Genomic DNA, 72,089 nt, shown 5'->3' with positions numbered 1-72,089 from the left:
AGCCCAGCAACTGCCCCCACTGCAGAACGCAGAATGTGCAGAGTGCCTACTTTGTTTTGGGTAATAGTTCTTAAACATTTCTATCTATCCAATGGAAGTGTTTAGAACAATCGTTATTTTGCTTTCTTCCACCCAATAGTGACTTATTTACATTCTTTCACTTTCTCTGTTCTGAACTTTGCAAGGAAAAATTAAAAAGACAGTTTCAAACCATCACAAGGAGTTTAGCAAAATTTTCCACTTTTAGGACTCCAGAGAAATTTCGGAAACTAAATGTCTTCAAGTGTATTTTCATTAAATATTTGGTTACTGGATTTTTTTTTTGTTGTAGTTTTATCTGGCTCTGTCAAGCATTCTCTGCAGTGAGCACAGCACAGAACTGGCATAGATGCTTAGCCCCTTCTTATGAGGCTGTCTCCACTGAACCTGTGATATTCCTTTTGTGATTGTGCTGTTTCCACAGTTACACATCCACACATATACTGTGGGGAATAGAAGTCTTGAATGCTTGAATCTAGGAACAATACATATCTAATAATACATTTTAAATTATTCCAGGATATTAGAATTTGAAAAGTGGAAATTATTATAAATTGAATTTAAATTATTATAGCAAAATATTCTTTTTGCAATTGTTTCAAAATGTTTAGAGACTCCACTGAGTTCTCATCCTCATTTAATATCCTCTTTTAGATGCAAAACTCATTAAATCCTTTTTTTTTTTTTCTTTTTCAGCAGTGTGGGGAAAAGAAGTCTTCAGTATTTGTGACAAGTAGAAGTTCACTGACAATAAATGTGGACTCATGAGGCTGTTTTAATTATAATGTGTGGTGTACTCTGTTAATTAGCAAAGCCACTTGTCTGGCAAAACTCAAGTTTTCAGCACAGTTTTAGGTTGTTAGTCAGATATCTTCCCCAGAAAAAAGATGAGAATGTTAACTTTGACATGGAATGAATGGTGGCCTGTTTCAAGGTCCCCTGCATATCCCAAATGCAGGATTATGAGGTCATACACATCTTAAGCACATTAATTGCAGTTGTATGACAAAGTTGCTTTTGCTTAAGCCTAGTGGCATGGGGTTTATATGATGTGGGATAAGCTTTTTTTTTTTTTTTACTCTTTAGAATTATCTGTCATCTATCGGAGGATTAATTGATATTCAAAAGCAATCTCGAAATACAGATTGCAGCTTTCAGTTGATCTGAATACATAAATGAGAAACATAAGACAGTGGGGAAAAAAAGTCATAAAGGTGAGAATGTGTGGTGGAAACTGAAGTGAAGCTGCAAGGTAGGTTTTAGCACAGGGAAATAAAATAACAAGGAAACAAAGGTAACATTTTGAGTAACCTTAAAACAGCAGTTTGGACCACCTTGGACAGGAAGGACTTTACTGAGACCTTTAAAGAGAAGTAAAATGACACATTTTGATGGAATATGAAGGCAATCAAGAGTTGGTCAAGTGGAACAGGAAATGGGTTAGGGTAGCAAAATATACAAAGGACTCTGAAGAGTGCCAGTGATGCATATGGAAAATGGGAGTCTGTAACACAAACCACCTCAACATGCAGCTATGGAGTGAGCTTGAACTAAGAGATTCTACCCAGATGTCCTGAATAGTTTGGTTTTTTGTTTGTTTGTTTGTTTTTTTTTTCCAAAAGGACTAAGCTGACCTAAGCAAAACAAAACTTCCACAAGCAAAATGAAAAATCTTTCATTTCTGGAATTGGGGATGACTGAAAGAGGTGTTACATAAAATAGTTTTAGAAATTTTTTGAGGATAAATAGGTCTCTGGTGTTTGTGGGAGTGCTTTGTGCATTCAGCTGTTTTGAGGCTGATCAATGACTAACAGAAAAGTGGAGGTGGGATGCTGTGCCCAGGGTTTTCAGTGATAGCACAGCAAAGGAAAGTGGAACAAAACAAGAACAAATCTTACCTTTGGGGGTTTTGATGGGAGGAAAAAAACTAAAGAATTTCTTCAGCCTAAGTAGTGTGATTTCTGCAGTATTTGTTTACCCCTCTCTTCCACAGACTAAATTCCTTAGGGTCAAGGGATTTTTTTCTCATACTTAGGTCACTGTTAATAACAACTTCAGAGAGCAGAAGAGCATAGACTACAATATTAAAAGCCCTAAAATCATGCTATGGGGAAAGCTCTTGCAGCCAAGTGCAATTTTCATGTCTTCCTCTTCACACCTTTCAATTTTAACTGTGTTTTATTGTTTTCATTTGAATTACTTGCCTGTATTTCCCATGTAATGGAGGGATGGGAAGTTTGTTATCTCAGTTTTCACTTAAGCTCAACAAGTACAGAATTTAATTTAAAGAATTCTTTGTGCTGCACATGTTAAAATAGTTTCAAATAATTTCCCTTTATTATTCACATTTATATATTAATATTTTCCTCCTCTTCAGTTGTGTGTATGTCCACTTCCAGGGTGAAGACTTTTTCCCTTTTTTAGTATTATTCACCTAGAGCTGTGTTTTATCTTTCTAACTTTAGAATTAACCATGTTCTTAATTTTTTACTGACCATATTAAAAGAGAGTTTTCAGCTTTCAGATTCAGTGGTAATATGTCAAAATTTGGGTATTGGAATAATGATTTCACAACAAGTGGTTATTAATTTTGTCATGAAAATATTGCAGGAAAATGCAACATAAATAATTTTTTAGAAATGCAGAATATATTTGAGAGAAAACTAAAGGTTCAACCTACCTGTCTACAAATGTTAATAAAATTGCTAATCTGCTGCTTGCTCAGAAAACAAAAATCATTGCAGTGATGATGAAAATGACTGATTGCAGTCATTTTCATCCTCACAATTTTCAGTGACAGGACAAAAAAAATTACAGAGAAGCAAAGCCTACAACAACCCAAATTTGGTTTAGTACATATAATTAAACACTCAATTGTTGAGTACAGTCAATTAAACATTATGGTATGAGGCTCATCTAATTTCCTTGTTCCAACACACAGACACCCACCATGGAAGTTAATGTTTTTTTTTATTTTACAGAGCTATTCCAGCTAAGGAATGTTTTAATCAAAGCTTGCAGTGGCTAGTCCCTTGCTAGTCTCAGGGGGATTACAAAATATCTGAGGGCTGGGTGTCAAGAGGGGAGGGGACAGGCTCTGCTCAGTTGCAGCCTGTGACAGGACAAGGGATAATGGATATAAACTACAGCACAGGAGGTTCCACCTCAACATGAGGAACCTCTTCACTGAGGGTCACAGAGCACTGGAACAGGCTCCCCAGGGAGGCTGTGGTGTCTCCTTCTCTGGAGACTTTCAAGACCCATCTGGATGCGTTCCTGTGAGACCTGCAATAGATTCTATGGTCCTGCTCTGGCAAGGGGGTTAGACTTCATATCCTGAGGTCCCTTCCAACCCCTAACATCCTGTGATCTTGGTGCATGTAGAAGGTGTGTTTGGTTAAACACATCTATGCACTGATTATAGTCAACTCAACCCATAAACAGAGACTGCTTAAGCTGTGTTATTTTATCATAGCTTGAACAATCTTAAATTAATGTCATCATTACTTTTCTTGCCTTTGTGCAGTCTGCAGAATGAAATTCCAACCTCAGGATTTGGCAAAATCATGCAGATTATTGACCTTTGGAGAATTAAGGAGTGAGCACAGGTAAGACAAAGCTTGAAATATATGGCAGCTTCTTGTCTCACTACAGAGAAGTGTAGTTTTGTTCTCACTGAGCTGGACTTTTTTGTCTATGGGTTTCTCTCTCTCTTTGACCTGTATCTTGATTTCTGCACAACCTGACAGCATGGAAGGCCAGAAGCCATCAATCTGTTCCTGGGTTTGGGTGCTCAACCCAAACTTGATCCATGATAGACACCAGTTGCTACAGGAGGAAAATAATTCTTAAAAATAAATTTAAAAAAGAGGCTCCTCTAGCAGATGGCTCTGATGCTTCACAAGCTCTTCCTATTCTCTCCTCTGTCCTTCTGGGGAAGAGGAGTGTGCAAGCAGCTATGGGTGTGATTGACTGCTGGCTGGGTCAACCCACGACAATGTCACTTCACCTATTTTTTTTTTTTTTTTAATACTGTCAGGATTTGTTGCTGGACTCTAGAACAGGTAACTCAAGCAGAGATTTACATGAAAAAGAAGTTAGTATGTAAATGTCGACAAAAAATGCTAAGACAAGCAAAGGAATTGTAAATGTATGACTTCAGATTTCTTGTTAAGTAACCAGATGAGAAAGCAACAACTGCTAGCCACAGCAGGGGCAGGTTCTAATGGGATTAGTTTTTAAGAAATGGGTTCTTAAATTACTTAGAGCTAGTTACCATCACAGATCATACCACCCCCTTTTCAATAAAGATAGGTTTCTTTGACTTTGCCTTCTCTAATTTAATGAGTAGTATCCTGTATGCTTGCTTGCTTTCTGTAATGAAAAGAATAAAATATTTTGTCCTGCAAAACATGACATACTTCATACCTGATGCCTGAGGATAGGATATATACCAGATGCAGTGTGTTCTTTGGGGTTTTTTGGGGATTTTTTTTAATTTTTTTTTTTTTTAGGCAGCAACCTCAAGGTGTTCCCTCAGATACAGACTTTTTTCTGCCTTTGGTCTTTGGAGCTGCTCTGGGACTTGCACTCAGGTCTGTAGGACAAAAGGGATATTGAAAATTGGATATTCTGTGGGCTGATGCATGGGGGGAAGTGTCAGAACTACCTTCAGTCCTTCCTTTTACCACTGTACTCTTCAGTTAGAGGAACTGAGTGTTAACTGAGTGCTTACCAGAAATGCAAAGAGAACTTTGCAAAACAAAATATTTATCATGGGTGGCTGCCATATGACACCACGCAGTTTCTGCTAACAGAGATAGCTATGAAGAAAACGAATGTATGCTGATTAATTTTTCATTTTTTTTAACACTGCTCTCCCAACATCAGTTTTGGCACCCCAAGCAAGTAATAACAGCCGTTAGCCTGCCTGGGAGCACATTTGGCATTGACAGGACTGCTGGATGCCAAAGCAGAGAGCATGTTTTGTCCCCTGTGATATTTGGGGTTTGCTCTTTGCCAGACGCTAAAAGGGAAAATGTTTAAAACGTTGAATGATTTTTGGATCGAAGACAACATGATATTTCTTTCTTCTAGAATTTATAAGCAAAATAGTTCAAAACCAAACCCACCTTAGTGTTGCCTTACATAGATAAAGCAGATGGAAGAGGCTGCATGAACATTTTATTTATGCATTTTGGAAGGCATTGAAATGCATTGCTCTATACTGACCTTCTAACAAGAGTGTTTCACTACCGTAATACCTCTGCTAATTTCTTCTTTTTGATAGTGCAATTCTATCCTCGTGAAAAACAAGCTGTATTTATGAAATCCAGCAAACAAAATGCAAGTGTTCTGCAACTAAGCTCCACACTTGCATTGATTTTCATGACCTGACGAGACACTGAGATTAAAATTACAGTATTTTTGTATATAATTTGGAGAAAAGTCTGATTTGCTCTTGCAAAATTCTCTGTTATTCCATCACCCAGGAAATGATTTGATGTCAGTACAAGAACAAGATAGTCTCTCTAAATCTCAGTTAAAGCTGATTGACTTAAACAAATGCAATGTATTTTTATTATCTTATTTCTTAATCAAATATTTGCCCTTATTACTGCTGTGTAATAATGGATGTGCAGTTTCCAGTAAAAGTATTTCATGCAGTTCATGTCATGTGCTTAGGCATTTTTGTATTTGGGAGAGGTTTTCTTTCTTTTTTTTTTTTCTTTTTTAGATCATTCTGAGTAGTAGCTCCATAAACTCTTGCCATTACAGACACAAACACAACAATTAAAGCCTTCCCCTGAGAACACTGGAGGGCTGGAGATCAAGTCTTTTTTCTTAGTTTGTCTGTTTGTTACCAAGCAGCATTATGCAGGTCATGTAGTACTGAAAGAAAAATCAGTTTTAGATGGAAATACTACAGAAGCAGCCATGTGGCCATAAGATAACCACCTGTTTTGAAAGTCAACCAGAAAGTAGGTTATGAGGAAGTGGAAAGATTAATATTGTGCCAGCCTTCAAAAAGGGCAAGGTGGAGGCTGTAAAATCTAGTCAGCCTCACCTCTTCCTCTGGGACCGTTTTTGAGCAACTCTGCCTGGAAGTCATTTCCTGGCATATGCTGGCCAAGCAGATGACCAGGAGCAGCCAGTGGTGCGTTACTGTGGCAGCTGGACAAACTGCTTCCCTTCTGTGAGGATGAGAGTGGTTCTGTGAACAAGTGGAGAATCAGTCAACTTTGTTCACCTTGGCTTTGTCCACGCTTTCAATACCACCTGGCACAGCATCCTTACAGACAGATAAGAGGGAGTGGGCTTGGAAAACATTAAAATGAGAGTGGTTAAGCACTGGAACATCTTGTCCAAAGATCCTGTGACTTCTCCATCCTTGCAAATAATCAAAAGTTGACTGGACAAAGCCCTGAGCAATCTTATCAATAAAGTTTGTTCTGCAAGTTAGGCTGGGGAGGTGGGAGTGGGCTGGACACCAGAAGTGCCTTCTAACCTAAATTATTCTGTGATTCTAAGCTCAAGTTAAGCAGAGGGGATCTTTGTTCTTTCCCAAGAAAGTAATAAATTTAGTCACTGATAAGGTCAATAAAAGCAATAAATGCCTGCTCAGAACAGTTGAAAATGGATTAAACACTGCCTTCAGCTAACCCAGGATTAGAGTGACCACAATCCAACTACTCATTGCCACTCATTGTCCAGTGACACATTTTGGCAGGGGTGATTTATTAGAGAAATGTGATTAACTGCAGGGCTCAAACTTGTTCTGTTGAGTGATACTTTCCTGAACATCTGTATCATCCCTTCAGGCAGGCCCTACTGGCAATCCTTGTATTACACTTGCAATTGGCCTGTCACAGAGTTGAAGGAGTTTGTGCATCTCTCATATTTTTAAAAGCATGATGCAGCACTATTGTTCTGTGCTATATTATAATTTATGGCTACCATACAGACCAGTAAAGTTCAAGCTCTTTGTCAGAAATGCAATGGGAAACAGATTAGCAAGAAAAATTTAATTAAGTGGCTTTAGATTTTCCTACTTTTCAAGAGTATTCAGCTCAGTTGTGATACTAGTTCAATATTCTGATCCATTATTGTTTTCTTTCCACAGATATGCTAAAAAATATCCATTTAACTGCCACGACATCCTCTGTGGGATGATGGAAATACTGTGAATATTTAGGACCTCATCAGAGCTGGGAGAAGCAAAAACCAGGACACCTGAGCTGAGTTGTATCTTGTAGCAGAAATGTCATGGTCAGTATAAAGGGGAAAATTTGATCTAGGTGGGGACTGCTCCTGCTCCTTTGGATCACTTTATAGGACTGACATCTACTTTTAACATGACCATTAGCAAAGCACAGGATCACTTTACTCAGAAGCTGTGATTTTTTTTCAGAATTATCCATAAAAATCTTTGGTCTTAGTAAGTTATATTAACGAGGACTATAAAAATAACGTTTCTTTAATATCCAGATAAACTTCTCTTGGTATCAATTTCTTTTTCTGAAGTCTAATATGAAATGGAAGTGGGTATGGGTCCTGCCCTTCTCATGCAGGGATCCTGCTATCATTCCATTGCACAAGTTTGACTTTCACCTGTGTCAGAAACGCCGAAATCCCTTCAGTCTTTGAATTAAACACAACATAACTTTCTGAGAAAAGAAAGGAAATTGGAGTATTGACATTTTAAATACTAAACCCAGAAGACTTTGCCGGACTGACAGGATCAATAATATTCCCTGTTGCATGCAAAACATCTAACTCCAGAAATAACTTGGAGTAGCAATGACTAACACACACAACCTTAACCCAGTCTGCATTTCCCATTATGTTCTACTTCAGAATCCTGTCTGCAATTACTTATCTTCTACTGTCATCTAGTGTCCAAAAGCCACCCTGCAAGTGGTGCTGGTGATTACACAGAAGAATTAAATACTATTTTTCTCCCCAACTTAATTTAAAAAAAAAAAAAAAAAAACTTTTAATCAGAAAATAATTCCTTAAGTTTGGGTATTGAAGATCTTATTCTAGTTATATAGTTACTCAGCCTTGAAAAAGTGCAGCTAACTGTGTGTGGCCAGCAAGGAAATATGAAATGGAGAGGAAATACAGAGGTTTAAAAATCAGTACCATTACAGAAGATGATGGAAGGAACAGGGGCTGCAGGTTCCAGTTGTGTCAGGGCTTTAAGGGAATTGTGGGCTTGAAGAAAGCACAGTCAAAGTATCTCTACAACTGAACAGAAGACATAAGTTAATATATCTAGTGAAGAAGAATAGAATGGCTTGGGTTGGAAGGGATCTCCAAAGGTCTAGTCCAGCCCCACCGCAGTGAGCAAGGGCATCCCCCACTAGATCAGGTTGTTCAGACCCTTGTTGAGCCTGACCTTGAATAGCTCCAAGGATGGGGCCTCAGCTTCCTCCCTGGGCAACTTATTCCTGTGTTCCAGCACCCTCATGGTGCAGAATTTGTTTCTAACATCCAATCTAAATCACCTCTTCTCTAATTTCATATCATTGCCACTCATCCCATCACTGCAGGCCTTTGTAAACAGTCCCTCTGCAGCCTTATTGTAGGCCCCCTTCAAGTACTGGAAGGCTGCTATTAGGTCTCCCCAAAGCCTTCCCTTCTCCAGAAAAATATTAGGAATATTGTTTAAAAAACCCCAACCAAATAAAACCAAGTAAAACTCTGAACTGCTGAAAGAAAAACATGTATTAAACATATTCCATGCTTTCCCATGAATTGTCCCTGTTTCCTACATGAAGTAAAAAGAAAGCAACATGAGAGTCATGCTCTCTAGGGCAATGTAAGGCATTGCAGTGAGCACAGTTTCAGCTTGCATAGCAAAGAAGAGAGGAGCCATACTCATAGCTGTTATCTTTAAGCCTTACTTTTCTTAAACATCCCTGTTTGTAATTTTGATTTAGTAATATTGCACTGATAATATCTGATCTCCTTTTCAAGGAAATATTTGCCAGTTTTCCATGTGAAAGATCACATGAAACAACTGCAAGTTGTTTCTACTTGCAGGTGCTTGCCACAGCCACATGATCAAACTTGATTTTCGTTTCACAACATTCAAATACTGCGCAAGGTGTTCTGAGAAAAATGGGAACTCTGCTCACATACCAAAAGGGGAAATAGGATTAAAATCAAACATCAATAACCTGAGATGATGTTAATATATTCTGCCCTGCTGAAATTAGCCTCAAGGAACTATGTCACCAGACTCTTCAAAAGACAAACTTAATGCAGGGCATTAATATTTGTTCTTGAATGTAAGTTTGCTGCCAAATGTACATTATCTGTTTACTTTGTAAAGTATTCCAAGGGTAAAAGGCAGTGTAGTGCAGCTAAATGACCCAGAATGACCTATGAGAAATTTATTAATGTAGAACATATTAACAAAAGGGTGATTTTAAAAATAATATGTAATAAAATTCTCTTTGTGGGGGGGGGAAAGGCAAATACCAAAAGCCAATGCTGTTTACACAGCTGAATAGGTAATGCAACTATAGAAACACCCTTAATTCCACTCTCTTATCACCTATGAAAGATATGAAGGCTTTAAAAGAAACTCGTAATCTTTACAAACCAAGCTCATGCCACTTCTAGACTTTCCTAAAAAAATATATTATTAAAAAAATCTTTTCACACTTTCTTTCTTGTGGAAGAGTGAAACCATACATCAAGAGTTGATGTGGATCCCAGATTTACTTTGTACCATGCACGATTAGAGAAGGAAAAGAAGTAATTCCTATTATCAAACTCTTCAGAGCTCCAACAGTTGCTGTCAGGTTAAAAATGCAAAGACTAGCATTGACCTCTAGTGTTTTAGTGTAAGTAATGCAATAGGGTGTTGCTGGAATAAACCACAGCACCCCTGGAACAGCCAGCTGTTTCTAGAATGTGTTTTCAGCTATGTGGTGTAACACAGAAGAAGGTCTTTGAAAGAAGAAAAAATGTCTATTAATTAAAGCTAACAGCAGCAGAAATACTCTGCTATTTTCCTAAAAGCTGCTGGAATGCTGCTTGGATTGATAGTATTCTGACAACATAGGGAGCAACTTGCATCATTCTTTGAACCTGGTTCAAGACCAAGGGTTATGCATCAGATGAGGTGTCACACTGTCTGGCTCATATGCCCAGCACTGTTAGGACAGAAGGAGCAGGACAAAGTGAATTAAATCCCAACCAGAGTAGCAAGTGAGAGGCCACTGTTTCATGCTATTGCTGGATACACACCATTTGGACCATTCATGGAGAAAGGACAGAGCAGCATTGCTTTCTAAGATGTTCTTCATGCAAGGATAAGGCTCTTGCTGTCCCCTACATAAGCAAATGTCCTTGGTGCATATTGGCTTCATCAGCCACTGGATGCAAACATATGGTTTAAAAAAGGCAGTGCTAGAACCTAAATCAATTGTCCTTTTAGGCTTGAGAGGAAGCACAATACTTCTCTTTGGTAGCACTGCAGAATTGGCCTAAATCTTACAGCTCAGACCCTGCTTTTAGAATCCTTGTACGATTGCTTAAGAAATAGAATCGATTTATTTCTACTAAATACAAGGAAAAAAGTGTAGACCTTCAGTGAAGCATAAAAATTTGTCTTTAGGGCCAAACTGCCACAGCAGGATGGTTAAAAACATCATATGAACTCAGTTGTGAAATCCTTGTGTGGCCTACCCGAGGGCTGAGGGGTACTTCACAAATCTAACCAAACTGAAATCATAAAATGATCTTCCTAGACTTTTCCAGGCTTGCTCTGGTCACCAAGCACTGAAGAGAATAATGTTTCTGTGCTAATTCCACTTTTGGATCTGGCTTTCTCTCACTTGCTCCTTGCTTTTTGGTCTGCTTAGTATTTCTATCTTTTTTTTTTTGTTCTGTCCTAACAACAACATTAAATACACTACTCAGCTATTCCTTACAGCTGTAAGAGTTTTCTGTACTACTTAGCATTTTGCTTTGCTTTAAATACCTCCATTTTATTGCTACTTTCTCTACCAATGTGTTTGGTTTTTGCAGAGTACACCTGTGCAATACTCTAGCTGATCTTTAGCTGCAATTTGAGATTATTTTGATAGCAGGTTTTCAGAAAGGTAATCCTGCAACAAGAGAGAAAGTCATAAAATTTCTTGTCAAAGGTTTGACTCTGCTAGACTGAAATTGGTCACAGCACTGCTGGTGCCATAGTTGCAGCAGCACAGAGCTCAGGCTGGGTGAGCTGACTGTGAATTTCCTCTTTGATGGTTTTGCAGCTTTGGCTGAACCATATGTTTCAGCTCTGCTGTCATCAGTAAAAGAGGCTGTTGCATAAAGCAAGTTCCACTCTGCTTCTATGATCTGCAATCCCATACAGAGCATTAGCACTGTGTGGATTCTAAGATCAGCTGTCTGCAGACATCAAAAAACACCTGATTCATGCTAGAGTATGCCTCTCAAAAATATTAAACAGCACAACAATCTTAGGGGTGTCTGGAATACAAAAACTTGTTGAGACAGTAGACTGGAGCCTTTCTGATTTAAAGATAACTACAGGAGATGCTTGGATATCTGCACAGCTCTGGAGAGCATAATGCAAACACAGGTTATAGCAGGCTCAGCTTTTATGAAGCATTTGGGTCAGACTAGGGGTTTCTCTTCTCCTGACTCCTAAGCAAACTCCAAAGTTGAGTCAGTGATTAGAGAAACATAAAATGAAATTATTTATGACACTTTCTTCAGGCCTATCTTTCAAAAATACACTTGAAAATAAGCAGTAAATAAACAATTCCTCCTGCAGATAAATCTATATTAACTAATTCTTCAATTAGTGACTATTCAATGCCTAAAAATACTTTTTGTCTCAAATTCAGAACAGGGATATTTTGTTCAGATTATATGTAAATGCAGCAATTCCTTTTGCCTAATTTTCCAGAGGTAAAGGTAATGAGCAAAAATTATCTGAAAAAACCCAAAATTAAAATGTGGCTGAAAACTGAGTATCCTCTCAAAGGGTTTCTTAAGTAGGCAGAAAGCCCTGACTCTGCTGTCCAGAGAGAGCTACTGCTAAGAGCCTATCCAGATTCACCAGTTATGTAAAAGACATCGTTTGAAATTAAACAGTAGCAGCAACACAAAACTAATCAGTATGATGTAACACACCAGAGAAAAGGAGAAATGGATAGGAGCAATGTGAACTGAAAACTATGAAACATCAAACACTGAAAAGCTGAAGAACACAGACAGTCAAGGCAGGGGTCAGTTGCTCTTTTGTTCCTGAAGCTCTAGAACTCAGCATGAAGCCTAGAGCAAGGTGCTGAAAACATTAATGACATGAAAATTTTCTGCTGCTAATTAAGAAAGTTGCTAGAAACAGAGTTCAAGGAAATCCAAGTAACTTGGGGTTGTATATTGGGGTCCACTAAAATTAATATTAATAAACAATGTGAAAATCAGGGAAACTCCAGAATCCTGGCAAAGTACTAATGTTAGGGCAATGTTCAAAAAAGTTAAATAGATAAAATTGCTAAATCTATAGTTTGATGTGATGCCTGCATCGTATTTTTTCTTTATTATGCCAACAGTTCAACTCAGTTAAGACAGCTAAAAGGATTAAGAACACAGCTAATGTTGCTCCAAAATGCTCTGTGAAAATGGATCCAGACCAGGAAATTCACTAGGGACTGTATTTCAGGAAACAATGTACATAAGGCAGTAGTATGCTGAGGTAATTTTTTTCACTGCTATATCAGGAGTACTGCAAAACTTTATGCACAAATCTGATTTTGTATACATAGTGTTAAAAATAAGGAAAATTAAACCACCAAAGCAGTTGTCAAGGAGAGAATCCTCTTCTCAGTTTGGGTGGGGAGGATGACACATCATAGTTTTGACATATTTTTCTTTCTTTCCTGTGCTCAAATAATTATGCAGGTATTGATCTCTATTACTTCCAACTTGCTTATTTCAGTAGGAGAGAGTAATTTCTAATTAGTAGAGATTTTTATGGGTTAGCTTTCACTTTGATGCACTTCATATACTGAAGTATAAATGTACTAAATGGAATAGTTTGAGAAATGCATTTCAGAAAGACCTTAATTTAAGAGCTTTGGATATTCTTAACTTCAAAGTAGCCTGCCAGAATCTCCATCTCTCTAAAAACTTCCCTGTCTACACTGACTTGAACAATCTATACATCCTTTTAAAATGCACAGGGAACAGAAATGGTGTAATCAAAGCAGCAGTCAGCTGAGTTGCTGTAAGGGAAAGCTCAAGTGCAGAGCAAATTCCAAAGCTGCAAAGTCCTGAAAGAGGATTCTACCAGCACCCACGCCTGATCTCATCAATGAATATAAAAAAGCTTCTAAGAATGAGTAATGAATGCAAGCGCACTCAGTATAGTCAGAATGCTTCTTATTTTTTCCTTTTGGAAAATGATGTTAAACCATGTTTAAATTAGTCTACTCCTACAGTATCTTTTAAAATAATGTAACTGGATACTTAGGAACCTTTGATAGGTCTAGTCTCCTCTGGAGCTGCAAAGAATCATCATTTCAGTTTATTTAGTTCATTATTTCAGTTTCTTCTGTTAATTGAGATCAATGACTAATTCTCTGAATTGAGACTCTGGGAGCTCTGGTTTTGTTTCTGCTCCATTCAGGAATAAAAATGAAACAAAAAGGGCTGACTGCTGTAATTACTAAAACAAAGGAGAAAAAGTTAATTCTATATGTTATTGGATGATATTTCCATTTAACAATTCATCTTCATGTAAGCATGAAGTGGTTTTTATGTAGTTGGTTTAAGGCTCTTACTTAAATAATTTAAATACTCTAGTAAAATACATTAAGAATTTCTACCTCTTGAATTTCTACTGTGTGTTGATGGAAAGCTTGCAGAGGAGAAGGGAATTTATATGTTTATTTAAAAAGGCAATTAGTCCTTATTAACTAAATGTAAACCAAAACAAAATCTAAATTAACTGCTTAGATGAAATATAATCATACTTCCCCAGCCTTTAAAAAAGGACACTGTACAGTAAAATCTAACTATAGGAGGGGACATAGTCTAGAAGCATCTGAGCCTGCCTTACTGCAGTGCCTGGTGAGGTCCATTTCCAGGCTGATTGCTGGTTTGTGGCCTAGGGTTTCAGCTGTAGCCCCCCAGAATCCCTGTTCCTGGAACAAGGCTGCCATTTTTATCTGCCTAGCCCTAGTGTTCCAGGGGTTGCAGTGAGAGGCAAAGTTCACTACTGCTTGGGCTAAGGGAGGAGCTGAAGCCTCCTGGGTGTACCTGTACCCTTTGGTTACTAAATTCTGTCTTTATGGTTGCCTAAGCAGAAGACTGATGGAAATGATGAAAGGCTCAGAGCATGTTACCTGTGAACAGAAAGACCATTAGATATTTAGAATGTTGCTGTGCAAACGAGGATAGTATATTCTGTGCCATAACCTGAAGAAAAATAAATCAGGTTTCTAGCAATTCAGGCCAAATCAATTCCTGGTACAACTTTTTCACCAAAATATCTGCTTGTATAATTAATTTTATTAGCAGGAATTAGACTTAACATTTAAAACTATGACTATGTGTGAACATGACTAAAGTGCTTTAATCTAAGAAACCAAAGTGGCTACACAGTGAAAAATGGGATCTTTCTTCTCAGTACCATTAAATATTCAGTAATGCCAATACAGCAATATCTTTCTATCAATGCAGTATTACTTTTGTTCCATGTAGTCTTTAGTGCATTTACTTGGATTTGCTGCATTCAGAGAGGTTGCTGCCCAGGAAGGTTGTGGATGCTCCCTCCCTGGAGATGCTGAAAGCCAGGTTGGATGAGGTCTTGAGCAATCAAGTCTAGTGGAAAAGCATCCCTGCTCATGGCAGAGAGGTTGGAGTAGATGATCTCTAAGGTCCCTTCTAACCTAAGCCATCCTGTGATTCTATCATTCAGTTTCGTGTGTGTTTTGTGGAAATGTCTTGGTGTGAAGGTCCAGTTGCTACATTATACAAATGAAGTCTCATAACAAAATGCACAGCAGTGGATTTTCATAGAATTATTCACGTTGCCTGTCTCCCTTAAGAGCTGCTTTCTGCCCTTAACCACTTCTGAGGGTTTGTCCATTCAGACTATTTTATCTGAGGTTTAAATGTTCTTTGCATATTTCTGCCAAGGACCAAGAACTGATCTCATGACCTAGATGTTAAATCAAAGCTAGCTATCACCTTCCTGCAAGCAGCTCTGGCAATAAACAAGAAAAATCACTTATGAATTCAAACCCTGGGTAGTCAGAATTACTGAAACATTGGGAAGCCACATGATGTTAAAATCACTGGTTAGGAATGATCCATAAAGGGGTCAGAGGGAGTGGTGTGCTTTCGAAAATGGCATCAGCTGCTCCTGAGTCACTGACTGTTCAAACACAAATTACTGGGAGTTGTGGACCAGTCAGTGCTCTGGGAAAGAAGCAAGAAATGACAGTACTTGTGGTTTGCTATGGATTGCCAGGCTACATTAAAGGATACTACTCTGCCCTAGTGAGGCCACATCTGGAGTACTGGGTCCAGTTCTGGGTACTCCAGCTCAGGACAAACAGGGAATTACTGAAAGTCCAGTGGAGGCTACAAAAATGCTGAGGAGACTGGCACAAGTCTCTGATGGGGAGAGGCTGGGAGACCTGGGGCTGTTCAACCTGGCAAAGAGCAGACAAAGAGGAAATCTTCTCAATGCTGGTCAACAGCTGAAGGGTAAGGGTCAAGAGGATGGGGTCAGACATTTTTCAGTGGTGCCCAGTGATAGGACAAGAAGCAATTAGAACACAGGAGGTTACATCTGAACATAAGGAAAAACTTCTTTACTGTGAGGGTGTCAAAGTATTGGAGCAGGCTGCCCTGAGAGGTTGTGGAGTAGTCTTCTCTGGAGGCTTTCAGAACCTGCCTGGATGTTGGCAGTCCTGAGCAACGTGCTCTGGGTGACCCTGCTTTAGCAAATGGGGTTGGACTAGATGATCTCCAGAGGTCTCTCCAAACCCCCACCATTCTGTGAAGTTCTTGACGTGTCTCTCCTTAACATGAAGGAAGTTGTGTTGTTGGAGACTGGTATCTATTTCTTATACTCCAGTTCCAGTAATACACTTCATGCTTTAAAAAATTACGTATTTAAGTGATTGTTCAGTTGTAGGAAAACTTAAATTGAACATGAATACTTGTTCAAGATTACTTTCCAAGATGCCACAAAGCCTCAATTGAGAAGGGAGGAACTTGGATTTACAACATCATTCTGTCTTAGAAGGGAAGTGAATGCAGCTGTTTCTAGTACTAAAAAGTAAAAAAAAAAAAAAAAAATGGAAATAAAGAAAAAAATTGAAGGGATGTTGGTTGAGATAGCAACTGTAAGGGAAACAGAAGTACACAGGGAGAATTTATAGCAACCATTGCTAAAGAAAATAGGAAGATGTGGTTTTTCAAGTACATTTAGAACTAAAATACTGGCAGCATTGGTTCATTACTGGTGTGGCAGATTACAATTGTACAGGAAGATTGAAATTCTACTTCTCTGTTTGATACTGAAATAGCTTTTCTGACTTGTTATCAGTCTAAGAGGGGTGCTTAATGTATTAAGAGTATTGCAGATGAACTATGGGAACAAATTCTTAAGTGCAGAACTCAGAGGCTTAAGTATATTTGGTGCCACTGAGAAAACTAACAGGTGTTAAAAGAACCACATGTGAAGAAACATCTCCAGAGAGAAACGGATAAACATCTGACAGTGAAGGTGCCCAGCTGAGGTAACAGTATGATGCTAATAAATCACTGTGATCCTTGAAAGTTTATGTTCACACTTGATGATTTATCTAAAACACATTGTAAATCAAATAGGAGTTTTCAGTCTTGCACCATTTGTTTATGGAAGAAAGTGGAATAGTCAGAGTAACTCCCATCTCCAAATTTTCTTTCCTAATTGAACAGTCTGAGTAATTTGTTTTGTTTTCTCTAAATCATCTATCAAAAAAATGTGTTCTTCTCTTTTGGAAATCCACAACCCCCACAGTTTGCAGTAGCTAATTACCCATGCTTCCAATTCTTTGCCATGTGTAACTTTTGCAGTTGGAATTTGTAATTATAACTCACATGTGACTGAAGTGGGTTTTTTGTCACCTCACCTCACTCTGGTTTTGTGGGACTGTGCCCCTATTCCATGATAGTGCCCCAGCCTTGGCTCCCAGCTTACCTTCCCATGCAGAGCAGCCTGATTTTTGCTGCATAAATGTACAATGTAAAAAAGCGACACAATCTTTGGCATACCAAATTTAGCACCCAAAATTAAGAACCTGCAGTAGAAAACTCTTTCAACAAAACTCCTTCTTGTCTATTTTACAGAATGAGAAGAAAATATAGAGATGAATCCCAAACAGTGTGTTGAAAGAGTACATTTGGTACCACACTTTGAAAATGTGAAGAATTAGGAGCAACCCTGATTTAATCCTTTCTTTTCATATATCCTGGAGCAAAATAATCTTCACAAAACACTCTCTTTTTCTGATAGAAGTGCTGGATATAATGTTAATTTTTTGGCTTTGTTCAGACAGGCTCATGAAAAAACCCTGCAATTAGTCGCTTGGCATTAAGTAGCTGTGGATTAGAGAGGAAGCAACATAATGAGATGTTATAAGAACAAGCCAGATGAACCTGCTCTGCTAGAAACACTTTGCTCCCTCTTCAATTCCTGCCCCCGTGTTGCCTGAGCTGCTTCTCAAATCAACAGTTGTCCCACATGTGCTGCAAAAAACTGAACAGTGCTCGAGTGCCTGGAGCCTCATTTTATGCAACTGCTGAGAGCTTGAGTGGCAGGGCTGCTTTGCCAGAAAACTACAAACCCTGTCAGTGCTGCAGCTTCAGTGTTTTAAGAGTTGCTGCTGCTTCTCTTGCTCATCTCTCAGCTCCTCAAACTGTTGTAAGAGGTCACTCTCAGTAGTGTCTTCTCAAGACAAGTTTAATGAGGCTACCAGGAGCTTCAGGCTTACTAAACCTCAAAGTTGGTTTTGACCTCTGGCTTATCTCCCTCTTTATAGCATATATAGCACTTGCTTTGTGAATTTCTCACTTTACGTCTTTCCCTTCATGCTAAAGAGTAGTCCTTCAACAAGTTCAAAGTATTTATGAAGGAAAAGGCTATTTTGGGTGATGCAAAAAGCAGAAGTTGACATTTGTAGAACAAAAAAAAAACAATTAACTTTGACATAATTAGTATTATATTACCCAAATCGGCCTTGAATTGCTTTATTAGAAACTTGTATTACATTTCCCACTTCTGATCATGCTAGTACTAATGTTATCTCAGCTCCATTCACTGCTGCAGTCAGATGCACATCTAAGATGCCTTTCAGAATGTGGGTAATTAGGACACATCTCCCAACAAGCTGCAGAATTGAGGAGTGCTTATTTATCAGGTGCCACAAGGTGGCAATTTGGGGCAGTGAAGCCGTGTCTATTTTCAAAAGCCCGTGGCAGTGATGTCTTCCAAGAACAAATACTTGCCTGGAAAGGCTGTGACCATTCCACATTGTTTTTAACGTGATAGTCAGGTGGTAAATTCTTTGAGGTTGCAGAAGTAGCTATTAAGAAAACCTGGCACATCAGATTTACAATCTGATAAACTAGAAGTAAAAAATAAACTTAGGTGAAGGGTTGTGCAGATGAGTGGAGCTTTAAACAGGCCAGAAACTTCAGGTGAGAACAAAATACTTTATATAATGAGCATAGGTATCTTACTGAACGCCTCTGTCCTGAAGGATGAAAATTAGATGCTTGTGCTCTTGTCTGGCATTTCTCTTCTGATGTGCTTGTTTCATACTCTGGCTGCATCAATGTGCTTTCAATTTCTTGCATACCATGACCTGCTGCCTATGGTGTATGTTATGGAAGAAGAAGAGGTCACAGGGAGCTAGTAGAGAAAGTGTAACCCTGTTGTACACAATGCTCCAAGGATCCTTGATGGAGGATGCCTGGAACTTCCACCTGCAGCTCCAACTGAAAAGTTACTTCCTCACTCTCCAGTCTGCTTATCTCTATGTCGCTACATCCTCACCTCAAATAAAAGCTCAGTGGGCTGAGCCTCTGAAGAAGCCTATAATAAAAGAAACAGAGTGACACACCTAAGTTGTGGGCTTTTTTCCCTTCTTCTTTTTTTCCCTTCGAGACAGAAACGTGAAGCCAGTTCTACCTTACAGCTTCTAGCCTGCTTTGGGCTAAAAGCTCTGAGAGCCCCTCCAGGGCCCTCCTTCCCTCTTCCAGGGGGAACAGCCTGGCGTGGGCGGTGAATACACCGTGAGCTGCGCTCTCCAGCCCGGGGAGGGTTGCGTGTAACGTCTGTAAAGGGCGGAGGAGGGTGACTGCTGCCCGCCTCGGCACCCACGCTGCGGTACAGCCTCGGCGGCCTGCGGCCCCGAGCAAGGCCACCCCTTAGGGGTTTGTAACAGACTGTAGGTCACGACCACCCTGGCCTGCGCTTCAACAGTCCCCGGGGTCTCCCGGGGTGATCGCCAGGGCGCGACTTCCGCCTCCCCCGGGCCCGCACACAGCTTCCGCCGCCCGGTTCCTCCTCCGGGCCGCCCTCTCCCGGCATGCCCTGACGCCGGAAGCGGGTGACGACAATAACAAACAGCGGCGGCTGCGCCAGGACTCCCCGTCCCGGCGCTGCCTAGCCCGCCTCGCCGGCCCCGCACCGCCTTCCCCCGCCGCCCGCCCGCCGCCTCTCCCCGCCCGGTCGTTGTGACCGCTGAGGCGGGTGCGCGCCCTCGCCAAGCCACCGGGCCCGGCTGCGCGGACGAGAGGAGCGGGGAAGTGGACGCGCCGCCGCCGCCGCGGGACCCTCAGGTGAGTGTCACCGGGTGAGATGAGGGCTCCTACTGCCGTCCCGCTCCTCCTCTCGGAGTCTCCCAGCCAGAGGGAGGGTGGGGACGGCGCGTACCAGGAGGGCGGCCTTGGCGAGAGGCGGTGGTGCCGGCTCTGGACGCACGGCTGCACCCGTGGGGCGGGCGACAAAGAGCTGAGAGACGACGGGTAGGGGGGAGAGTGTCGGGGAGGGCCGGGATCCCGCTGCTGGCTCGGGTCCCGGGATGTCGGGGTGACCCTGTGGAGCCTTGGGGGTGAGAGTCAGAAGCTGCCAGCTGGCAGCGGAGGGCGGTGGTGGCGAGGCAGCGCCAGGCAGCCCGGGGTGCTCCCTGCCCGGCGCTCCGGTGCCAGGACGAAGGATTCGCGGTGAAGTTACTCCAAGGAATGACTCAGCCTGGCTGCGCCTCCGTAGTTGCCGGCGGCAGCGGTCGGACGAGCGCCGTGCTGAAGCGTTGTGTTTACAAACCTTGTTCTGCCTTTCCCTTGGCTGTTTACTTGTTTCTGCTCCCAAGGAAGCGTATGTCGTGTGCTGAGCATTCCCGGCGGTTTCTCGTTGTTGCTCTCTGATAGACTTCCTGGCTGTGTTGTTGATCCCTGCTGGTGTTTCTTTCTCAGTGCCCCTCAGAGCCTTGGGTAACAGGGACCTAGAGGTGGAAATGCTGATGTCAACGCTGCGAAAATTAAATGAAAGCATCTTTGTAACACTCATGCTTCTTCCTTAACTTCATTTAGAGATGAAAAAAAGTAGAAATCGTGTCTGTACTTGAGATACTTGGAGCCAAAAATGTTTGTTTAATCTAATTGCAGCCATGGATTGGTTTTCTTACTGTGTCATTTGTGTTTTGTTTTGGGTTTTTTTTTTTTTGTTTGAAGTAATTAAGGGGTATGTTCTGGCCTTGAGCCATTCCCTCTGGTTTGTATTTGAAGCTTTCATCTTGATTTCTTTGTGGGAGAGAATGAGGACATTTAGGTTTTGGGGTTTTTTTTCTTGCCACCACTCACATGGGTGTGTGTTAGAAGTAGCTCACACTGTTGGCTTTGTGGAAGGACTTCTGAAGGTCTTTGGTTGACTGCCTGGTGAAAGATACCTTGAAGGTACTGGAGAAGTAGGGTGGAAAAATATGCTTCTTACAGTTGAAGTTCATACAGCTGAACAGCATTGTGAGGAATACTAGACACTATAAATCATAACAATACAGAATATGTGTGCTATTATGGTGTACTTACATTGTGAACTTTAAGGATGTTTGATCTCTAGTATCTTGGGAAGCTTTTAGAAGATGAAGCAAATGAAGAAAGGGCTTTACTGTTAACCTAGTGCTCTAACATAAACTTAAGTGCCAAGAAGAAAATATTAACAAGAAAGAAATTAGATGTTTAAACATCATTAAGTTTAGAGTAAATCAAAGTGTGCAGAGTATATATTTGTATTTATTTTAAATGCTGTCTGGAACTCAAAATGGTTTTATGGTGTTGGGAATAGAAAAGAAAACAGCTTAGTGAAGAAAGTGAGGTAAGGAACTTCAGCTGTGCCAGTTATGGAGCTGGAAAAACAAACAAGATCTTCTGGGATAATGAATTAGTGCAAGATAGATCTAATTGCACTTTGGAAGTATGTTATTGTTGTGCATTTTGTACAAGTAGCTATATGTCTTGTGGATTTAAAACCACCTCAAACCTATCTCAGGCCACATTGCTTTAATGTGGCCTTATGCTCAGTGCTGATTTGGGTTAGTAGCCTCTGAGTTGATATTTGAGGGGCTGGTGCTCTCCCCATGTCATGTTACCATATTTATAATTAGAAGTGTGTGCTGCAGTGTATGCACTCCACTGGGAGTGGAGTAGAGGACAAGGGTTATTTTGAGGTCTTATGTGGCATCCGTTTAAAACATTGTTGATCCCTGCATGTTGTCTGAACATGTCTAACATAGTCTTGAGGTGAAATTTCTAAACTACTAGTACATTTCTTAAAATTTCAGTTCTTCAGGTGAAATGTGGGGTGAGTGTGTATGGGGGGATAGGAGTAGCACATGTGGATTTGTTCCTCTTGATAAGAGAGTGGCAGTTGCAGTAAGATTGTTTGAAAGAATTTCTGTACGGTTGTTTTATCCTGTAGGGTAGGTTGTTATCAGCATGCTCTGAAGTTTTATTTGGCTTTAAGCTAGCTGTTAGTTTCTGTGAAAGACTGGCTCAGAGTGTCTTGAGGGTCTGGAGACTTTCACTAGTTGGGTTTGCATCTTACGGTAAAGTGAAGCAAGTCAAAGTGAAAAGCTATAGCATGAATACCTGGCTGTCACACCAACTACCTCAGTCATTTGGACGGTGTCCATGCAGTCATATGTCTTCATCAGCATCTGCATATTGCTCAAGAAAGTGCTTCTGGTTTTGATCCACAGTTTCTGGCAATTATATAAGGAGTTTCTGAAGAGGATTTAAAAAAAAAAAAAAAGGAAAATTTTAATATTCTGCTGCTTTGAAGGACCTTACTGCTAGTTAACATTCTGATGCAAAGTTGATAATCAAGTGTTTGCTACTCAATAGTACTGATTACAAGATGCCAACTTACATAATAATACTGTATTATGCTGTAGGACCAATAGTGCACTGATCCCAAGCGGTATCACTAACATATAAATTACTAATCTAATTGCTAGAATTACAAAATGTCTAGTTTGTAGCTGATCTGTCAGAGTAATGATTTCAGCATACAAATCGAAAGATCGTTAGATGAATTCCATGCTGTAAAAGCCTACAGCATGATTAATGGTAATAAATTGCTAAGAGTGACTTTTGTGAGCTAATTAGCATTCTGTGGTTGTTGTGAAAGTCACTTGTCTATTTATGAGTTAATTCATTTTGCAGATCCTCTTAATTTAGTTTTGAATTCAGTTGAAAGAGAAGTTGGAAGACATTGTCATGTATCAGCTCTTTATATCACTGTTTGTAGGCAGGGTTGGAGGTGCAGATACTTTGGTGATATGTTTCCTAATAGGATTTGAGCATAATGAAATTGTTAATTGTACACAAATAATATAGAAATCTCAGCTGTTGGCTTTCGTGGATGGAAATATCCAAACAGATTTATGGATACAGAGATTCATATGGGACTGGGTATTGTTGGCCTATCAGGGGAACCACCTAGGATGCCAGAGCTGTTATTGCTTGTCTCTTGTGCATCTCCGGGTGTGCATGTACTCTTTGTGGCTCAGGTTGGCAGTCTGTAGTTCCAGTAGAGTTTTGAGCTCAACCAACCAACTCAAGCAGCAGCATCCAAAATGTTGATGGTTTCTTATGGGAACAGACTTGGCAGCAGGGTCTGCTGTCTGTCACATGTGAAAAGATTGCAATATTCTGCATATCAATTCATAAGAAGAATAATGTGCAATTATTTGAGAGCAGCTTTGCTTAAGACATGATCTGATGGTTCTCTAACCTCAGAATGTGCTGTTATTTTGTTGTTAGGAAATAGTTCATTTTTTCTTACTTCCTAAGAAATATTTTTGTATCAGCATTTTTGGTTTTCCAGGAAAGTAGGAAAGTTGTGATGGTGGTGAAATACTGTTCAGTATTTCAATTGCCTGTTCTTTTTATTTGGATAGATTAGTCAAACTGGTGTCTCTGTGGCAGAAACACAACACATCAATGTTCATTATTATTCTTGAAGATGTGCTTTAAAGTCCAGTATATTGTTTTCAGTTTGAGCAGATTGAAAACAATGTGTATTTTAGAGGTAGAGAGCTGTATTGAAGAACTAATTAAATGGAAAGTTTAATTTCTATCAGGGACTCAAAAATCAGACCACTCTCAGAAAAGCTAAAATATAAATTCTTTTAAGAGTGGCACTTTGCTGAGATCTGGTTTCTGAACATTGGAGATAGCTGCTTCTAAACTCCTTGATTTTATTTTTGTTTACTGTTCAGGTTCTTTTTTTGTAACTGACTTATTTTCCACTTTTTTGTATGATTGAACACGCTTATGGTACAGTCTGTAAAATACGCTTGTTTGTGAATTGTTTATATTGTAGATATGGCTGCAGCAATTCTTGCTCTGTATTACTTGAACAGTGATGTTTTCCTGATACTACAGGAACTCTAAATGTCAGTGGTTTATTTCAATTGTATTTTGGGTTTGTTGATGCCAAGTAACTCTGCTGGTATGTTACAAGCGTGGATATTTGACCCTTATATAGTGTAGTTGTGCCTGAGCTAAACAGTTTGTTCTGACAAAATGGTGCTTTTATTTATACAGTTTTCCTTCCATCCTCCAGAGTGTGTATTTTTATTAAAATCAGATGAAGTAGAGATTCTTACATAAGAATATATTGTGTAACTGGACTAGCAGCTCTCTTCTAATACATTATGCTTATGCTACATTGCAAATACGCTGCTAGAGAATTCCAGATGACTTGGGTAGTGTTATTGAAAATATCCTTATTACAAATACCTGTGTCGTCTACTGATTGGAAGAGACAATTCAAACCCAATGAATGATTCCTAAACAAAAAGTGAAAATGTGACTCAAAAGTCTCAGTTCTGTCTGAGTGAAAGGAGGGGGTGTAATGTGTAAACTTTCCTTTCCTTACATTGTGTGAAAGACTCAGAGATCAAATACTTATACGTTTCAAACAGCACATCCACGTAAAAGAGGAAAAAAAAACCCTTGTAGCGTTGACTGTGTACCTGGAGAGGGGAGGGCAGGAGAAGGGGCCTCATACATAGTCTGGATTTTGAGTTATTCTGTCCTCAATTGCATCCAGACTGCCCAGTTTTGTGTTATCTTAGTGTGCTCTTTAAGAGGATTCTGTCTTTTTAATTTTTTTTTTAATAAGCTACTATTTAGAAAAAAATATCTATTAATAAGTGATGATGGTATGGGCTCTTAAGAATGTGAATGAAGCCTTCTGGAAATTCTCACTTGTCTTCTTGGATGATGGTGCCGATGTTCGATACCTTCTGTATTTATCAGCCTCTGCAACCTTAGTTGCACTGTAACAGTTTGTGAACCTGTATAGTGAACTGAATCATGGATCTAATTTGAGCTAGCAGTAACCTAGGGACCTACACTTTTTCTAATATGGCAAAGTAATTCAGTTTACTCTATAGAAGTTTAGAAATGCATCACTGAAACATGGTGCAGGGAAAGGAGCAGAAGACCAGCTGGCTTAAGGAAAGGAATCTATAAGTCTGGTGCTCTTACTATAATCAGTGCTTATATGGTTATGGTCTTGGTTGAGTGAGAGAGTGTTAGTGCAAGAGCATTGGTGCTTATTTGTCTAAGTTTGATGTAAGAAATAGAGGCATTTTTGTTGGCTCTTTCATGCAGAATTGTGTGTAAACACTGTAAGATTTCACCTGGTGATTATTTTTAAAGAGTACACCTATACAGGGAGAACCTTCCCACCAGCATGGAGTCAGTCAGTAACTTGAATAAAACCATCTGAAGCTCCACCTATCAAACAGTACCATTCTTTGCAAAGTGAATATCAATCTCTGTAATTGGCAAAATTATACATTAAAAAACCCCCAAAACAAAAAACACCCAACTGAGAAAACCTTCAGTTACAACTTTGACAAAGACCAGACACAGACAGTTGTGGAAAGCCTGTTTCCATCAATGAAATGCAACTGCTGTGGGCAGTTTTCTGGCAATATCAGAAACCCTTGATTTGTTTTCTGACTTGTACTTGTGAACTTGTGAACTGTGGCACTCAGGGTTCACTTTGTTATGTGAGAGATGGAGGGGGGGATGTTGAAAAACAGGTTACGTGTGTGGGTTTTTTCTGCTGCTGGAGGAGAAAAACTTTTTTCCTGATCCATTATATGGATTGTGTTTTGGCAGCTCCTCAAATAAGTGAAAACAGCAGTGTAAAGAGTTGCCAACCTTCAGATCTGAAGCTTTATAATTATGTACATATGGAATCGTGACACAATGCCTAATGTGCTTGTTGCCTCACAAACATGTTTGAAATGATTGCTTTCCCAGAATTCATTGGATAAATTTTGCCTGAACTTGTAAGAAGCTGCATTGTTTTGTGCCACACCAATTTCAACTCTGTTCTTCAGTGCACGATGTTTTCCTACCTGACCAGATGCAGTTGCTTTTGATCTCCTGTTGTTCCACCACTGGTACTATTGAGGACTTGAGAGTGTTTTGCTGCAATTGCTTTGCTGAATGAGGAGTTCCCATGTAACTCAGAGCTGTAGGAGCGACTCTGAGTATGGTGGTCATATGTGAATCTTAATTTATCTTGAAGTGGTAAAAAAGGCCTTTTATGTTATGAATTACTGTATGTTGAATTACTGACTCATGACATTTCACTGAATTGTGAAGCAGGGGCTTAGGCATGTTTCCTAATTCTGCTCTGCAGAATTGCAGCTTGGTTCTTGTGTCGAGTGGAAAAGACTTGCTTTGCTGACCAGCAGCTGAGTTGGAGAGCTGTTAACAACACAGAGACTGTTGGAGATGCTGTAATTAAGTAACCGCCTCTGTGCCTGATGCACATCTCAACATGGTATAAATAGAGCTCCAGATGGCACCTTACAGATGTCAGGGACTACAGCTTTTCTTTAAGACTACAGTGTGGCTTGAGCATGAGCTTTATAGGCTTTGATATGAGGTGGTAAAGGGAGATAGATGTTACTCCAGGTGGAGATCCTATCTCAGTGGTTCACTGTGGTCTTCTGGTTACATTGAATTTGGAGGAGTGAAGGATGAAATTATTCTTAGCAGTTGGGTCAGGAGAAGCCCTGCTATTACTTCATCACATAAGCTTAGGATTTTTTTTCCCAAGTTTTACTTTATAAGCTTTTATGTGCCTTTTAAAGCATGTTTCCTTTCAGACACTTGGGTTATGCATTAGATATGGTATGGTGAGGGTATGCGCTTGCATTGTGTTTTAGAAACTAAGTAATTTTTGTTGCTAAAAGCATTAGTGCCCTTCTAATGAGGTCATTCTGCTTGTTCTGGTGATGGTAGCAGCCTTTGGCAAAATTAACATATTTTTGGTTAGATGCATTGGTTGAAGTATTAAAGAGAACTCCTTGAAGTCTGCTTTTAGAGGTGCCTTACAACTAACATGAAGGAAGGTGTTTTGTTTTTTGTTTGTTTTGTTTTGTTTTTCAACTTGAGACTCCAGTGTTTTTTTCACCCTTTGATACTAGGATTTATGTGCTAAAAATGTTTTGCTTTTGAGGTGAGGCTTGCAGGTCGAAGAAGAGAGCATTTTTTGAGAAGTGCACCTAAAAACAAACAAACAAAAACCAAAAAAAAAAAAACCCAACACCACAAAGGAAGTAGAGATACAAGACAAGTTTGTAGAAGAAAGTAAAATGAATTGGAAGGAGCATTCTGCACTAGTCTTATACTTTTGTCTGTTCTAGAGATGCCTAAGTTGTAGTGAAACAGGAAATCCATCTCTAAAAGGAGAGGAGAGAAAGGTGAAATCACAGGAATTTGCTGTGTGGAAATGAAGTGCAGTTTAGTAAGATGTTAATGTACCACAAAGCTGACTCTCCATCTCCAGAGGTAATAAAGGTCTGTTCTTCTTCAGGGAAGGTGTTCTCCAGAGAAGAAATTCAGTGAATGAGGAATTGCACCCGAGTCTTTTAAGCATGTGACGGACTTGTCAGTCTTTCCCTCAGATGAATTGCCCTTCTGACAGGCAGGAGTCCTGCAATGATGCGCTGTGAGATGCCTGACCCTTGTAATCAGGGGGTACATTTATGACTCTCATTGGAGGCGCAGTTACCTGCAGAGTAGCCTCAGCTGATCTGGAGTAAGAGAAGAGAAACTTCCTTTTTAGCAGCATACAGATGATGTTCGTACAGAGCTATGTGAATGTGTAATTATCAGTGTGGAATGCTTGCAGGCTTCTGAGTGAACAGTGAGAGTCTTGCTTTGCTTAGGTAGTTAGACTAGTTGAGTCTGTCTGCTTTCAGAGGCAAGCCCCTTCCAGCCTGGAGACAGCACAGTGCAAGGAGAGTTAGAGCTTCTATGACCTGGGAGATGAAGCATTGATAAGTGTGACACTTAACTGCACAGATGTGAAGTAGTAATTCCCCAGGGACAAAAAGTGAAGTACCTTCTAGTGTTGATGTGGTAGAAGATGGAATTTTAAACCACTTTTAAAATTTAAATTCCAGGAGGTTAAAAGCAAAATGTATTAATGTATTAATATCTGTTTGTAATTCAGTTTATAAAGGAGGCATGGGAAATGATATGTCAGAAACATGTGCATGAACTTAAATCTTGGGATATCATAGAAGAAACTTAGTGATTTTAAAGTAAAGTTGATAATGCCCCTTTGAAGTCAGACAGCATAAATGTTGGTTTCTGTCTTTGTTCTGCCCTGAATGCCATATTTCAGTGTTTTGAATTTGTGAAGTTGGAAAGAACTGTACCATGAAATAATGGGACAGTCAGAATTGAATAATGGAGCAGGGATTCTGCAGCTAATGGCAGAAATGGGTGGTTAATGTAGCCGTAGGATCATTTCTGGAGTGCTGTGAAACCCGTGATGCCTGTTCTGTAATTACAAAAACGAAAGCTCTGTAAACAGACATTCTTTGCCTTTTACAGATGTAACAATGAGTGTGTTCTGAACTAAATAAGATGCATTCCAAAACTTCTAAACAACATGCAGTGAAAGTACTGATCAAAAGGGACCTCGAAAGTACTCAGTTGTTGAAGATTTATGTTGGACATTAAAAGTTTGCAGTACTTTCATGAAGTGAAGCAGGTGAAGTAATTGCATTGCAATGTAAACACAAGGTAGAGCAGTGAAATACTAGAACCAGCACAATGTATTCATGGCTGGTTTGGGTGTTTTGTTAGCTGATGGAACAAAATACACATCTGAATTAATTCTGAAAGTTTTTTCTACTTTGTGCTATTCTTCACCATCACCTTTCTTAATGTTCTTGTCTACTGTTTCTGTCTGCTCTGGCAGCTGCTACAGAAATTTCCTTTTCAAATTTTCAGCTATTTTTTTTTAATGGTATTAACCATTAAATCCCCATAGTGTTAACTCACAGCTGTTGACCATACAAGCTTCCATCCCTGAATTTGAAGATTCAAGTTTATGTGATGGCAGGGATCTAATGCTGCAGGTCACACAGTTCAAACAAAAAATCTGGGTGGATTAAGTAATTTTTCTTGGAGTTTGATTACAAAGTTAGCAGTGCTGTCTTCATTAGTTACCAGATTTTGTAATTGTTCAACCTTTATTAAAATGAATTATGCCAATACTAAAAGGCTTGAAACTTAAGCCTATGTAGCAGTGTAATGCTAAAACAGCCTGACATTTTGGTAATGGCCAGTTGAGGTCGTGCAAACAGACAAAGGAAAAATGTGTTTATGGATATGATCATGTTCTACTGCAGCTTGGAAGTGCCTGACTTTCACCCTAAGCTTATGTTAAGAACTTGTGTTACGGCTGACATAATATTCTTGAATATTGGGAACATACTTAAAGGTTAATTTGTGATATGTAGCTGACATTGCTTGCAATAGCTTGCTGTAGCCTGACCTTTGAAAGAGAAGAGACTTAGACAGCAGTGACTGGTTTTCACACATCTTCCCCTTTATGTTGGATTTTGTTGATCAGACTAAGCCAGATATTATCTAGAGATGCAAGACGAGGGAGAGCTCTCAACATTCAGTTTCTTGCAGTGTTGTGAAAACAGGCAGCCAGAGACACTTGACATAGTCCCTGCTAGAAGGAGGGCTGCAGACTTGCCTTTATTGGGCAGCACTGAATCTGCAGGAGAGCTGGATGTTAAAGCCACTTACTTTCTGAAACCTTCCTTCACACGGTTCCTCTCTTCCTGGAAGTACTTGCTGAAATCTGTGGCAACCTTGGGAATGGGTGAATTCTACCTCTTTTTTTTTTTTATTTAAAGAGTAACCAAGTACAAATTTGTCTTGCCTGTGTAATTGTACTTCTGTTCCCCTAGGATTGTTAAAATATTGGGTGGAAGAAACAGCGCATGGTTTTTGGGTTCTTAATGACTGTAAATGAATTAGAAGAGTAGAGATTATAGTCTTGTGATCCTACTTTGCGGCAGAATTGTTTCAGTAGTTTCTTCTTACTCATGTTGCAGAAGCGTTTCAGTAGTTTCTTACTCATCTTAATGTGCATTGCTTTCATCTAAAGTATTCATAAATTTATTTTGCTCAAGTGCAGCTACTGACTGCTGATAGCTAAACTGGAAGAGAGCACTTCAGTTACTGGTTTTCCAGTGGTGGTACTTAAAACAAACAAAAAAAAAAGTATATCCATGTGTTGTTTTTCTTCTTTCATTGCACCTTTGCTTCTGACAAGCTGATGTGTGTGTTTCACATAGGAGTAAAGAGGGAGTGGACAGAAGGGAGGAAGATAATGGCTCACATACCAGCCTGACAATGTGCTATCTATTCCATGCACATAAAATACATGTAGTAGTTGTGTAGTGGGTTGGTTGTGGTTTTGGGTTGGTTTTTTTTTTTTTTTTTAATCTTTATGATAAGGCTTTTGAAATTTGAGATAAAGTGGTTTTGGTATACACATAGTAGCATGAGTTGTGTAAAATGATTTGCATGTTCTAATGGTTTTCAGGCTTCAGCAAACCTATTTTTAGTAATGGATTATCACCCTTTATAGTGCCTGATCATCTCCTCAGAAAGCTTGCTTGGGCATTAACATGGTAGAAATAAGGTTTGTTTGCAGTTCAGTTTGGCTGTGCAGTTGCCCAACTGCTCACCATTGCCTTCTTTGCCAGGGCCACTCCTTGGCACTACTACTTAACTGGAAACAGTTAAAATGAACTAGGGTGGCCTAAAAAGACTTACCTTTGCTGATCTGGCTTATTTTGATTGTTGTAGTTTCCATGGTTATTTAAACAGCACTTCGGGGGGAGGAAGTCCCGGACAAGGATGCGAGTGACAGATGGTTTGAAAGTAGGTGAATGGCTTAACAAAAACTTACCTTGTTTCAGGGAAGGAAGGTGATGCAGATTCCTGAAGTAATCTGTTAGATACAGCTATAGAGCATTCAAAAGCAGTAGCATGTGTGCCTTTTTACGCTGCTTTTTCTTAGATAAAATGCATTTTGTTGTGACTTTCTTTACTGCTCTTAGCATTTTCCTATCAGCGTTCTGCACCAGCACTGAAAAATACTTTCAGTTGATGGAAATACAAACAGTTCTTCATAGTGAACTGAATTTGTCTTCTTGTAACTACTGAAGAATTCCACAAATGGTTATTTTAAACCAAATTTGTAGGTAAAAGTATTCAGGTCTGTAGCAGTTTTGATCAGACTTGTAACTGGATAACATTGTTAATTAAAAAAAGAAAATGCCACTGCCACATAATTATTCCTTCTGGTGTTGGCATACACTAATTTCTGGGTTAGATGCAATGATTACCATAAAATCCTGACCTTTTAATAATACCTGTCATATTCTGTATCTTTTCTTTGCAGATCTCCTCTGGCTTTGAATGGCCATGCTTCTCTGTTGCCAAAAATCAAGTAAAACGAATGTGTGCATGTATTCTACCACTGAATTTGAAGATGAGGGTAGCTTTATATAGTGCCTGAAGGTAATTCTTTCTTTGTTTAAAGTTAAAAAGTTGAGGACTGCTGATGCATGTGTGGCAGATGCTGTCATAAGTATTTTTGATCTTGATAATGTTTTTTATTTCTAGGTTTGAAATAGCTGTAGTGTTAAGGTAGGCAGGGGTAAATGTTTGATGAAGATTTCATTCTATGTACAATGAAGTTTCTGGACAGATTCTCTCTTAGAGATCACTCCAACTTGGAAAACAATGTTTATATGAACACTAAAAACAATGCAAGCATGTGTGTCTGTTTTAAAAAAAAGCTCTTGTGTGAAGCTGACACTTCAATTTTTGTTTGTTTTCAGTTTCTAAATGATTTTAGCAGTGGAAGTTACAAACTTCAGAGACCTAAAGAAATCATCATGAAGCTGTATGTATTTCTGGTCAACACTGGAACTACCCTCACCTTTGATACAGAACTTGCTGTACAAAAGTAAGAAAGTAAATTAATTGCCTGTTGTTGGGGTTTAGAATTAGGAAAAAAAGTAAATATTTTTTTTTGTGTACTTGGTTCTGGAGAGATGACAGAGAGTTGGTTTTCAGTATGTCTGTGGTATTGCCTTTCATCTATTTGAGTGGATTTTGGCATTGTTTTGTTTTTAGATTAATGTTTTCAGTGCCTTGCAGGTGGTTGTGTATGTTTGAGGTCCCATGAGAGAATGGTAAGCTTATTTACTTTCTGGGGCAGTGACAGAGGATGACCTGTTCTTAGCTGTCTGGTATCACGTTGGAAAGAGTGTTGGAATGACTGCTGATCTTCTGTGGCCTTTTACTGGATGGTGTTTTTATTTAGAATCCTCTCTGAAAGGTTTTATTTTTCCTGACTGGCATCATTGAAGACATTGTACAGATTGCTCTTTAACCCATCATTATATAGTCATCCGGAAGAAAACATGCCTTCTGTAGAATTTTTAGGTTGGATGCCAAAGAACTGGCATGTACAGTTTTGTCTCATGTCGAGGATGTGCAAAAGCTGATTCTGTCCTAGGGAGAATCATGGAACTGTTTCAGTTGGAAAAGACCTTCAAGATCTAGTCCCACCGTTATCTAATTACCAAGTCTGGTGCTAAACTTAGCACACTCTCTTTGCACTCTTTTTTCCAGTGTGGCTGATCTGAAACATGCAATTCAAACAAAATACAAGATTGCCATTCAGCACCAAGTACTGGTTGTCAATGGAGGAGAGTGTATGGCACCAGACAGAAGAGTATGTAGTTACAGTGCTGGAACAGTAAGTACATGCTGTATTATTAGCCTAAACTCTCATGTAGGGGAAGAAAAAGATGTTTTCCTAAGGGATTTAAAAGTATTTTCCTGTAGTGTACTTTTTGCTGGAATTCTATGGTTTGAGAAACAGGTAATTGTGTATTCAGTTTACACCTGTAGAATTGAACATGGTCTGAAGATGTCACCCACATGATGAAATAATTGGTGATCGAAGAGTGTGTTGCCTTTACTCAGTGTTTGGTTTCATTTTCTTGTTTTGAGTGTAGGATACCAACCCAATTTTTTTATTCAACAAAGAAATGATCTTGTGTGAACGTCCACCAGCTATCCCCAAAACCACATTTTCAGCAGAGAATGAGATGGAATTGAAAGTGGAAGAATCCCTCATGATGCCTGCAGTGTTTCATACAGTAGCATCACGAACACAACTTGCTGTGGTAAGTCAATTCCTTGCTCTACTTGCACATCAAAGGAAAATAGACTTTTCCTATGTCAGAGGGGAAGCTCTGTATAAATGTAGAGATTGTTTAAAAAGTGGTAAGAATGATTAGTGCTGACATGTCTCAGAGTTTCAAGGTAGGTACTGAAATGTGCTTGCTGCTTCAGCATGTCGAAAGCTTCTTTCTAAAGCATATTGTAATTCAGCTTTGTGGATGCCTATGTTTACAGCATTTGCAAAGTAAAAGCAAGCTGGGTGCTTTGGACCTATGCCTTAATGGTCTGCCTTCCTTTCAGTGTCTTTCCTCTGCCTCATCTTGAAAACATAAAAGTTACTTTGGAAAAGTTGTTAACCCAAGTAGAAAATCAGAAGTACAATTTTTAAAAGCACCTTGTCAAGCTTCTGTTTCATCTTGCATCTAAACAACCAGTGAGGAATTGGTAAAACCTAATGTTCCTTTTCCTTAAATTCAGGTCCTTTATGATCAAGTGCTGACTTTTAGTTACATAGAAAAGCAAACTTGCCAAAATTCCTTTTTGATTCCCTCTGTATTATTTCAATAGGCAGAAGTAGCTCCCTGCGGCATGGTCAGTAAGATATGAAGTGTGCATGCAGTAGGAATGGCTGGCTGGTCAAAAGAGTGACATGATGCCTTCAGTAGCTGGATGTTTGCTTTCCTTTGTGTTAGGAGTTACGGGACTCATTTTCCTCTTCAAACTTTAGGGCATTAAATATTTTTCATGGCTCTGAAGATTATTTAAACATCCAACAGCTTGGAGAGGGGAAATGGTTGTGTATCACATAGCACTAAATGGATAGTAATGTATGTTTTTAGCATGTTGTCTTGGTAATAAAGTTTTTTATTTTCAGTGACAACTTCAATGCAATCCAAAAGAGTATTTACCACTCAGAGTGGCTGATTTTCAATACTGTACAGCTGAATTCAGAGAAAAGTGCCAAGTCTTGCATGTAGCATGAGGTGTTTTTTTTTCTCCTTCAGCCTCCCTGACCTGTCAGGAGGGGGAAAGTTAGCCTGAATAATCTGACCTTTACATGCTATGTGGTTTAAGGCAAGGATTGACTCCAGTAGACTCTCTTCCCCTCTCTGCCACCTGTTAACAGTTACTGCTGACTTGGTGAATAGGACTTTATGTTATTAGGGATCTGTGAATCATGTGGCTGTCAAACAGACAGTGGATATCAAAGCAAATCCAGCTAGGAGTAGGAGGTTTTCGTTTGTGCTCCTTGAAGAGTGTGAGGATTCTGGTTTTAGCAGCTGAAAGTGCTTGAAAAACATTTTTGTGAGGTACTAAGAGGATGTAAGTCAGCAAGACAGACTGTTAAATGCCTAATGTTAATTTGATATAGAAGATAGGCTGTAGTCATCGCTACAGTATTCTTGTTTGTACTTAGGGGAAATGGAAGTGGAAGGTGGTGGTACCTACTCTCATGTTTCTCATTGTTGATATTTTATCTTCTCTCTTCATCCCATCCCTTATTTTATGCTCTTGAAGATGATTCATTTTGTTTTTTGTCTGGTGAAGCTGCTGACAGAACAAGTTTAATTCCTCTGGAGTAAGCTTTTCATACTCCAGGAATATACTCCAAAGGAATCAGAGCAAAGATGTTTATTGCAGAGATTCTGCTTTTAAATTAATTTAGACTGTAACTGACAGATCCTGGTGGCATGCCTTCTGAAAAGGAAGCTCACATTTCAGGAATACTCTTAAAAGTCTCTGCATGGAGTACATCTTTTTTTTGCCAGCCAGAGCTGTGTAATATGTAGCTAGAGAGACTGAGAAGTTTATCTAGAGAGAGTGATCCTGAGCTCGTTTGCAAGAATAAAATAGAATTTTCCATACTTGATGGCAATACATGATAGGGAGAAGAATTCAGTATGGATCTAAGTAAAATGGGGGGTTTCTTTTTACCTTGCAAAATTAACTCGAAACTGTTCGTAACATTTTCCTTTTCTTCTCTGCTTGTAAAAGTACCACAATGAAGTAGCATCTTTTGTAGAAAACTTAATGTATTTGAAGATTAAATAGGTAGAAATATTATTTAATCTGCTACACCTTTACACTCACAGTTCATTCAAACTCTGATTTTAAATCTTTCAAAACCATAGGCTCTGTGTTAGGCTGTGGAAATGCACTTGGGGAGGTCAGGGGAATGGCAAAAGCACCATGTATGGTGGAAGGTTAGTAAATAGGCTGCCACAACCAAGGTGTGAAAACTCTATGAAGCAGTATTGCAGTAGTGTACTAAAGAAGTTTTTCATGCTGAAATGCATGAAGCATATTGAGCAGTAATTCAGAAGAAACTGAGGGAGGACTGGGAACGTGGTTGCAACATTAATCTTCTTCAGGGTTCACTGTAAGCCTCTTGGGTGGGAGGAAGAGGGAACATGGGATATTAATCCTTCTCAAAATTGATTAAGATTTAGGGAGAGCTAGAAAGGTTCTGAACCTCTGTACTTGTGAGACTGAGGCATCCAAAGTCACTCTGAGAGTACTGTATTGGAGACTTGTAAAATGAGCTTGAAAAATTTGCCTTCTAATGATTCAAGCTTTGTCTGTCTTTATTAATTGTAGAGAGACAGTAAACTGCTTTACCACAAAAGTAGAGTGGCAATACTTGATGGAGGTTTTTTTTTTTGTCTGTTGTAATTATTTAAGGTAATACAATTAAATTTAATAACTATCTGCTATTAATACATTTACTAATACAGGAAAAAGTTGTGTTTTATTAGGAAAATGAAAGTTAAAATTATATTATAGTTCATGATAAAGTCTTACCTATTCTTGTCAACAATAAGCAATGATGTTTAACTGCAAAAGTAGGGGACAATATTTGATAGGTACCAGTTTCTATTTAATTTGATTTCTAATCTTTCCAATTCCAATTAATTTATGCAGCCTTTTTTTTTTTTTTTGGATTTGAATACCTCCTAACCAAAAATCATTCCTGTGGGAAATCTATTACTATGTGCTTGGTTTTTCACAGTGCTGTGATTAACTTACCAAGGTACCTTTCTTTTTTTTCTTTCTTTTTACTGTCATGATTTTAATACCTGTACAGATTTATTTATTGGTTAGCCGAGATCTCATTACAGAAAATTCACAATACAAACTTCATGTAGCTTTAAAGAAGTTGTGTCTCCTACTTTTGCTTATGCTTTCACCAGTTGAACTGAAGTTCTTGTTGTAGGATTTGTCATATGTGGCACAACCTCTTTGTTTTATAGACTTTTGTTATCAGATCCTTTTTGGTCAGTGTTTGTTGCATCTACTATCTGGCTTTTAAATCTCACTTGAAGCAATTTTCTAAGCCTCTTTTCCCTTTTTGTCTCGTATCTTGGTTTCCTGACTTGTCTTTTGAGATGTCTGTGTCTAAAGGGTTGCAGGTTGCCTTTTTACAGCTAACCTTGTGGTTTCCTACCTCTCTTCCATTTAAGCCTTGAGCTGCCTTATGTGGATAATGAGTGTTTGCAGAAAGTCAGGTACACACCAACTTAGAAGACAGGCTGTTCTCTCCACACTGTGTTGTGCAATGAACCACGTTGTGGGAATCATCTCAAATCTTGCGGTCTTCCAACACTACCGCTTAAAATGATTTCTGCTTAGCCTTTAGGAAAGGATTGATTGATTGATTGATTTATTTAATTTAGTTATCTAACTCAAGTTTCTGTGGTGTTTGTTCTGGAAGGAGGATGCTGGAGACTTGGCATTTTGTTAGTGAGTCCGTTTTGCATTTCATGTGAAGTTAGGTTTTAAAAACTGAAATCTTGAAGTGGTTCATCAGGAGTTTGATGCTTCAATTGGAGGTGTGTGAATTAGATAGAGTTAGTGGTCTTGGTTACTAATTTTGGTAAGCAAGGTAACAGTGGAAATATTTATCTGCTGTTCTAGTGTACGGACATGTGTAATTTACTTTCAAGGGTCCTTTTTGTTGGCCTGAGGTTGATGTGTAGGGCCACTGAAACCTATAGGGAGTCCTTTTCTCAGGATTTCACACACATGGCAATAGAGGACTTTGATGACTTGTTTCCTTTTACCACAGGGTTGTAGAGAATGGAAAGAACCCTGCATTTCCTGAGAACTTTTGTTCTTTAGAGGTAAGTCCAAAGACCACTTAAGACACAGAGATCTTCCCTGGATTTTTTTTTGCCTTCAGATGAGCAGAGTTAGGACAGCAGGATGCAAAGACAGTCTTGAAACTGATGGGAAACACATTACCAGTTAATTTCTGTTTTGGATAAAACATACTTTGTTACTTCTACTGCTCTAAAGAGAAAGAAGTAATTTGTAATCCAAAGAATCACCTTGATTTAAGCTACAGTGACCCAAGGAAATAATTAATTCTGTTAAAGCACCCAGCCAAAAATAAAAGTCCTTCTGCTGGGCCTGTGAATTTCTTGACAATTAGGAAGCAAGGATGCCTCTATTTACTGTTCAGTATAACAGCATTAAAATGTATGTTGCTTAGTTGCCTTGTAGAGCCCTACCAGCACACCTAGAACACTGAGGTCTTCACCATACCTGTGGAATGTGGACCTCAAGAACATCCAGCATCAGTACAAGTCTTGACAAAACCAGGCTAATCTCAACTTGCTGTTATGCTGAACAGCAAATAGAGGGACTTTTTACAAGGGCTTGTACTGGTAGGATGAGAGGCAATGAATTGAAGTTTGAGGAGGGGAGATTGAGAATAGAAAGAAATTCTTTACAGTAAGGATGGTGGGACACTGGAACAGCTTGCCCAGGGAGGTTGTGGGTGCCCCCTTCCTGGAGGTGTTGAAGGGCTTTTAAAGCTTTTACTCAGGGCTTTTGTCTGAAGGTGAGAGAAGTCCACTCTACTTTTGGTAAACCATGATACTCACTTGAAGGAACTGCATAAAAAGACTTCATATGAGCATTGCTTTTGTAGATGGTTTCTGTTGTTTCGGGCTTCAATTTAATGTGTGGTTCTGCATGTGATCTCATTTAGGAATTATTGTCAGTAGTTTGGAGGAAGGCTGACTTTGGGAAGAGAATAGTGTTTGTGACTTGAAAGTGAAATGCTTGTGTACGTTCCCAGGACATACATCAGAACTTAATGGGGACGTTCAGATACCTTTTCAGCTTCGTTTTTCCTGTGTATTTTTCTAGTGCACCTTTAGGTATTCAATGTGGTAATTGAGGAAGCAGTAACAAAAATAATAATTAATAATAAATTATTCTTTGTCACTGTTATATTAGCTTATATTAATTGAAAGCGTATAGAGAAACCTGAGATAGTCTGAAGAAAATGGCCTACAGATTTCAGGACTCTCTGGGTGCTGTCTTAGTTGTGTTGTGGTTGATTTTGCCTATGCATATGTGCTGCTAACCGTATGTTCAGCAGCAAATGAACTCTGAAATGTACTGATGTGTTGGGCTTTAACATTGCTTTCTCACTATATTTTGGTGAGTTGGTTCTCCATGCATTGTTTTCTCAAGTGCTAGAGCAGAGGAAAGTTCTGTGTTTGGTGCTAATGTAACAATATACTCAACCTGCAAGTAGTACTAAGGGTTTCTTTCTAGGAGGGTAAGTGGGTTTTAAACCCCAACATACAAGTGTGCCTAGGAGAGTGTTTTCCATGCAATATGTTACTGATAAAATATTGAGCTGATGGATTTATTGTATGACTTTTTGATTTACTTTCTCGTTTTGGTGCTGGAGCAGTAGGTCCTTTGAGGGAGGCAATGTATGATCTTAAATTTGTGAACTTCAAATAGTATTCTTCCTTCTAGTTAAATCTTTGGAATAGAATGTAATAGGCATTGCTATTAGTGGACTTTCATTAAGATATGGTACTTGCCATATGTAGGTCTGTGGTTTAACGTCCCCACGTTGGGTGTTAGGTAGTAAATTGTCACCTTAAAAGCAGTCTCTGTGTCACCCAGTTCTTTAGTAGGAAAGTTTTCATATTGGTTGGCATATACCAAGTTTCAGAGCTTTGTGGACTCTGCTGCTTCCCATCATGTTGCTTCTGGTTTACTAATCAGTAGAAGGTTGAATTAGTTATTTGCCCTGCTGTGTTCCTCATGCATCTCTTCTTGCATCAGATGCACCTGCACTTCTGCTGACTGATCATGCAATTCGGTGTTGTTCTGAGCTTCTGCTTAGCTTGTCAATAATTTACTCTTTGATGGACCTTGTTTGCCAGATCCTTCTGTCAGATTGTACAAGCATTATAATTAATGTGTGTGTTCTCTGAACGTTTTATATTAGCAGCATTTAATTAAGTTTATAAAGTTGTTTTGGAACTGCCACTTTCCCCTGCCTGGTTTGAAGATATTTCTCAGTTAAAAGTCTGTGTGGTATTTGGGGTTTTTTGGTTGGTTGGTTCTGGTTTTGTTTTGTTGGTTTTTTTTTCCCTTTTATCTTTTTAATTATTTAAGAAGGAAAAATATTATGTTATTTTTGAAGTTTTAAGGTGTATAACTATTAAGCTATCTAACACTTCTAATGGTGGTATTTTCTGAATGTCTTGTCTTACTAGTTTATATATTAATTACCTGAAGCATTTTATGTATTTTAATTTTTTTTTCTAATTACAGGAAATGTATGAGGTTGCCAAGAAACTTTGCTCCTTTTGTGAAGGTCTTGTACATGATGAACATCTTCAGCATCAAGGCTGGGCTGCCATAATGGCCAACTTGGAAGATTGTACATACTCTTACCAAAAGCTGCTTTTCAAGTTTGAAAATGTATATTCAAGCTATTTGCAGTCCATAGAAGATATCAAGTTGAAACTTACACAGTAGGTTTGCCATTAAAATCAGCTTCAATCTCCAAAGTTACATTTGAGACTTTCTTTTTTTAGGTGATGTATGTCTGGTGGGAGTTGTAATGAAGCATGTATTTGTTTGTATCATGGAGAGCTTTCTTTGTTTTCTACCAGTCTTTTTTTTTTTAACTGGCATTTTTAACTTCTGTGTTTTTGTCAGCACACAGAAACCTTTACTGAATTATGTGGGAGATACGCTTGTTAATGAACAGCTGTTTAAGAGCTGGAGTCCTTCCAAATGTGAACCAGAAATAACTAGATAATAAATGTAGACATTAATCAACATTTAAAAATACATATTTGCACTTTTGAGTTAATTAAGAGTGATGATCTGTGTTGAAAGTATGAGGTCATAACAGAAACTTTGGGTGTTTATACGTTTGGAAGGGTGTATGTCTGTGTATTTACGTGTCTATGCTCACGTCCTCCAAGCTCTAGATGTTACTTCAAGGAAAATCTTTGCCATCTTTCTGGATGTTATAGTATTATTGTATTTCCACCAGTGCTTTGCCTAATAGAATGTGAGTGGATGTTGGTTACTTAAAGAAATGAAGTGTAATATATATATATAAAACCTTAAAAAACAGAAAGTTGAACTCTTCTTGGTTCGTGGTAAACAACTCTGAATGTCTTCTGGCTGACTGCTTTTTTAGTCTTTGCTAATAAGCCTTGGTGGCTATGCAGATTGAAAACATAAAAATCCCAATTTGAATTTGAAGAAAAAAGAAAGAAAAAAAAAAAAAGGACATACCTGTTTATCAAACTGTCATTTTTTTATTGCACTACACACATAAACTTACTTGGATGTTTAGAACAGTTCATTTAAGCAGTGGAAGACAGCAAAAATTGTTCTGTCTTTAGCTGACCTTTCATCATCTTGATACTGAACACTGTTTTGAAAGGGTAGTTACCAAATTAATTTTGAAATCTGCTTCAATTCTTAAATAAATAAGATTTTATTTTAGGAGTGGTTTGTGTCTTAAGTTCTTATGTCATATTGGCCTCTAGGCACTGATCTTTTTTTTTGTTTGTTTGTTTGTTTTCACCTTTTTGAAAAAGCTTGGGTTCTGCTGTTTCTGTCATGGCCAAGATACCACTGCTGGAGTGCCTCACGAGACACAGTTACAAGGAGTGTTTGGGAAGAGTGGATTCTTCAACTGAGCATGGAGGGACAGAAAGTGATGAAACTGAGGATGGGAAATCTGCTGAATTGGTGCTTTATCCTGATATATCTAAAGTGAACAATAAATCAATGTTAGCCTCATTTTGCAAGTCAGTTGAACATTCAGCCTTGGAAGGCACAGATCCCGAAGGAGTGAAAGATGATAAGGAATCTGGTCAAAATGCTCCTGTGCAGGACAATGAGACATCAGTAGAACTGAAAGATGATGATCAGCCTTCTTTCAATGTGTCTTTGTTAGACTGGATAAATGTTCAAGATAGACCTAATGATGTCGAATCACTGGTCAGAAAATGTTTCGATTCTATGAGCAGGGTAAGTTAACAATCTGTTAAAACTCAGGTTCTGTTGCATTGAGTGCTGCTGTTGATTTTCCAGAGGGTGACTCAACTTCTCAATAACACGTTGTTTCTCAGATCGCTTTCTGAATGGAGACCAAAGCAGAGACTGAGGGGGTGGGAAATACTTTAAGAGTTCTTGAATTTTCAGAATTTGACCTTTAGGAAAATGTATAATTCCACAATGAATGCTTCTTATCTTGCTTGTGTCTCAAACAGCTGTTCTTGTGGGAAAGCCAAGAGCTTCTTGGAGTCCATAAGCAAAGTGACTTCTCTCTTTGCCTCTTTCATAAAAAAATATGCCTGTAATGCAAGTAAAGAGTTTTCTGCATGGAAGTTAATGTTCTTTGTGTTAATAATACTGATGTTTTTATTAAAATAGAGGACAGATTCGTGTGGTTAATTGTGATAAATTTATTCTTTATTAGCTGGTATAGATGCATTCAGAAGAGCCCAGCATGTCAATTTGCATTTCTGCTGCTGGTACAATAAAACACTGTTCACTTTCTTTACTTTGCCAAATCATTATTTTAATCAGTGAGCATTATAACCTTTCAAAATCCTTTGGCCTAGAGATATTTCCTTCTTTGCTTTCACTTGTAGCTGTTCTTACACTGTCTAGCCTATTTTGCATGTATATAATTTTATAACTCAATATACCTTGAACAAAGAAAACCATTTCTGTTGCCTTTGACACTATTTCCTCTGAAATGCAGGACTGGAAGACTGTCTTAGTTAAGTCTAAACCCCATCTCTTGTAGAAAATGCTATGATGTGATCAGTTCTATATGCTTGGAAAATTTGGCTTGATATAAACAGCTGCTCAAGATTTTGAGCTGTCCAAAGTACAAGAAAGGCTGAGAGAAAGAGTGGGCTGTACAGTTAGCAAAACCCATATGCTGTTCTATGTGTGAAGGGCTTCCTAATTGCTGAAATCAGGGACACTCTTCTGTCTTGTTCAATAACGCTATAAGGTGTTTGCTACTGTTTTAAAACAAGAGTAATAAAACCCAGTAGTGTGGTCATGAGAGATGAACAGGGCACAAATGTCACATCTCTTAAGAAAAAAAAATCTGTTTTAAGAGACAGATGTTAAACAGCTGCTTCCAAATAAATTACCACTGCAGTTAAATACTTACTGTACATTTTTGATCAGCTTGTATTCTTATCTGACATACATCACCGATTTTAGAGAGACCCTCTTGTAATTGTATGCTTTTCTGTCCTTACCTTACCTTACCTAAGACTAGTCAGAAATCCTTTGTTTTACCTATTACAATTGCTGTGTAACTTAAGGTGATTTTTGTACGAAAAATGTCATTGCTCCTGTGAAAATGAAGTTTCTTTTTAATTTCTTGGCATAAGCAGAATTGGCAGTTGGAAAAACACTTTAGTTAGACTATACTGGCCACCACTAAAAGAACTTTGATCAATTTGGATTTGTTTTGGTTCACAAGAAACCCAAAGCTTTCAAGTATTTTAATAGCTTCTAGTTTTCCTTAGGAAAACATGAAGTTGCTTTGTTTTGATAGCACCACAGATAAAGGATTGAATCTTTGCCTACTGTTGATTTAAAATTAATTGGCAAACAGAATTGGCCTGAAGCTGAAAAGGAAAACACCAGTGAAATACCTTGTTACACATTTGTTCTCTGAATATTTACTTGATAGCAAGGTAGAATAAAATGATACTAATTTCATTTTATTTATATATTTTTCGATGCATTTTCTCTATGTCCTTTCCTTCTTGGAAATATGAACCATACAAATGATTTGCAATTGCATTTCTTATTGGAAACTCTAAATTCAGGTAAGATACTCATGGAAGTGTAAAGTATCAGAGTATGAGCTTAATACTTTTGACACAATTGATGTTTTGCACAGTGCTGCTGTGTGTCTGGTTCTTTAGTCTCTGGATTTTTCTATAAAATGACACTTCTAATTGCAGAAACCAAGGCTGCAATAAAAGCAGTGGGTAAGTAGGAGCTAACCAGATGTTTCTGTTAAGTGCTGCAGCAACAACTTAAGTAGAAGGCTAGAAAATGAAGAGACTTCTAAAGATGAGGAGAGCAATATTCTCTACGAGTGAAAATAGAACTGAGTGCTACAGATGTATTCAGGTCAAAGGTGGGATGAAAAGAATGAATGGAAGAGATACATTACAGGGTGGAATGAGAGGAGTTAGGTATTCTTTGTAAAAAGAGACAAAACACCATTAGTTTATGAAGGCAAAAAGGAAAAAAGAAAAAGCCCACACTACATTGTTCTTTAGCATTTTGTCTGTTAAGAAACTGTCCTGGATGCTGCCGTGGAGTCATTCGGGATGCCACAGGGGTGTAATTCTGAATAGGATGGCAATGAAGGTGATCCTATTAAAACCAATCTAGTTTAATCCCACAGACTATTTTTATTACTGGTTCTTACACATGAACAAGTCACTTGAGAGAGACTAATATTTATAAGAACATTCATAGCCTACTAAAAATTAGCCTTTGCTGTTTTCAGAGAACTTTGTCATATTTTGTCACATCATGAACAGCATTAATTAATTATTCTGAAAAATTCTGGGCTAATGAACAGGGTTTGGTACTTTCCCATGTGATCTTTTTATTTGTTTGGGTTTTGTTTGTTTGGTGAGAATGAGTCCAATCTATAATGGTTTTCCTCTTCAGATTCTTCTTCCTATAGCCCTGAGAGGTGTTTCCAGAATAAGAAAGTGCTGTGTGAAAGCTTTTATATAGTTAAATAAATAACAGACTGAGAGAGAAATAGTCCTTTTATTTATTTAATATTGAGTCAAATAAATGCTGGGAGTTTTGAGGTCTGTAAGTGGCATAAGCTCTGGATGTTGATGGAAGAAGCTAGTGCTGGTGACAACTAGGATGGCCTCACAGGATAGAATCTTTTAAAGGGATTCTCATGTTACAGATGGCATACCATAGCCATTTGGGATAAATTTGAGCATATATACCAGGTTTACATTAAACTTTGTCCTGCATAAGCTCTTGCAATTCCCTATGATGTGTTTAGCACTAAGGAAATAAAGACTAATTTATTTCACTACTCTAGAGTGGAACTTGGAGTCACCCTTAATATCTGTGGATATTAGTAGCTTCTTAATGTTTCAAGCACTTTTTTTCTGGATAATGGTCTATGAGGTAATATGAAATAATTTTCAAAATGTTATTTTATTTTAAAAAGATATTAGCAAAAAGTATTATAAATGTATGATTTTTTTTTTCATAGCTTTTTTTCCAGTTACTTAGAGCTGATCTGATTGTCTAAAGAATTGATTGAAACACTCATTGAGTGGGAAAAGGTTAACGGGTCTTGTAGCTTTTTCCCATCACCATCCCTACTGCACTTTCCACTGAGCCACATTCATCACTTGTTTTGATTCTGGCTGCATGGATTCCTGTTTCAGAGCAGCCTTGTGTCCATTAGCTTTAAACTGCCTCTTCTCCTCACAGCTTGCCTTGTCACCTCAGCTAATATCCTATCTTCTTGTAAGGATCCTGATTTTTATGATGGTCTGGTTGGAATACTTCAAAGACATTCATTCTGTGATATAAAATCCACAGACTCCTTAACTCAGAATTCTGAAACAGATGACAGATGTAGACATGTCTTAGAATAACCTTAATATTATTATTTATTTATAAAAAGTCATTTAGTTAGCTCACCTGCCCTAGGTGATCCTGCTCTGGCAGGGGGGTTGGACTCGATCTCTGGAGGTCCCTTGCAACCCCTAACGTTCTGTGATTCTGTGAACTGCTCATAAACATTTTATTTATTTGGTTTTATTGTGTTTGGTTTTGGTTTTTAGCTTGATCCAAGGATTATCCAGCCCTTTCTGGTAGAATGTCGCCAGACGATCGCCAAACTAGATAATCAGAACATGAAGGCTATTAAAGGTCTTGAGGACAGGCTCTATGCGTTGGACCAGATGATAGCAAGCTGCAGCAGACTGGTGAATGAACAAAAGGAACTTGCTCAGGTAATACCCATTTGTATGTACAACATAGGAGGATGGTAGATTTTTGTTATGTATGCTGTTAAGGATTACAATTCTTGGTTCAAATCCATATGCTCTCATACCTATACTGCCTTTCACTCTGATGCTTGGCAGTTCTCCAATGTCTCCAACGTTTCTTCAATGTCTTTGTCTTCCTGACTTAACCCAAGTCCTTATGATGAAGCTTGCTTTCTTCATCTCAGTTCTTCCTGCCTTTTTCTGACTTCCCTTGGCTCAGATAGTGGATACAGTTAAGATGTTTGCTGCCTCCTTTTGTTTCTCAAAGAGTCCTTGGTCATTCAGTAAAGAAGTTGCTCAGAGTTCAGTACATGACTTGACTTTTCAGTATTGTCTTCTGTCTCCAGTGTGCATCATCTTCCTTTTCTTTTTGTTAAACTTCATATACCTGTTTGATGCTTACTGTACTTTCTGTGCTGTCCTCTCTAGTATATAAATCTTTATTTTGCAAACGTGTTTTATAGCACGATCTGACAAGATTGCTTAAATACAATATTTAATCAGTAATGACAGTGGCTTCGTTTTTCAGCAGTTTTATAGAAGCAATTTTGATGCTCATCAACTTCAGCTTCAGAGAGAAACACTTTAATGTTTGTTTTTTAAATCCTTTATTAAGAAGACAAAGTCTTAAAAAAAATATTGTGGAACTACAAACATAGTGACCACTGTCAGAGACTTAAGAACATGGACAAAGTCAAAGCTCAAACTGTTGGGTTTGGGTGTTCATTTCTTGCCTAGAGAACCATGCAGTTGTTATCAGGATTTTCTCTCACCTGTAGAACATGATAAAGGAGACAATGGCATGGCACAGTAGTTGTTTCACCAGTAGCCCCTCCATCCTAGTAGCTATTTTTCTGCGGCATTAAATTCTGTGATCCTTCACTGGTGTTGATTAGTTTTGTGAAGTTCTTGCAGGGTCGTATTGGTAACTGTTTGGGAGGGAAATACCCAATAAAGTTTATGGATTATAAAATGAAAAGACGGGATTATAAAATGAAAAGAAAGCAACTTTGACACTTACTTGTGCAGCTGTCTGTTGTACTCCTCAGTGGTTACAGTAAGTTTATTCAAATGCATGCAGTCTTCCAGAGCAGATGGGTCACTTCATGCTTTTTGGTTTTATAACAAATGTGTCTTTTCCTCTAGGGATTTTTGGCTAATCAGAAGAGAGCTGAGAACTTGAAAGATCCTTCTGTGCTGCCTGATCTGTGTTTGAGTCATGCAAATCAGCTGATGATTATGTTAACTAATCACAGAAAACTGTTAGATATTAAACAGAAATGTACCACTGCCAAACAGGAGCTTGCAAATAATCTACAAGTCAGGCTGAAGTAAGTTACAACTTTTCAACTTACAGATTGCTTCCACTTGCATGAAGGCAGTTTAAAGAATGTGTGTCTTCAGAAAATCTTCAATATTGCACAGAGCTTTTCTTAATAGGAGAGAAAATAAAAGTTTGATCACTTCAGTTTGTATACAAAATTATTTTAAAATGTGAAACAAAATATTAAGAGAAACTTTTCTTAGAGTTTAAATAGTCTTAGTGTCAATAAAACAATATCTGAGAACCTATAATCCCCTCTCCTTTCATCAACCTCAGCAGCCATCAGTATCTTGTTTAAAATCTGGCTGGCAGTTATGCTGATGTTTTCCAAGGATGATAACTATAGGATCAGGATCCTTGAATGGTTTGGATTGTAAGAGACCTTAAAGATCAGCTACTTCCAACCCCTCCTCCATGGGCAGGGACACCTTCCACTAGCCCAGGTTTCTCAAGGCCTCATCCAACCTGGCCTTGAAAGACCTTCAGGGATTAGGCATCCCTGATGTCCTTGGACAACCTGATCCAGTGTCTCACCACCTTCACTGTAAAAAATTTCTTCCCAATATTCAGTCTAAGTCTCCCCTCTACCAGCTTAAAGCCATTGCCCCTTGTCCTGTCACTAAAAGCTGAAGTGAAGCATTCTTCAGTTGCTTGTGATCTAATGGTGGCAAGTTTTCATTTTCTGAGCACTGTGTGAATATCTTATTGTGAGAAATGAACAGGCAACTGCAAGGCAGCTACTGAATTCTGAATTGCTTGGTTCTTCCAGGTAGCCTGTCATTGCCCCATGTAACATGATGTCCCTGTTCAGTTCATCCAGACATGTTGCTATTCATAGTGAAATTGAAATGCAGAAGATGACTAAGTTGCTGTCTTCTAAAGTGTAACCTACTCTTGTAGGTGGTGTTGTTTTGTAATGCTTCATGCTGACCAAGATGGAGAGAAATTACAAGCATTGCTTCGTCTTGTAACAGAGCTCTTAGAAAGGGTCAAGGTTGTGGAAGCTCTCAGTACTGTTCCTCAGATGTACTGTCTAGCTGTTGTTGAGGTTGTGAGGAGAAAAATGTTCATAAAACACTACAGGGAGGTAAGTAAGTAAAACTTCAAGACTAAATCTTTGTGTCAATCTATCAATTAACATCTAACTACATAATTTCCCTTCACAGTGGGCAGGTGCTTTAATAAAAGATGGGAAACACCTCTATGAAGCTGAAAAGGCGAAAAGGGAATCTTTTGGTAAACTGTTCAGTAAGTACTGCTGTGAAATCAGAATTGTGCTTGAGAATGACTTTTATCCTTGTAGTTAAAATGATTTTACTGCATTGTAGTTTTAATACCTGACTTAATATCTTTTACTTAAATCAGAAATGCATGCAGTGTGCCAGATGGTCCTATTATGAACAAAGTATATGTCTTAATTTTTCTATTAAATTAATGAAGTGTTTCATATAGATTATCCAAAATACTGCAGAAGCTTTAATGAATTTCATACTTGTAAAGGATCTGATTTCTGATATTTGAATGCAGTTACTGTTTGAATGCTCTGCAAGTTTTGCTCTTCTTTTAAATAACATTTTTTAAACTGTACTGAATATTTTGAATATTTTTGCTATGACTTCCTCTCTACTACTTCAGAAAAAAAAAAAAGAATGAAGACTCATATTTAAAGACATTGAGTAGAAGTAAAAAAATAAAAATTAAGTTGTTGCTAAAAGAAATCTGATGATTTTATCTTTTTCCTGCAAATTTTGCAACTTACCTTCTAAATCAACTGCTAAAATAAGAAAGCTGAGCAAAAGTTAATCAGAGTTTTGATAAAGAGATTAGCAAGAAGGAATTGGCAATTAGCTGGGAAAATTTGAAAAAGGAGTTGAGGTTTTTGCAGGGATGAATTTTGAGCAAAAAGGCTTCAACAAAGTAAGAAATTCTGCTTGAATTGGTGGGGTTTGCCTGAAGTTCTGGGCTCACTTGCAGTTTTTATGTTGCTAAGAAATGGCATAGTTAGTAATGCTTTCAAATTCAGTTCAGCTTAGAGTGAAGTAGCTTCCTTGTTTTCTCTTGAGGTATTTTTGTATGTTGCATTTCTTTCTTTTAAATAACCATTTTTCCTTTGCCCAGGGAAATCTTTTCTAAGGAATCGTCTGTTTAGAGGACTTGACTCCTGGCCTCCATCCTTTTGTGTATGTACTCAGTGTATTTTTGGGGTTTATTTCATTTTTATGAACAGCACTTTCAAAAGATAAAAACCTAAGCTTAATTCATTCAAGCTACATGCCTGTCACGTTGCTCTGAAACAGATAAAAAAGCTGGGAGCTAGTGTTCATTGCTGTTTCAAGTGACCTACATTAACAACATCAACTTGATGCTTCTTTGTAAAAAGGAGTTTGTGGTATTGCACAAAAAATGGCTATTAATGATTGGGGAAAAAAGAAGCCAGGAGGTGTATTTTGATCATCTGATCCTGTCATCCTGTCTTCTGAGTAACAAAATCATAGAATTGTTTAGGTTGGAAAAGACCTTTCAGATCGAGTCCAACTGTTAAATAACAGAACCATAAAATTATTCAGATGGTAAAAGCAACTAAAGAGTTTTCACATTTTGCTGTAACTACTGCATAAATAGAAAAGCATCCATGGTTGATAACATGAAGGGGTGAAAATATGTATGTGTAATCAAGTATTGCCTGTTAACTCTGATTTCACATAGCTTGGTTAATTCAAGCAAGGTAACTGTCCCTGATTGTAATCTCACTTTGTCTCGTTTAACCTTCGCAGCCTGTTTTTACAGGATACTTTGAAAATCAGAATGCTATTCATTTCAGTACTTCAAATACTAATCTGAATTATGTTTAGCAGCACACTAATTAAGTTTCAGTGTCTTCTCTTAACTTTTTAAACAAATCCTTAGTGCTTTTGAAGCTTGGTAATAGGGAAGAAGCTGAACTAGAAGATTCAAGGAAAATCTCTATTCTACAGTTGCCCAAGGCACTGTAGGTATTGACCATAAATGTAAATGATCTTTTTCAGGGACCTGGGGCCAGGCATGGTTCCCTTAAAAAAAAGTTTGAAATCTTTTGAGAGTGTGATCAATTTTTGTCTGTTATTAATTAAGCTCTTTTAAATCCTTCGTTATATTGATGTTCTTTGCCTTAACAACTTGTAAATTAATTTCTTCTCACTGCAGACACGAAAACCTCGCCGATTTGACAGTGAGCTTCCAGATATCTCATTAAGTGACTTGCAGTTTTTGCAGTCTTTTTGTCCTTCAGAAGTACAGCCATTACTCAGGTAAAGCACCTTTTCCAACTTTGTGAGTTGCTGGAAATAGCCTCCCCCTGTCTTGCCCCTCTCAGCCTCCCATCTTCAGTTCATTTTCTGTAAAGAACAGACAAGGATTTTTTTTTTTAATTTAATTTACTGGGTTTTGCCTGTGGTGTTTTGTTTTTTTTTTACTGGAATTCCTTTTGATTCAGAATTCCTGGCCATCCTTATGACATTGCTTCTGGGAATAACAAAAAGTACCATGAGTTCAGTGTGCTTGACAGTGAGTTTGTCCTATAGCATGATACCACTGATGCACTCTTTAACTTCTTGTTAGGCTCTGAGGCTTCTGCAGAAAAAGGTGCAAACGAGTCTCATCTTGCTGATGTTTGCCTGATTTTGGAGGTTGTGAGAATTTTACAACCTTCCACAGAAGTTTGGACATAGTTCAGGAGGAATTTTGCCTTTTTTTTTTCTCAGAAAACCAGTCACTAACCGAACTCTTCTAGTTGGTCCAAATTGTAGTGACACAGATTTCCACTTGATGGCAATAGAGGTGGGATTATGTCATGTTCCTCCTGGTTTCTGAGCTCAGGATTACATTCAGTGGAAATATAGATGATGATGATGATGGACTTGCAACTTGAGTGGGAAAAGCTGTCTTAATGTGGTAGACACTGAGCTTCAGAAGATATTTCAGAGCAGTACTTTTGATATTTTCATTTAACTTCTAAGGAGCAAGCAATAGGCAAACTGAGACCCAACACAAAGTTGCTTTCTGTCATCACTGAACCCCTGAGCTGCACAGTTAAAATGATATATCTGTTTATTTACAGTGCTTGAGTCTTCTGAAATTAAATGTTTGACCAATTATTTAAATCTGGAGTCTACAAAAAGACTCCAGATATCCCTTGTTTTATATATCAAATGGAGAAGGCAAAACACATTGAAGTGTAATCTAGTTTTACTGTATTGTCCAAATGAACTATTGCTGCATGATTTCAGTGGAGCTATTCCTGAACAGATTAAAAATACTGGATATATGGATTCTCAACTAAAATTAAATGTTACTTTTCCAGAGGTTTGGAAAGCTTGCCATCAAAAGCTCATCTTGCAACACTTGCAATGTGATGATAGAATCATAGAATCATTCTGGTTGGAAGAGACCAGAATCATGACACATTAATTATTCTTTTAATTTAGGTTATCTATCATTAAAATAAAATAGTAGAGAATTAATAGCTGCTTCAAAGGAAGAGCTGGATTGGAGAGAATCCAGATGGAGAGAAGAACAAAGTCATTTGCAGACTTAAGTGCTTCAATTACAGATCTAATCACTGTCAATTCTCTTCTGTTACTGTTGTTGTAACTCTAGGTACTACTGATAAATCTTTTCCTCAGAAGGAAAGACTGGCATAGTGCTTCCCCATTGTTGTGTTTATCATTATCTACTCCTTAAAAGCTCTCAAATTCTTAATTTAAAACCCAAATACCAGATGGTCTTAGTGGATTTCCATGTAAAATAAATGAACTTAAGAAAGTACAAACCTTATGCAGTGAGAAGCTTAGTCTTGTTGAAGTATACACATAATAATTTAATAGATGAATATCAGATTAACAATATTGAAAAAAAAACTAATCCTATACTGTTTTTAAGGGTTCCCATACTTTGTGACTTTGACCCTCTTCACCAGCATGTACATGCTCTACATAACCTGGTAAAGGCAGCACAGAGTTTGGATGAAATGTCACAAACCATTACAGACCTGCTGAATGAACAAAAGGTATTTGTTTGCTTTTATTTACCAAGAAAAGAGAGTACTCAATTCAAAAGTATTAGAATCTTTTAATTATGTTCTATCAATCACAGAAATAAACTTTTTGTTTTTTTCCACATGTACAGATCACTTGGTCTCATAACTGCAGAATAGAAGTTTCCTTTCTAATGAGATAGTAGTAAATATTCTGAGAATTGAGCTCTGAGTGAGTAAAGAGAGCCTGCCTGGAGAACAGTCAAAAGATGTTATGTATCTTCTGAACAATTAACAGAAACATTCAGCACATAGAAAACAGACACATTAGTGGTGTAATTCCACTTCTACAGTTTCTATTTGTCACTTCCATTTGTATTTAATGAAGTTATCATTACTTCTGGATTTTGTGCATTGCTCTTAAGTCCTTTTGGCATAAAAAGTTAAGGAAAATTCAGGGCCTCACTTGGCTGTCCCAATTAGCTTCAACACTGATGTGTCACCTACTCCTTGTTTGCATAGCTGCTTTTTGAGGAAGGGAAGAAGCATGTTCAGTCTTCTACATGGAGTACAGGAAGAACAGTTGGCAAAAAGATCTCTTCCCCTAGATTTCCTCTGCCTGTCAAGCAGATTCTTTCCCCTAGAAACTCTATTTCTTCAGTCACTTTTGATTGCTTCTGTGCCCTCAACCTTTGACTTTCATAATACACCAAACATGGTCCTTTCACCTTCTGACTGTAGCTTAGTGAGAGAGATTCTCTCTCTCTCTCTGGGATTCTCTGGGAAAATTTAGCAATGCTTAAATTTTTGTGAAGATAGCTGCTTCAAATTTGGTTTCTCTGTCAGCTTCACTATAGAAGAAAGGCATCACTTTTGTGAGACTCCAAGTTATCCATCCAAATACATATTTGTATGCACTTTGACTAGAAGCTGCCAAGGTTATGAACATGAGAATTTTGAATTGGCAAATTCCTGCTTAAACTAGGTGACATGAAGTCCTCCTCTATATTCTTATTCCTCTGGGACAGCCATTAAGAGTGTTAGGGCGTGACCACTGTATTAGTCAATGGCATGAGCAGGAGTGCTGTAAATTTTGGGACATCTGGGAGTTTTCTGAACATGCTCTTCTATTAGACCTGGCATGAGCAGGAGTGCTGTAAATTTTGGGACATCTGGGAGTTTTCTGAACATGCTCTTCTATTAGACCATTCTCTAATAGAAGAGTGGACTAATTGAAGTCCACCCCCAACTTGGAGCATCCTGAAATCTGTCTCATAAGAAACTGGGTGTTCTAACAAAATTTTTCACTAAGGCTTGCAGTGTCAGAAATGTATGAAATAAATCAAAGGAGTAAGCTTTAATTCAAAATATATGTAATAACAGTAGAAAAATGATCAGGAAAGGTGTCTTGTTCAAGTCTTGATGGTTGCTCATTTTTGGCTCATACCTGCTTATTTGAGAGATTTTTATCAGTATCTGTCTGCACAAAAAAGATGTTTTCCAAATTAGGAGAGTTTGTTCTTCCCATTCTTCTCTTTCGCCATGCTTTGACCAGTTTGGATTGTTGGCTGACTCAGAAATGTCAAGTGCTTAGACAGATTTGGATAATTGTCTCCTTCCTTAGAGTAAATTGCATTGCACAGTCAGAGCTGGGCCATTCATGATGTCATCTTGAAAATGCCCATCTCTCTGTGTAATTTCAGTGATTCATTTGAACTCTTTTTTGGAATTGAAGCAGAGAGATTTTTTCCTTCTCAGCACACAGTACTCTTGTCATACTGGGTCTTTCTCTGTTGCTTTGTTCCACAGATCGTCCAGGAATGTTCTTTAAACTATGCTGCATTTGCCTGTGTTCTTTTTTCATGTGTGTAGAATTCCTGAAATAATCAGCAGTCCAGTCAATATCCATCAATACTGTCTGGGTGTTTTTGAAGTTCTGTTGCTGGCCATTTATTGCCCAGCTCCACTGTCTCCAGTCAAGTAGCTGAGTCCAATAGCAAAACTTTCTTCAATACCAAAGAGCACCAGGCATGTGATTTAAGTATATGGATAGTACTGGAAAAGGGGCAGGAGCAGGATTAGCAGCTGAAGGCAACGTTGGCTTTTTGGAGAAGAGCGCCACTCTGAAAGATCTCTACCACTTTGAGACTGGACATCTTAGGGGAGTCTTGTACTGAAGATACTGCCATGAGTTTATTTGGGAAGAGTTTGTTTTCAGGATGATCACATTTTCTTAGATAAATAAGATCAGACAGGACCTTCAAGGATGAAGGCTGGAAAAGCAAGGTAATGGTTGGGTGCTTTTTTGAAGCTTACTGGAAAATCTCTCTGAATTTCTACAGTTTGTGCTTAAATTTTAGTCATGTGGTTTGGACTTAGAGATAATAAGGCTGACCTTTTAAGTTCTTGAACTGTCTGGTAATTTTTAATCAATTTAAAATATTAACAGTTTTGCTTATCACTTGGTTAAGTGTTTGTTTTATGTTTTATCACTCGTAGGCCTCCAATAGCCAAGCATCGCCACAATCTGCTACCACACCGAGGATGGAAAGTGCAACAGGAGCCGCAATTGCTACCTCTTCAAGAACTCCTCCTCCATCACTCAGTCTTCAGGGTCCCCTGTGTCCTCCTGTGTGTCCCCCAGCTCCTTTAGAAGAATTGTCTCCAGACAGCATTGATGCTCACACATTTGATTTTGAAACTATTGCCCATCCAAACTTGGAGCAAGCTCTTAAGCAAGGATCGTTAGACTTGGATTCATTAGCAGAAAGTCCAGAATCTGACTTTATGTCAGCAGTAAATGAATTTGTAATAGAAGAAAATCCAGTATCTCCTAATGTAATAAGTGATCCCCAAAGTCCAGAAATGATGGTGGAATCTCTTTATTCTTCAGTTATCAATGCAATAGACAGTAGACGTATGAAAGATACAACTTCTTGTGTAAAGGACATTACAGTAGAAAATACATCTCTCAATGTTTGCATGGAGAAGTGCAGGGTTATTGCCCAGGACTCAAAGGTACATTTGAGAGGTATTAAAGAAGATCTTTGCCACTTTAGAACACTTGTACAAAGAGAACAGTGTGACTTTTCTAATTCTTTAAAATGCACTTCGTTAGAAATAGTAAATACTATTGAGAACGTCAAACTGTCAATTGAAAAAACACTAAAAGATAAACATCAAAAAGAGTTGCAGTCTTTGAAAAGTGAATATGAAACTAAAATTAATAAATTATTGGAGGATGGTGAAGAAAATAAAAACAAGATTCAGAAGTTAAAAGGTGACTTACTAGGTCTCGAAGAAGTTCTTCAGAATAAGAATGATGAGTTTGCAATGGTGAAAAATGAGAAAGAAGCTGTAGTTTGCCTTCAGAATGAAAAAGACCAGAAATTACTTGAATTGGAATGCCAAATGGAAACACAAAATTGTGAAATTAAGGAACTGAGACAGTCACGTGAAATAGTCCTTGAAGACATGAAAAAGCTTCATGTTGAAAACAATGAAAAACTGCGACTCCTGAGGGCAGAACTCGAGAGTTTAGAGCAAAGCCATTTGAAAGAACTGGAAAATGAACTCCAGGCCAGGCATTTGCAGGAATTTGAGAAGATGTTAGCTGAGCACAAGGACTGTTTAGATAAATTAAAAAAAGAGAATCAGCACAGGCTTGAACAAATGCAGGAATCTCATGCGGTAGTTGTGCAAGAGAAACAACAACAAGTAGAAGAGTTGCAACTCAAGGTTTCAGATCTGTCTGATTTGAGGTGCAAATTAGAAGTCGAACTTGCCCTGAAAGAGGCAGAAACTGATGAAATGAAGCTTCTTTTGGAAGAAAGCAGAAACCAGCAACAAGAGACCTTGAAATCGCAGATCGATAAGGAAACAGAAAGCTTAAAAAAGGAGATAGATAAATTGAACAGTAAAATACAAATTAGCAGTGATGAGTATCAAGTGGGCTTATCGGAACTGAGGACTCTGATGACGATTGAGAAAGACCAGTGCATTTCTGAGCTAATAGACAGATATGAAGAAGAATCAAATTTGCTTAGAACTGAACTAAACAAAGTAACACTTCTTCAGCAAAAAACTTCTGAGGCAGAGAAAAGACTTTCAGAGCAAATAACTGAACTGCAAAGTAAGTTAGAATTGGAAGCGAGTGCCCTAGAAAAGGAAAAAACAGAAAAACTGTCTCTCTGTGAGCAGCAGGACAAATACGAAGCTATTATCCATAAGCTTAAGGAAGAGAAAGAACTGTTAGTATCTAACCAAGAACAGGACAGGCAGTTGCTCATTCAGAAGCTCAATTGTGAAAAAGAGGATGCAGTGCAAAATGCTTGTAAAGAGTTTGAATTACAGAGGGAAGCTGCTGAAAAAGGGCTTTTGGAAAAAATACAACAACTTGAGATGCAAGTAAATCAAAGGTACTGTAAGAGTTGTTACTGTGTTTTCCTAGTACTGTAAAGTAATTACTACGGTACGTTTGTGAAGTAATTAATGTGGTATATTCATGATGCACTATGCAGTAAGTAAAACTGGTGTGTTTGTAATAGTGTTTTATCTGCATTGGTTTCTATATTCGAGTCACATCCATTTTATAGGTGGTGACCTTCCTGTGTCTGTAGTTAAAGACTGTAAATATTTTACACAATTTTGTTTCCAAGCATCAATGAAGATTTTGTATTTTATATTTGTTACATTGAAGGAGGGTTTCTTCAACAGCATGGGTCTTGGAAGTTCCCATTTGGATGATCTCAAATTCTCTCCTCTTATATAGAATCATGGAATGGTTTAGATCGGAAGGGACTTCCAAAGGTCATCTAGTCCAACCTCGCTGCAGTGAGCAGGGACATCCTCAACTAGGTCAGGTTGCTCAGAGCCTTGTTGAGCCTGACCTTGAATATCTCTAGGGATGGGGCTTCAAACTACCTGTCTGGGTAACCTGTTCCAGTGTTCCACCACTCGCATGGTACAGAACTTGTTCCTAACATCCAATCTAAATCAGTTGTCTAATTTCAAACCATTGCTCCTCATTCTATCACTGCAGACCATTGTAAACAGTCCCTTTCAAGCCTTCTGGTAGGCCCCCATCAGGTAGTGGAAGGCTGCTATTAATTGTCCCCAGAGAATTCTCTTCTCCAGGCTGTCCTTGTTGTGGAAGTGTTCCAGCTCCCTGATTGTTTCCCATCCTTTCCCCTGGTACTAGCACTGTGTGAACATGCAGTGGCTAGCTTTTGGGCTGATAACTTCCTTTGGCTAACTCTACACTTGTTGGTGCTAATGGTGGCCTAAAATGTGTATGAGAATCTATCTGTCTGTCTATCTATCTATGCCCCATGGACACCTGGACTTCCATTGACTTCAGCTGTCATGCTTATGAAAGTCAGGGTCTCCAGTTTGAGTTCTATAATGAAACAAATGGACAATATTATTTTAAACAGCATCCTGGATGAGCAAGCAGCTCCTGAAGGATTTAAGGGAAAAAAAGAGGGTTTATCGCCTTTGGAAAGGGGGGGAGGCAACTAGTGATATGTTTAAGGATGTTGTTAGATCATGTAGAAGAAAAATTAGAGAGGCAAAAGCACAGTTAGAAATTAAACTGGCCGCTTCTGTGAAAGACAACAAAAAGCATTTTTATAAATATATTAATGCTAAAAAGAGGGGCAAGAGGAGCCTCCACTCTTTATTGGACGTGGAGGGTAACATTGTAACTAAGGATGAGGAGAAGGCTGAGATTCTAAATACCTTCTTTGCCTCCATTTTCAACAGTAAGGCAGGAGGACTTCAGGATAACTGGCCTCCTGAGCTGGTTGATGGGGTCAAGGAGCAGTGTTGTACTCCTGAAATCCATGTGGAATTAGTTCGAGACTTGTTGAGTCACTTGGATATTCACAAGTCCATGGGACCTGATGGGATTCATCCTAGGGTGCTGAAAGAGCTGGCAGATGAGCTGGCCAAGCCTCTGTCCATCATTTTCCACCAGTCCTGGCTCACTGGAGAGGTCCCAGAAGACTGGAAACTGGCCAATGTGACACCCATCCACAAGAAGGGACGGACAGAAGAACCTGGGAACTACAGGCCTGTCAGCCTGACCTCAGTGCCAGGGAAAATCATGGAGCAGATTGTCTTGGGGGCAATCACTGCATACCTGAAGGATAGCCAAGGAATCAGGCCCAGCCAACATGGATTTAGGAAGGGCAGGTCTTGCCTCACCAACCTGATCTCCTTCTATGATCAAGTGACAGCCTGGTGGACGTGGGAAAGGCTGTGGATGTAGTCTGCCTGGACTTCAGCAAGGCCTTTGACACTGTCCCCCACAGCAAACTCTTGGCCAAACTGGCAGCTTGTGGCTTGGACAGCAGCACTCTGCGCTGGGTTAGGAACTGGCTGGAGGGCCGAGCCCAGAGAGTGGTGGTGAATGGTGCCACATCCAGCTGGCAGCCTGTCACTAGTGGTGTCCCCCAGGGATCAGTGCTGGGCCCCATCCTGTTCAATATCTTTATTGATGATCTGGATGAGGGGATTGAGTCCATCATCAGTAAATTTGCAGATGACACCAAGCTGGGAGCAGGTGTTGATCTGTTAGAAGGTAGAAGGGCTCTGCAGAGGGACCTTGACAGGCTGGACAGATGGGCAGAGTCTAACAGGATGGCATTCAACAAGTCCAAGTGCCAGGTGCTGCACTTCGGCCACAACAACCCCATGCAGAGCTACAGGCTGGGGACAGAGTGGCTGGAGAGCAGTGAGGTGGAAAGGGACCTGGGGGTACTGGTTGACAGGCACCTGAACATGAGCCAGCAGTGTGCCCAGGTGGCCAAGAGAGCCAATGGCATCCTGGCCTGCATCAGGCATAGTTTGGCCAGCAGGAGCAGGGAGGTCATTGTACCCCTGTACACAGCACTGGTTAGGCCACACCTTGAGTCCTGTGTCCAGTTCTGGGCCCCTCAGTTTAGGAAAGATGTTGAATTGCTGGAGCATGTCCAGAGAAGGGCAACGAGGCTGGTGAGAGGCCTTGAGCACAAGCCCTATGAGGAGAGGCTGAGGGAGCTGGGACTGTTTAGCCTGGAGAAGAGAAGGCTCAGGGGAGACCTCATTGCTGTCTACAACTACCTGAAGGGAGGTTGTAGCCAGGAGGGGTTTGGTCTCTTCTCCCAGGCAACCAGCACCAGAACAAGAGGACACAGTCTCAAGCTGCGCCAGGGGAGGTTTAGGCTGGAGGTGAGGAGAAAGTTCTTCACAGAGAGAGTGGTTGGCCATTGGAATGTGCTGCCCAGGGAGGTGGTGGAGTCCCCATCCCTGGAGGTGTTCAAGAGGGGATTGGACGTGGCACTTGGTGCCATGGTTTAGATAGGCATGAGGTGTAGGGTGACAGGTTGGACTCGATGATCCTTGAGGTCTTTTCCAACCTTCTTTATTCCTGATTCTTCTTGATCCTAGCACAGTTTTTTATTGTTAATTTCTGCAGTGTTGTTCCATATCTATATTTTCCCTGGCCATGAACACCTGGAATTACTCTTTCTGCCTTCTCATGTCTATGCTCACTAGTTCATAACGCATGTCAGCAGAGTAGATGATGGTGGTAGATATTTTTTCCATGTGACTACTGTTTAGAAACAATACTCCATTCTGAAATGCCAGAATTTTTCATTTATGTTCTCATGTGAAGGATCTCAGCAGCTAGATCTTGAGTAATGCCCAGATAGAGCGTTTTCTTCTAGACATTATTATCTACCAAGTATGTGAAATGGGAAAGACCTATAAAATGGGCCGAATGAAATAAAAGCCAGAATAGTGCTGCAGAACATGAATACAGACTTGTTAGCATTTGCTTTTGAATATCAATATAATATTTGTTAAGAAAAGTAAAAAGAGGAAGGAGAGGGGAGGCTACCCGTGTGCATAGTTCAGTTTTTGCAAAGGAAATCTGAATATCCACTTGAATTACCTGCTTCAGTCCCATTGCCTCAGGACTTTGATATGCAAACATAGTCATCATTAAATGATGTTGTGTCATTCCCTGTGGTTTCTATGTCAGTATACAAAAAATACGTAAGATAAAGATGGTTTTTTAGTTGTGACTGGGATATAATTAAAATAAAACCAAAATATTCTCTTGATGAGATATGGTGAAATGAGGAGGAAAAAAAAAAGATAAAGTTGATGTTCTTTTCCTTTTATATGTATGAGTGTAAAAACTTGACTCAAGAGGTAAGAGATGTAGCATCAGACTTTTTGAAAATCCACCATCTGCACTTAAATTTGAACAATTTCTAAACAGAGATGTGTATATTGTTAAACTGGATAAAACAGGTAATGATGTATTTCAAAGAAGTACTACCCGCTTCAGTCTTGCAGAATGTTAGTACTTAGGAGTTGTGTCAAGCCAATTGATTTTCAGTGTGACCTTAAAATATATACTGCTTCCTAAGGCTCTTCTTGATGTCTGTAATCTGCTGTTAGGTTGTTGGTTTATTTTTTTTTTTTTTTCCCCTCTAGAAATAAAAACATAGTATGTTTTTGTGTCCAGAAAGCATGTATGTTACGTGAGTCTGCCTTAATACTTCAAAGTCACAGTCTAGCTGTTTGGATTTTGAGTTCCTAAACCCTTGAGTGATACCAACAATTCCAGCTGATTTGTTCTCCTCAGCCAGTTGTTGTTTAACACTTAACTTGTAATGGTAGAAGGCAACTTTTACATGGTGCGTGCCCATGTGCTTGTCAGATAAATGTCCTTTTCTGCAACAGTCATGTTACATTAGCAGTCCAGAAGGCACAGACTTTGTTAAATTTGACCCAGGGAGTTTTGATTTTGAACTTAGAAGAAAACTAGTGAAAAGGGTTAGAAGTGACAAAGAAATGTTTGTGACACATGCATTACCCAGATGTGAAAATTAAGGTGTTTGGTTATAATGTGCCTGAAATTCAAGTCATGATGAGGAAAGATAAAAAAAAACTGTAAGGCATTTGTAACTCTCCTATTTAATCTTTCTACTGTGCATATTATGTACTAGCCAAGATTAACTGAGAAACACAATTTCTGTGGGGACTCTGTTATTAAGCAGTTTGCTGGTTAGTTAAAAGATTTATAATGTTGTAAAGAATGTTAAAAATAGAATAGGAATCCTGACTGCTTTGAAAACTAAATTACAGCTTTGTCTTCCGGCCTTCATATTGTCTAGCCACTTCTATCTTAGTCTTAATAGAGAAGCAAGAGAAATTCTTGGAGCATTTTTAGCATTAGGAGTTGTGCTTGTGAGTGTCAGTATGTCAACACACAATGTGTTAGCACACAGGAGACCTTACCTCCATGCTTCAGGAAAAAGTTTCCAAAAGAACTCACTTTGTGTGTGTGTGCTTATTTCATGTGTTCTGGGACTGTATTTACTGAGAATTTAAAACCTAACCATTTTCTTTTAAGTCCTCCTATTGAATCATCTGCTGAATCAAGCTTGGTCGCTGAACTTCAAGAGAAGCTTCAGGAAGAAAAAATGAAGTTCTTAGAGCAACTTGAAGAGCAAGAGAAAAGAAAGAATGAAGAAATGCAGAACATCAGAACATCACTCACAGCAGAACAGCAAGTAAAGCTGTTTCTTTTTTATTACTGTTGCTTCCATGACAGTTATTTAATAACATTTTTTTGTAATTTTTTTTTTTTGTTATTTTGAAATTAAGGAGTTTTTGGAGGTTTGGTGCTACATAACACTTAGTACATTCTAAATACACACTACTATCTGGAGCCAGGCCATGGTGTGTTAATGGAATCCATCACTGAAGCTTTAAAATAATAAACCAAAAAACCAAAATCACACACACACAAAAAAAAAAACTTAACTGTCTGTGACCAGAGCAATCCAGATTCGTTTTTTGTTATTCTGTGGCTGCTTTTGCTTGAGTTGTTAGGTTGTGAGTTTGTATCCCTAGATCTCTTAAGATCTAGAAAGATACTGGTTAAGTGGATTTTAAGTTCAGCTACCCCAAATCTGTGGGCATCACAAAATGATTTGAAATACTAATTGATTTGGAATGCTCCTTCCTGGGTTTTAAACTTTTCTAGCCTAAGCAAGTGGCATTTGAGGTTCAAAGCAGATGTTGTATTTTACTTAATAAACTTAGAAACACAACTCCACACCTTGACACAAAACTGTATGATGCTGGATTAATGATTTTGGCTGTATCCACACTTTTTTTCCTTTCGGAACGCCTTGACTCTCAGATTTTGTGGATGAGTTCTCAGTTTTTAAATTAAATCTCTGTTAGTAACAGCTATTATCTACAGCTTTGCATTTAAACACTAAAGAAGGATTTTCTGTTTTAAGCACCTGTAATTTAGCTATGGTAGGATCAAGTAAGGACAAAGAGACAGTGTAGTGATCAGCCAGCTTGGTGAATGAATGCTATGAATCACTTGGTGCAGGGAGGAGAAAATTGCAGACAGTTCTACAGAAAGGAGTATCTTTGGAATTTTTGGACTGCAAACATGAATACTGAAGTGAGTCTTACAGAGTACATCTGATGGGAACATTTCAGACATTATGTTGGTAATCAGAAGATTCTTTTTTTTCCCATCAGAATGTGCCTTAATATGTCATTTTCCTCATGATCTAATAATATTCTTCAGCTGTACAGCAGAAGGGAAGGTTCTGAGGCATAACAGCAAATTCCCAGGAAAGATGGAGCCTTTTATTAAGAACAACGACAAAACAAATCAAACCCCTAAACCCATAAACTCAGTGTATCAGTCAGTGCTGAATTCTTACTGGACTGGCTCTGCTGGTCACTGAATATTCTGGATACTTCACCTCATCTTTCTCTTATCTCAGAGGTGTTCTTTATGCTTCTGGTGTGTGGTAGTTTTGTTACACACATACCAGAGCTTGCTGTGCACAATGGAAGGTTTGTAGCCTTGCATTTTAAGACCCAGAGTTGATATCCACAGGTCAAGACTATCTTAAAACTCACCCAAAAAAGTGAAGCTGTAATTGAAAATATACTTCTAGTAGATGGCTGTTAGTAGTTTGTGTCTCTCGTCAGCTCGACCTTAAGATTAGAAGGGATAAGGGCAGAATGGTTAGGAGGAGGATTGATGAGCAGGAAGATTTGTGAGACTGATGCTGAAGGATAAAGGATGTGTTAGCTTCTTTTATGTTCAGTTATTCAAGCTATTAGCCAGAATTCCTGCGTGGCTTCTGCATTCATTAATTGTTCACTGACTGGAAATGTATTTTTAACTCTCATTCTGGGTTATTAATGAAGATAGAGTTCTGATTGCCTGTAACTTATCTTGATGCATTGCAGCGTTGTCTTAATAACCATTTTAATCCTTAAAGTAACTGTTTTTAATATAAAATGTGCAGCTGGCATGTTTTAACTGGATATGAAGCATTTGATTGAAAAATACCTCTACTTAGAAATTATTGGGCTTAATGATGATTTCTTTATGCTACATATGGATATTGGGCTTGGGGGAAGCAGCGGGATAAAAATAATGATTACAGAGAAACCTCAAAACAAAATATACAGATATGTTATCTCTTCACCAAAATAATATTTAAACAATCTTAATTCCTTGTTTAATTATCATTTAGAAAACTGATGCGTGTAGTATTCTGTACTCTTTGTGTTCTAGTGATGTATTTTGCATTACATTTGTATGTTACATCTCTTTTTTCAATCATCTTTCTGTTTTCAGACCAACTTTAATACTGTTCTGGCCAGAGAGAAAATGAAAAAAGAAAACATAATTAATGATCTCAGTGACAAATTAAAAATGCTCACACAACAGCAAGAAAAAGATAAGGGTAAGCAAAGTTCTGAAGAAGTGCTCATCTTTTCTGGTGGGACAATTCTGTTCCTTCCAGATAGGTTTTTGAGTGTTGGTAATTTTAAAATAATTGTTGCTTCCTTGTGTGATAGATTTGATTGAAACACTTTCTGAAGATCGAGCTCGCTTACTTGAAGAGAAGAAGAAACTTGAGGAAGAAGTTTCTAAATTGAGAAGCAGTAGTTTTTCTCCTTCAACCTACTTAGCAGCAGCTTCAGAACCTTGTGGAGCCTGTGCAGCTGATATTCCCACTGACACAGACAGATTGGTGTCAGACATTGCACCTGAAGGGAGAATGGACTCCACAATGGAAACCAGCATGATGGCTGTGCAGTAAGTGTGGGGCTTTGTAGTAGAAATACACAAAGCACATTCTCATTCTTTAAATGTGTGCTGTTGGGTGTTGTGAAGTACAAACAAGCATGTCCAACACTGCTGCTGCCTTTGTTCTTGCCAAAACCAGTCTTTTACATGTATGCTCTCAGTTGTGGCATCACTACCTTCAGAAATGTGTGGGTTTGATGGCTTAAAAGTATGCAACATGACATAAAGAAATAGACCTAACTAGATGAACTATAAATCAGTTGTAATAGTAAATGAGCTGGGTGGCTGCATGTTATTGGCATGTCTTTTAGAAAAAAACAAACAGGCTTTATGATGGCCATGGACACATCTGCAGAATCCTCAGGATGCCAAACAAGTAATGGGACTCAGGCTCATGAAGTGTCCTTGATGGATTGCACTTGTACAACTGATTGGACATGTTAAGCTAGTAGCCTGTGAGCTAGTCTTAGTACTTTGGCTACAGATTGGTACAAAAGTGTTTTCCTGGTTGTTGTCAAGAATCCAGCCTACTGCGATACATTTTTCTGTTCTTTCAATACTGACTTCCCTGAAAATGTACATGAAGTTCAGAGCCTTGATTGTTACTTTTAATGTACCTGAAGTCATTTTGTAAAGATTTGAGTTGTAAGGACTGCGTAATACCCCATGAGACTGGGTTATGATGATACCTGCAAAAATACCTTTTTTAAAAAATTATTTCCTCCCTCCAATTTTCTTTATAATTTTTGTAATTTTCTCACAACAGATAGAGAATGTTAGGCTTAAAAATTCTGTACTAAAATGAGCACATATGTGTACTTTGACTGGAGTAAGACAACATGAATAACAAATGATACATGTGCATTAAAATAGGACTCATTACTAGAAGATACTCAGCCATTATCATACTTAGTGCATTGTAAGGGTCCATTCAGAATGGATTACTGGGAAAGAATTCAGGGGAAAAAGGGGTGAAGAAGTTTCTTTCCAAGGAATTCCGATTTTTTTTTTTTTTTTTTTAACTCCACATATAAATTGGGGAAAAGTGTCAAAATAAAACATCTGTAGTGTGACTTTCTGTGCTGCTCTCTCTCTGCTAGCAAACACATGGCAGCCATCACTGAGTGAGACTGGGAGAAGGGTGGGAAAGATAATTTTTGGTGCTGAAAACAATTTTCATTGTTAATCTCTCCATTTTCTTTTTTTTCTCTTTTAGTGAAAACGTCCATATGTCTGAAGAGAAACAGAGAATAATGTTGTTAGAAAGAGTGAGTAGAGTGTTTGTGAGGTTAAGCACTACAACTTAAGTATTCATAAATAAGCCTGTGTGAAGTTGTGCTGTGGTCATTTATGTACTCTGATGCAGCACAGTATCTGCAAGACTTCTAAATATCTTTACAAGGAACAATTTTTTCATTGCATTCATTTCAGATCAGTATAATTTTTTGAAGTAATTAAAAATAGGTATTAATATGTTGCACTTAGCCTAGCTTAAAGTTCATTTGGTTTATGTAGGCTTCATGGGTATTATTCCATCTTAGAAGTGACAAGGGAATTTCTGTAACAAGAAGTAGTTTTGATTTACTCTTTCATATCAAAGGATCCAAAGCAGCTGGACAGGAATTAAGATTGATTTACCTGTTCCTCTTGGGTGTAGATAAATTTTTCTCTTAGGTTATTAGTAATAACAACCTAATAACAATCTAATTAGTAATTAGATAATTTTAATTCTCCCTTGGCTGCATCTTGACAGTATTAATTCTGTAGAAAGTAAAATAACATTTGTTATAAAATGGAAAGTTGTGGTAAATAATGTCTGTTGTATAAGTAGTCAGCTCTGGTTATATTAGAACGCTTTTTAAAGATGCTGATACTGTGTAAGGTATATTAGTTAATCAGATGAGATTTTCTTTCAGACTTTGCAGTTGAAAGAAGAGGAAAATAAGAGATTAAATCAAAGATTGGTAGGTATTTGAGCAATGCATGTTTTAAGTCTTATAAAAAAATTGGCAAAGCTTGTAAATATTAGTTAAAATCTAAAAATGTGGGGTTTAGTAACTTCAAAGACGTTTTAAGTGTCAAGGCAAGTGGCAAATAGGTAACCTGCTAACCTTTCAGAGTTGTCTCAACTTAGCAATCTTCTTATAGGGAAGATTCGAAGGATGCAGAGTAAGAGACATCTTCCCAAAAAACACAGACTGTTCAAGCTCCACACCTACCCCCTCCTTCTCAATATATTTGTAAAACTGAAAGATACATCAGCACTTTAATATCAATATTAAGCTACTTCACATAAGGAACCCAGAAAGAGTTCTGCACAGTAAAAGAAAAATCTTACCATTTCATTTCTTTTTTGTGCTGTATTCAATTTGGACTCATTCTTTGAAGAAAGGAAGAACCTGAGCTGTGAATAGGCTTCAGGCTTGTATTAAGACAGGCTGATACTGCTTCTGGGGAAGCATGTAGGGGGAAGACTGACAATAGGAAGTATGATGTAGGTTACAATATTTGAGTTACAGCTGAAAACTTGTGTGCTGAACTTAAAGTATGGCTAATCTTGATTTGATTAGCATATAGAAATGGTCCAGGAAGTAGGAATCTGTGGAAAAACTGCAAGACCTCTTGTCAGAGTTTCTAAAGGGCAAATAGGAATTGTTGTCTTGTGAGGAAGTTACTAAGAGGTAATTAAATGTATACATTCAGACCAGATCAGCTTCTCTATCTCCTTGCCTGTATGTGGGCTCTACATACCTTTGTAGACACAAAGTAGTGTTCCACATTTTCATTTCTTTTCATCACAGTTTCTGTAGAAAGTGTATATACATTTATATTGATTTTCTTTTTTAATTCTAGCTTATCCTACTGAAGTAGGTTCATATGCCAGTATTAAAAGCAAATATGTAAACAGGAGATAAAAATTTAAGTCCAAAACCTTACATGTTTGAGCCTTTGTCTTAGTAAATTTGACTCCAGTGCTGCTCTATTACAGTAAAGTTTAGATTGTGACAGTCCTTAGTCAACTTGAGACCATATTGAGCTCAACATCCAGAGTTCCATTGCAATAAGTGTGTTTTACCTCCAGTATTTTACCATCAGCCTTTTTCAGAGTGCCAATGGCTTCTCTGTTGGAGTGCACAGCTATATCATAAGTCTTGTGTATGCTCTGAATAAATCTTCAGTGAAATTTCTCAGTTTTAAATGAGGGAGAAATTTCATAATCAAAGGCACCTGTTTAAAAAAAGAAACAAAGCCAAACACTCACACAAAACCCCAAGCAAGCAGGAAAAGATTCAAGCCAAACATCAAACCAGCCAAGCAGGAACAACAACAGAACCCCCAAACCAAACCCAAACAACCAAAACACCAAAAAAACCCACAAACAACAAAATCTCCAAACACCAAGCCTGCTACAGAAAAGAATGACAGAAGGCTGGGCTGTTTCCTTGTGTGAATAAAAGATCTGCAAGATCAGACAGTTGAAATCAATAATAAAGATTTCTCTTTATCATACTGTTACCTGCAAAGTTCATTTTATCACAACTTGCCAATACTTCATAGCTTTTATTTTTTTTTATAGATGTCTCAGAGCATGTCATCAGTTTCCTCAAGACATTCAGAAAAAATAGCAATTAGAGAGTAAGTACTTGTGAGTTGTCACATAAACAGATGAATGTGCTTCCAATAATCAGAGTGTAGTTAAAGAATGTCACAGTTCTTGCTCTGTGGTGAGAAGATACAGTTCTTGCCTGTAGTTTAGCTGTTGGTTATTGAACCATCCCTGTCTGTTGGGCATAAGGAAAATTTTGTAAACCCTTTTATTAAGCAGAAAAAGGGCTTCCTGAATTCTGTGTGTTGCTGGCTTTCCTGAATTCTGTGACTTAATTTGCATTGTTTGTAAGGATAATGCCCTGTGGGATTTCTGGAATCAGAATGGCTTAGGTTGAAAGGGGCTTCAGAGATCATCTGCTCCCACCTCCCTGCCATGGGAGGGACACCTTCCACTAGCCTGGTTTGCTCAAGGCCTTATCCAGCCTGGCCTTGGACACCTCCAGGAGGGGGCATGCATGACCTCCCTGGGTAACCTGTTCCAGTGTCTCAACCAACCTCACAATAAAGAATTTCCTCCTAATCTCCTAATCTTTTCTCCTCAAGTTTCAATCCATTCTGTCTCATCCTATCACTACAAGCCCTTGTAGAAATTCCCTTTATGGCTTTCTTATAGTCTTCAGGTACTAGAAGGCTGTTCTAAGGTCTCCCCAGAGGCTTCTTTTCTCCAGGCTAAACAGCCCCAATATTTTAAAGCAAACCCTTCAGTTCTTTTGAAAAAAATCATTGTAGCTGATGATTGTAGAAGAACATTTCAAAAACTAAGGGAGAGTGTTTTGTTGACTTCAGAAAATATCTATAAGATACATAAGTTGGCTTAACAAGGAGGAATGTCTGTGCTGTGCTTCAGCTGCAGTCTCAGTCTGTGCAGTACTAGGAAATCTAGTTTTGTTGGGCGTTATAGTTAAGTTCCTTGATTTTTTTTGTTTTGTTTTGATTTTTTTTTAAACTTATTTTTTTCCCCCTAGTTTCCAGGTTGGAGATTTGGTTCTCATCATCTTGGACGAGAGGCATGACAACTATGTATTGTTTACTGTTAGTCCAACCTTGTATTTCTTGCACTCAGAATCTCTTGCTGCACTGGATCTCAAACCAGGTGAGTGTGGTAAGTGTCAAATTACTTCCAATTATTATCTCTTCCTACAACTAACGCTCCTAACTTACTAACAGTTAGTAATTGATTTTATAAATATGTGACCGCTATGAGAAGCAAGAAATAGAGAGCTGTCAGCTATCTTTGTAGTTTTTGCTACAAAGCTGCTCTGAAAGCTTTTTTGTGCCCAGTGTTGCTCCTCTATCCTGTCAGTTTATTATTGAGTTTTTCCTCTTTTCTCCTTTCTGAACAGCCTGCAGCCAAAGTTAGCAGATCTCTAGGGTATTAAAATTAATAGTTATGAGTAATGAGTGTCCATCATCAATACAAAAAAACAGTTGTTTCAGTAAGGACAATAAGAGTAACTGACTACAGATAACTTTCTGTCCTTTGAAATACTTCAGTAGATTCTCACCTTAAACAAGACTAAGAAGTCAAACTTGCTTGACAAGAATAGTTTTGAATCATTAAATGAATTTCAGCTTTGATTTGCTTTGTCTTCCTTGGATGTTGACTTTGAAACCAAAATTAAAATGGAAAAATCAGATTTCTGCTCTGAGAAAACCAGTGACCTCTCTTGACATCTGAACTTACTCAGTTTTGGTAATTTACTAAAAAAGGGGTTTTGAATGAATTTCTGCTTTCAGTGAAATCACATTATAACAAAAAAAATCTTTAACCATATTCAATATAATATCCTGTTACCTGTAGCTGGTTGTCTAAAATAATAATTATGTTGTCTTTTTAGCTTCAGGTGCATCTAGGAGACCTTGGGTGCTAGGAAAAGTGATGGAAAAGGAATATTGCCAGGCAAAAAAGGTAAGGAAATGCTAATGGAAAAATCATCTGATAAAATTATTAGAGAAGAAAATCAGACTTCATGTTTGTAGAAAATGTGAAAAATGCTCTCTACATAATAAATGAGGTGAAAATTGTCCTAGATTCTGCTCTTCCTGCTCTGCCTTTTAGTCAGGGAATTGCAAGAGAAGGGGAAATAGAAAGAAAAGAGCAAGAGATGGGTGGCTTGGGTAGTTATGTCTAGAACCTTGTCAGACTCTGAAGGATCTTGTGAATGCTGAGGAGCAGGAATCAGTTTCTGCTTAAAAATACAAAAATCAGAGGAATACTCTCACGTTTCTGGTGTCATTTGCTATTTTGTTGTTGTTTTGTAGGCACAAAACAGATTTAAAGTTCCTTTGGGTACAAAATTCTACAGAGTGAAAGCAGTACCATGGAACAAGAAAGTATAACCCAAGAAAGCTTCAGTTGACTGTCTCCATTCTTTTTTTTGATTGTCCTTCAGTGCTCGTTCATCGCTCCGGACACCAGGCCATCTTTTTATACCGAGGTTGTGTGACAAGATACGTCATTGATGTACTGCTTTTACTTTTTAACAGGTCACATTTTAGAAACCAGAACTTCATCAGAAAAAAAAAAAACTGTTGCAATTTTTTTACCCAGGTAACTTTAGGAGTGTGGACCAAATGAGTTCATTTTCTCAAAGGGCAACCACATGAAACATGGTTTGTTAGCCATGTCAATTGCCTGCTAAATATACATTAGCTTGTATTTAGATGTTAAATGTTAGCTACCATTATTACCAGCATATGTCCTTTTGTGAAATCATTATCAAAGTACTTGCACTCTTTAACAGATTCTTTATATGTGTAAAATTCATCAACTATTTAAAGGGGAGTGTTCATTGCATGCAGATAATCATATAATTTTTCTTCGACATGAGTTTGCCTCAGTAGATGAATAAAAACAAAATAACTACTGCAACTTGTTTCATTACATGAAAATGCTCTTTAATGCTGAAACAGAAGACCCTCGTCATTTTATAGGCTGATTTTGAAAATCAGTCCCAGTTAGATCTGCAATCTTCAGAAGCACTTTTGATGGATTGATGACACAGATTCTGAAGGGAAGGCACCTGTGCCGTTTGTTCCAAGTGAAGCACTTGTTCTTCCCAACCAAACAGAGATCTTGTATTAATCTATTTAGGAAAATCATATTGATGAAATTGTGTTTCATGGTTGAGTTTCAGGAAAAAACTCATTGTACATTAACCATACCAGAGTCATTTAAGTAACAGATTATTGTAATTGTAAAAGACATGTAGAATTTTAAAACAATAAAGATTTGAAACTGTATGTGTTGGAAGTATTTGTGTGCCTTTTAAATACCAGCTATAATATTTATTTCATTTTAATCTGTTGCAGCTTCTGTCTGGTTCCTCCAGAAGTTTCATCACATAGAAATATCTTAAATTTCCTGCAAGAGGCATTATTATTCAACAACATTCAGGAATTGCAAGGATTACCTTAGTAAAATAAAAAAAAAACTTAGATAAAGAAATTAAGACAGAAACTAATTTGTCAGGCTATTAAATGGACAGATGACATTTTTCATAATGGTTATACTGGCTACATTTTAAAAATGTAGTCTAATTTATTTTTTTAATAGCAATATAAAAATATGTACTGTACATGTGTAGCCAATATAAAGTTCTGGATTCAGCTATGTGCTTATGTCTAGGATTTAATCCATAGAGTTGCTCAACTGTGATGTACATTCAGAAGGTGTGGAGTGGAGGAGGAAAAGAGGCAAAGAAGTGATCACATGCATATGTTTGTGCTTCTGCCCATATGTTGCAAATAATATTCCTCCAGGCTAAGCAGTCCACTTGGATACCCAGAAACTTCTGTATGCTTTATTTAACATTTTGTTCCATAACAATTTTAAGTTAAAATTTTTATGAAATGCATGGGCTTGTAATTGTATCACACCTTTGATGAAATAAATGTAAGACAGTTGATCTCTGGAAAGCAGAATGTCAAGTTGTGTTCTTGCCTGGTGCTTGCATTTGCTAGTTGATGGATTGGCTTCTTAAGTCACTTAGCAAAAAATGTGTCTTGTTCTTCAAGAACAATGTGACCGTAGTTGAGTACTGCCCAGTGTCAAGTATGTCAGTGATGTACATCTTTAGAGCAGGTTTTAAGTATTCAAAAATACTCAGGATGATGCAATATTGCTTTGGCACTGCATTTTTGACCTTCACCTAAATGGGAGATCAGTTCAGTCCATGTGGTTTGGTGCAGTCTGGTTCCTTCATCCACAAGTGGTGTAAAAAGTTGCACACATAGCACAATCCATCCCTAAAATGTTGAGTTTTTGGAAGCCTCAATATCTTTTACCTCATTGAATAAACTTTCCCAGCCTCAGATAATCACCCTTCTGCTGTGAAATCACTTGTCCTTAAGGGAATAAATATCTCCCAGCAGCCACCAGGCTTTGCAAAGAGGTACAGAGTCCTTCCATTTCTGGGAGGGCAGTTACTCCTTGAGTAGCCACAA

The 72,089-nt window shown here is 38.4% G+C and overlaps 1 protein-coding gene across 2 annotated transcripts; it reads left to right on the top strand.

The window, feature by feature from the left end:
* The first annotated feature begins 31,479 nt into the window (after positions 1-31,479).
* Positions 31,480-71,035, top strand: RB1CC1 (RB1 inducible coiled-coil 1). 2 transcript variants are annotated; one of them, XM_054394603.1, is made up of 23 exons: positions 31,480-31,512; positions 31,836-31,963; positions 32,635-32,761; positions 33,024-33,194; positions 39,781-39,983; positions 41,070-41,505; positions 45,354-45,524; positions 46,707-46,891; positions 47,785-47,971; positions 48,051-48,132; positions 49,003-49,064; positions 50,068-50,171; positions 51,802-51,928; positions 54,395-56,313; positions 61,308-61,467; positions 63,579-63,687; positions 63,803-64,043; positions 65,251-65,302; positions 65,951-65,998; positions 67,612-67,670; positions 68,609-68,736; positions 69,482-69,552; positions 69,906-71,035. In XM_054394603.1, exons 2-23 carry the CDS (start codon positions 31,893-31,895, stop codon positions 69,981-69,983), a joined length of 4,791 nt encoding a protein of 1,596 aa, XP_054250578.1. In that variant the 5' UTR covers positions 31,480-31,512; positions 31,836-31,892; the 3' UTR covers positions 69,984-71,035. The 2 variants fall into 2 exon arrangements, with proteins under 2 accessions (XP_054250578.1, XP_054250577.1); XM_054394602.1 differs by having other exon boundaries at positions 68,609-68,745.
* The last annotated feature ends 1,054 nt before the right edge of the window (positions 71,036-72,089 follow it).

This window comes from Indicator indicator, chromosome 31 (assembly GCF_027791375.1).
Source record: "Indicator indicator isolate 239-I01 chromosome 31, UM_Iind_1.1, whole genome shotgun sequence".
Taxonomy (NCBI): domain Eukaryota; kingdom Metazoa; phylum Chordata; class Aves; order Piciformes; family Indicatoridae; genus Indicator; species Indicator indicator.
This window is presented reverse-complemented; position numbering and strand designations above follow the sequence as displayed.

Excerpts from the sequence above, each read along its gene's own strand:
- RB1CC1 (XM_054394602.1), top strand. The coding sequence starts at position 31,893 with ATGAAGCTGTATGTATTTCTGGTCAACACTGGAACTACCCTCACCTTT. Across the intron at positions 48,133-49,002 it reads ATCTTTTGGTAAACTGTTCA|GGAAATCTTTTCTAAGGAAT; the intron begins GTAAGTACTGCT and ends TCCTTTGCCCAG. Across the intron at positions 67,671-68,608 it reads GAAAAAATAGCAATTAGAGA|TTTCCAGGTTGGAGATTTGG; the intron begins GTAAGTACTTGT and ends TTTTCCCCCTAG.